Below are 60614 nucleotides of genomic sequence, written 5' to 3' on the forward strand. Positions count from 1 at the left end.
GCTTTCCTCAGCTTTTCTCCCTAAATCAATGTGAATATTCTTGGCAAGCTCTATTACTATGCATGGGGGGAAGCTGTGATTCAAGTAGGGATTTTTTCCCCCCCTTTCTACTGTCCCAGTCTTCCTGTCTGATGCAGATGTGATCCTTTCCCTCTGCCTGTCTAACAGCTAATCATTTTATCAGACAAGCCAAGAGGCTGAAGAAAACAGACCATGCATATTCTTGACAAGCAACAACTGTACTAAAATGGGGGGAGGGTCACTCCCTTCTGACTTCTCCACCTAACAAAAACTTCCAAGAATAGAATGAATTCTGTTCCCTAAGTGAGCAGCCCGCCTTAAAAAACGCAAATTTTGCAGCAAATCTCTACCTGCACATGGGAAAGCCATTTAGATACAACATAAAGGAGATGTCGCTGAAGCGCATAGCAGGATCTTTGAGGAGTCCAACTTTTTGTCCTTAATGTTTCTGCTAGAGATTGGTGGAGGTGCTTGCAGGGCTCTTGTCTCAAATCCAAAGGTGCCCGTTCGCTGTTTCCATTTGTACGATTGGTCTTAGGTGACACCCGCAGAACAGCGTGGGAGGAGCATAAAGAATGCACACTGGTGGGGAAAGGCACTGTATTTACACCTTCCATTTTCATGTCGTATGGCATTGTAATATCAGAGGAACATGAGCCCTAAAATTATTCCTTTCAAAATTAAATTCCCTCTGTATGAGTAAACAGATGAATGGGCGAGGAATAATCCCAGTCGCTCATTTAACAATCTAACGTGTCCAGTGAACAGATTCTGAGGTAAACAAAACCATTATGATCAGCTAGTTTGACCTCCCCAACAACACAGACTATAGATTTCCCCAACGATTCCTGCATCTGTCACCACAGATCATTCTTTCTAATTGCTGCCTTTCAAACACAAACAGAAGAAGAGACTCAAACTCATGGTTACGTGGTGCCCCGCTCTGGGCACTTCCTCTGTGCGGTTAGTCACGGTATATTCAGTTTGCATTGTATCTTGTCACAAGGGAGACCCAAGCTTACTCACAGGCTAGGTCATCTTTATTCCAGTATAAGCAAACAGGAATCATCTCTTACAAATCATGCTAGTGATCATGTGAATAATCAAACACACACATCCACAGTACTGAGACATAGAAAAATACCTGATGGGTCACCCACACCACATCCTGCCAAAGTCTAGGTATTATACCTTCCAAGTGCAGCTCAATGATGCTACACCAGATCTTAACCAAGAATGAATAGTATGAATAGAATGTTCACTTGGTCACCCACCTGTGTTTTAAGCACTTGTGTAATTAGGTAATTATCTATTAAATTACACAATAGTTTGGTCTCGCGTGCTATTTGGATTCATTTGCCATTTAGCCTCTAGGGCTGACCATGTTTTAGAAATTCTAGTTACAGTGATAACATTTAAAGTCCTAACATCCTATTTACAGCTAGTCTTTCCTACTGGGAGAAACCTACAGCATTATGAGAATTAGCAAATCCATCCAGCTTTTACTTGAGTTGCCATGTTGTTTATTGAAGATGCATGTTAAAAAAAGGCTCAATGATCCAAACCAGAAGAAAACCCTAAGCTGTTCCAAAGGGACACTGACTAGTGCCAAGGTGGTGCACAGCTGCCAAACAGGGGACAACTCTTTCCTTTAGCCTTTTGTGGCTGGAGGTAGGCGTGACAGACACCATGAGGAGGCTGGACGGTTCCCCCAGATCCTGCCTTTCAAGTCTTTAGAACCCTCCCACCTCAACTTTTCTGCTGGGGCCAAGAAAGGTGGCAGCAGGGGTGCAAGGGATGGGTTGGTACGGGAAAGGGAAGTGCAGCAAAGGTGCAAATTTGGACTGGACAGCCCCGCATGAGTGTCACTGCTTTTAGAAAGTCAACGTGTGCCTGGCGCACATGAAACATGTGCTGTAAGCTCTGCTTTGATGTCAGCAAGTACCAATTAAAAAAATGCCTGAAGAGATTTAAAATGCTTTGTTTCTCTCTAGGTTGGGCAGATTAGAGAAAATTGGTGCAGAAGGATCCCTGAAACATCTAAGCTTCAGGGCAAATAAAGAGATCGGCTGGGGGAAAATGTGCATTGGGGACAGCTTTACAGGGAGGTGGACCCACCTCTCTCCGGGGGTTGGGTCCAACTCTCCCTGCTGCTGGCAATTGATAAGTTTTCAACAAACATTCCTGGATTTGGGGGCACAGGTAGCCTGGGCGAAAGGCCAGAGCTCCATTTCCCTTCCCAGTTTTGTAGCTGGGATGCACCAGTTGGGTTGGCAAGATGAGTCAGAGCCAAGTTCCATTAAAAGGTTCCTAGCTCTGTCTCCTCCTAAGGAAGCTTAGTTCCTATTCTAGCTTAACCTTCTCATGTTTATGTCTAATTTCTCTGACGGGAGGAAAAAATAGACCGGCTGAGCCAAAAGTTTCCTCTTTCCCTAAAATTCCCTTCCTGCCCAATCTAGTCAAAGGCTCTGGATAGAGACAGCTAAGTTCAGGGAGCATTTCTACAACTGTCAAAGACCCGTTTTAAAACATGTATCCTTTGCCTACGATTAGTAGTCTTGGCAGTCCTGCTTTGGGGAAGAGATGTAAACACAGCTATTGGGAAGGTGGGTTATGCCAGTGGATGGTATTTTGGTAGAAATGTTTTGAGAATGTAACTCATAACATGCAGAGCTACGTACTACTGTCCGCATCACAGTTTTGTCCTGCCTTCTTTGCTTGTGCATGGTCTTCTGAAGACCAGCAAAATTCACTCCCCCCGGCATAAGGGAGAAGTACAAGTTGGGAGTTGCATCTGTTTTCCTCAGGCCTGCTGGGCCTCGAATGCTGACATTTCCCCACTACAGGATGACTTTGCTCCAGAAACCAGCACAAGGTGAGCTGCCAGTGAAAACATTCTTAGTCACCCATTTCACTCTCAATAGGTGGACTTGGTCAAAACAATTACTCAGTGTACATTTTTTAATGGTGGCTACAGAGTAACATCAAAGACAATTTGAAAAATTTTCATGCAATTTTCATGTTTGCCAGAACACAGGCAAATGAGCATAATTTAAGGTTGATTCTTTGTAGTGTTCAAACTGCTTGGCATACGTTGCCACAACAGAGCAGTAGGGAAAGGGCTGTAAACACAAGGAAGACGTGCTTTTGTCACAATCCAGTGTCATGGGCAGAAACATAGTCACGTTAAAGAAAAGAAACCTGGAAAATGGTTACTGAGAGCGTTCTGTATGGTGATGGGAGATTAGAATTTTTTTCCCTTCCTCCATTAAGGTCCTAGCTACAAGCATTTGCACACAGCACAAAACTCACCTGACCCAACCACAGAGACAGTTGTAAGAAGAAAAGGAGGACTTGTGGCACCTTAGAGACTAACAAATTTATTTGAGCATAAGCTTTTGTGAGCTACAGCTGAAAGCTTATGCTCAAATAAATTTGTTAGTCTCTAAGGTGCCACAAGTCCTCCTTTTCTTTTTGCGGATACAGACTAACACGGCTGCTACTCTGAAAAAAGACAGTTGTGTTCACAGCAGCATTTGTCACAACACAACCACATGTATCTACATCCACCATGGTGCCTAATGGTGTTTTAGTTCATCCTAGGTAAACCTGGGTAATTACCCCAAGTTGCTCAGCAGGGGGCAGAGTGCCCAGCAGATATACAGACATGACAGTGCCCTGCAAAACTGGCCAAACTTGGTTCAATCAGGGGCAGTATTCTATATGCCAAAAGGGGTACAAGAAAAAAATTGTGTGCTCCACCTAATGCTGATGGCCAGTGTGAAACAATTAGCTGACACACTTTATCTAGTATTAGCTTTAGTGTGCGTGGACACAAGCCATGGTTAAAACCAATCGTGTCACTAACCAATTACCAAACCCACTGAAATTTGTGGGGTAGACAGGGCCCAATGCTAAAAAGACACGAACACTGTGCTATACAAAGCTGCTTCATATTAAGTGCAGCTTTTAAAACATATCTACCTATCCCCTTACAACTAGCACAATTCTTCACTTTATCGATTAAGACAGGAAGAGTATTTAGCACCCTGCCACTTAATGCCAAGTGTTGTTTTCATATTGAAAAAAGTATTACTTTTGAAGGCTTTTCTCGGTCACTGGGCCAGTACTGTCCAGTGTATTCTAAAGTCAATGGAGCTGAGAGCTCTTAGCACTTCACAGGATCGGAGACCCAATCATAGTACCTAGCCCGGAAAATCATAGCACTTGCCAGCCTGAATTCTGAACTGAGATTAAGAGTCTTGACAAGATTTTCTCTCGTTGATGTATTTCTCCTCTACATAGGTATTTAATCCCAGATCCAGCAAGGGGTGCTTGTGCATTTCTAAACGCGCCAGTGATCAATAGGGAGCTTGTTATGTTGATTTCTCAGATTCTCTAGTTAGCCGTCCATAACATTTCCAATTTAAGTGGCTGATTAAAGGAGAAAATATAATAAACAACAGAATTGTGACTTCCCAAAGGAGAGACAGCAAACATGAGCTACTTCGAAAAATCTGATTTTATTTTTTAAATTGAAAAGACCTGTCAGTTTGTTTCAGTAGATGTTTCTCTTTCCAGTCGTAATCTCAAACGTCACCGTGTTTTAACATTGCTCAGAACAGTATAAAAAAAGCCATTCATGTTAATAGCTACACAGATTAACATCCTAAAACACATTGTGTTTTCAAAGCAGGTACGTTTAAAAATAGGTTGTTCACGAGAACTCTTACAATTGCTGAGGCATCCTGTATTTATGCTTAGACTCCCGTTAACGTTAAATTGTAAATTTAACTTGGTATTTGGTTTTTAAAAAGTTAAAACCAGATCGCTTTCACAGCAACACAGAAGTTCTGAAGTGGGAAATCACACACACGAGAGGGAACCGCACTGAGCACAAGAACACCCATTCAACACACAAACATGCCATTTGGATCATGTCTAAATGCGCTCTCTCAAACCCAGGATAGCAATAATTTTAAATGCTCGGGTTTAATATAAATACAGAGTCTCCATAGAAACTCTAGTTACTGCAAAACTGAGCGACATCTGTTGCTCATGGTGCTGTGAAGTACTCAAGCCTAAGGGTCTGATCTTGCAATCCTTACTTACACAGACACACCTACCTGAGGCCAGTATGAGAACTTGAGCAAAGGGTTGTGCAGGGTCAGTCCCTAAATTTGAATGTTCAAATGGCACATTGTTATTCTAAAAATGTCATTCTTTGGTTTACTTCCATGGCTTTTGGACACACTGAGAACGAAGAGACATGCACCATGTGAGAAGCTACAACGGCTATTTGTTCTAAAAGCAAGTCTTCTACTGTTGACGGCTGAACGGCATTTCTAAAGCATATCCGGTATTAAACTTACAGAAAACTACAGGAGTTCAGAGTCCCCCTTACAACCATATCCCCAAAATCTAGTAACCATTGTAAGTGCATGCATTGAGGCATGACCGGCATGCCTATAAATTCATATTGTTCAAGTTAAGGGTAATCACAGCTGCAAAAACTACTCTTCTGTAATTAAATGGTCACTATTAACAGTACTTCAGTGACTGTTTTAGTATTAAAGATATGTAGACATGGTTATGCTTTCAGCCAAAAGGAAGGTCTCTCTCCATCAATTTAGGAACGAAAAAAAAGTTTCTGGAATCAAAGCAAGTTTTACATATTGCAGTGTTCGATGAGGACTAAATGTTCAAAGAGAGATGTGTGTAATTGTCAGGTCTTAGCATATACACGAATGAATGCAATGTCATGCACACCAAACTTGGAAAGTCTGTCCCTACTCCCACAACAGATCCTGGCTCTGCTGTTGTTAAATGTAATAGTAAGGTTTTGGAAAAATTAGGTCAGACATGATATAATTTGATATTTTCAATGAATGGTGAAGTGACACCATGAACAGTTGGATGGAAATGCATACGTGAGCAATTTTTGCTACACTTTGCAGCCAGGCAGCAGATTTTACTCGGAGGATAGTACCTGTATTTCCTGTCAACAAGAAAATCATGCTGGCAACTAGATTAAAAAATAAGATGTCTGATAATTACCAGTAACATCTATTTTTCAATGAATCTCAGCTTTTAATGTGGTTTTTGGAAACAACATTCCCAACGCTGGTTTTACTTCCTTCCCCATAAGTATCAAAAATCAAGACTAGACAGAGTGAATTGTGGATATTTACCAACTAGCAACAAGTCTCACATGTCAATGTTATTTTTAACTGCAACAAATATAGGTCATTCTTCATAACCTACTGCCAGTGGTTGTTATAAATATCTGCTTGCTTTATTTAAACAAACACTGGTCAGTTAAGATGAAAGATTCATTTACAATAACTACTTGGCACGGGATTCGGTACTTGCAAATTTTAATAGAAGCGCTTCTGATGTACACAAAAGCGCTTACAACAAGCTTTTACAACTCAGTTTGTTGGGGTATTTTATTGTATCTAATTAGAATTATTACAAGCATTTTTAAAAATGTTATTTTTCAATAGATTAAGATTTAGACTCCAGACCCAGCTGCTCTAAAACTTCTTAGCCAAAGCCTCAAACCCAATGAAATGGAATTGATAATATACCAGCTCTTGCTCTCTATTACATAGACACATCATGGTACCAAAATTTAACTATAAAAAGAAGAGTATTTCTAAATAGAAGTTGACCCCCAGTGTCCCCTAGCAGTGAAGCTATATAACACCAAGAAAGTATAAGGCTAAGAATTTAAATTTGTCAGCATACTGGAGGTTTCTGATATGTATTGGTTTGTGGCAATAACTGCTTAGATGGCCATTCTGAAGAAACGCACCATGAAAAGCCCCATTGACTGTGTCATTTTGTTTAGGAATTCTGTCAAACAGTTGCAGATAAACTGCGTTAGAAGGCAGTTTAAGTGGCCAGTACATTTGGAGTCAACCTATGTTGGAATCGTGTGGAAAGCCATTTGAGCTGGTTAAACCAGTTCCTAACTGTGGTTTTAATCAGAATTCCTAATTGTGGTAAAAAATGCCAATGGAGATGGCGGCCAAAGATGCAAAGGTAAACACCACAATAACGTGAGGGTAAAAGCTGCTGCCGACAGGTTTTCTTATGCTAAGAAAGGCACACCACCCCCAGTGAGCTAGAGAAAAAAAAGCCAGCAGAACGACAGTAATAAACCCAGGAGAAAAAAGCCTACCAGAATTGCCTTCCTGAGAAGGAACAATGCAGTAGACAGGCTGCTCTTGCTCTGTTTTGTTTGCAGGGAAGTGGTCAAATTTAGCCATATTAACAAACATTTAACAAAAGCTACCCCAAGAAGCCAGAACAAAACCTGACCTTTGGGTCAAAGGGCACAGACAGGCCTTTCCATGTCATGTAGCTGAATGAGTTCAAAGATTGGCAATGAAGGAATAAAAGCTTTAGACATGTGATGGGAACAAGGTCGGGAGTTTATCGAACAGTCACACCAAGCTTCTCCAGCACACGCACTCCCTTTTCTTGGTATTCTTGTCGGGTCATCCAGAAGTTGTCTTTGTCTTTCATGATGTCTGCTAGAACTGCACCACCCAGAAACACCATGTGCTTTCGACGAGGTGGATCTTCAATACGGATCTTAAATTTCTAAGAAGGAAAAGGGACACGGTATTGTTTGGATTCCTGGGACCAAAAAACCAAAAATCACCCTTTTCTACCATAACAGTGAAACTGAAATTGTGTTTAGTGGGAAGAAAGTGAATGAAATGCTAGGAGAGGGCACGCTGCACGCAAGCTTTCTGTTTGTGCAATCTAAAATAAAATTAATTCATCAATAAAATAGCTACTTTGCATTGGAAATCAGAAACAATTAACTTGTTCTCCAAAACTGCATCTTGAGTGTACCTATAGAGAAGTCCAGGGGTCAGAATCACATTCTAAATTATATGTTCAGCTTTGATAGCTGAGATTATCAGGGAAGTTACCAGTTCATCAATTCACAAAATATTGTACAGTTTATATGACTAGAGTTATACTAAGTCTCAGGTGGGTGGAGGAATGGAAAGGATTCCACACCTGGGTTTCTACTTTAACTATTCCATATTCCCTTACAGAGCAGACAATTGAACCCCACAGACTGCACTATTTTGCATTTTAAATGTGTGATTATTAAATATATAAGCCACCAAACTAGGAATATTTAAAAATGATAAAAGAATGTTGTGCTTTCGTGACTAATTAGTATAGTTTAAATATTCTGGCTACCTATATGATTAGCTCAGTCCAATTATGATCCAGAAAACATTCTTCAAATAAGTCCTCTTTGGGGATTTAGAGAGCAAAATGTTTTATTAAAATGTATTTTGTTAAAAGGTATTTTGAAAAAAATTTGGATGTAATTCAAGACTTAAAAAAAAAAAAAAAACCCAAACCCCCTTTGTTCCAAAAAGCATTTCCTCTCTAAAGACAGACTTTCCTTCTACAAGGCAGACAGCAACACAATGCAATCTTAGTTCTGCAATTCTCGTGAGTGGTACGTCTGCCCACTACAATAACCTATGAATTAAAGGGAAGGAAAAGACTGAGCCACACAGAGTAATTGTGGAATGTGGTATTAAAAATAAAAATTCAAGGATAAAGAGGCAGGTAAGCATCCAAACTCTAAGAGCTGAAATTCAAAACTGACATGAAGCAGGCACTGCCGCTGTTTAGAAAAGGCAACTAATGTTCTTGCTAATAGTAGCTGGATTTCCTAAGGTGCCAAGTTAGGTCTGAGTGCAGGACTGCTCACCAAAGTTTAACAGCACATATTTACATTGAAACTCTGCTTAACCTTCTGAAGTAACCTAGTACTGTGGCCTTGTTTCAAGTGTATCGAAACAGGTCACCAGGATGGCTATACAAAGTCTGTATTGGTCATTCTGAAACACTGATGTTTCAGTTAGAGAGGACGGGATGTGAATACTTCACATACTGCTTTTTCCATCCTATTGCTGACCATCTCGCTCCCTCTAGTGGTAGTTCAGGATACCTGATCTATCTACAAATTAAGCAATTAATCAATCACTACTTACAGAGAGTTTTTCTACATCTCCTTTCAGGACCCCTTCCAGATACAGCTGTTTAAGTTCACGTTCCAGTCGTGAAGGCAGCCCAGGGTACATAGTGGAACCTCCAGATAATACAATGTGCTTATAGAATTCAGACCTAATAGAGGAGAAAAAAAACATTCTTTCTAGTGGCAACAGTTTCTCCTCTGTACAACGAATACAGAAACCCCAATGTGCAGGTAAGTGAAAGTCCAAGAAATGCAGACAGCTGTCACTGAACAGACACGACGCCTTTACAATGAACTCTGAAATAGCTACATAGTCTCTTGTTCAATATAAACTCTCCATGCAATATGCCTTGGAGAGCAGAGATTTTAGGAGTGGAATAACACTGCATGTCCTACATGTATGTTTGTTATTGTTTAGTTCTAAGCACTACAAACTCCATTTCAAAGAGAGGTTATGTTAACTCATGAATACTAACCTCACAAGGAAACACCTTGCTCACACTCATCATTACACCTGTATTTAGAAAATTTCTTTTGCCATAAAGGGTCCGTTTTTGTGGATGAATTGATTTTTCCTTGTCCACACTTGTGCCCTGATAGAAGTTTTAGAGAAGAAGATCCAAAGCCTTCTAGATGTCCTCCTCTTACCTGGTGTCAATGTCAGCAGCCTGGATGGTATTAAACAGCAGTTCAGCAACACCAACCCCCTCCACGTTGATTAAGTGAGGCTGAAACAGAGCTTCTGGTGCCTCAAACCGCTCTCCACCAACTTTGATAATCCTGCCATCAGGGAGCTATAGAATAGAAAGCACAAATTAAAGCTTATTCTGATATTACTTAGATACTAATACATAGTAGACCAAAAAAGCAGGATCTTTCACTGTGAAACAGTACATAATAGGAAAAAAAATATTTTTCCAAAAACTTACTACAGTTTCAAGCCATTACAAAAAACATTGTTTGTATTGTTGAAAGAAAGTTCCAAGTCTTGCAGTCATTTTATAACTTAATTTGCAGCTATTTACAAAGGCAAGGAATCTGTTACTTGAAATGGTGTTAACTCATACTGGAAGGCAGTCTTCATCATACAGGTTTTCAACTTCAAAATTGATATACATCTCTCGTATACACTCACCGTATAGGACTCAACTAGTACTGTGGTCTCTAAGGCCAGTTTCTGCTCCTGTACAATGTTGTATCCCACATAACATAACTTCTCCTTGATCATACGAACAGTTTCAAAGTCAGCAGAATGGTTGAAGGCATATCCTCGCAGCAAGAGCAGCTGATGGGAAAAGAATGTTGGGTTAGCAATAAACTTGGAGTGGCTCAGTTCTCATGATCCGTGATTACGTGTATAATGTACATTTAATTGATTACTCCCCTTCTTTTGTATTTCTCAGGAGAAACGGAGACTTCTCCAAAGACAAATTAAATGAAAAATGTGACAAGAATCAAGTTTAAGAAAATAAGGGAGGAGTAAATTGCATTTATTTCGATCAGCGTGAAAATGACAGTATAACTCTGAAAAGTGGAAGATACGTTCCACACTACAGTTTTCACTATGATCTTTACAAAGGAAATAGTGAAAGAAAGATCTAACAAATTGTTCTTTTTCTTGGGATTTCATTTCAAAATTTGGAGATTCATTGTGATTTCTCAATCCAGCTGATTTCGTTTAGGTCTTTATAGGTTGTAGCAACAATACAATTGATTTTAATTTGACCACTCTATTGACTGGAACAGAGTCACTTTTACTGTAGAAAATGCATACGTTCCTCATTGCCATATGAATATTGGGAAAGATTTTCCCACATACTTGAAAATCTTTAAAAGAATTACTCTAGCTCTGAAAAAACAACGAGGAGTCCTTGTGGCACCTTAGAGACTAAAATTTATTTGGGCATATGCCAAAATAAATTTGTTAGTCTCTAAGGTGCCAAATGTGCCCAAATAAATTTGTTAGTCTCTAAAATGCCACAAGGACTCCTCATTGTTTTTGCTGATACAGACTAACACGGCTACCACTCTGAAATCTAGCTCTGAAGATTCACAAGCCCAGAACGTATTCTCCATCAGTTTGAGTGCCTAAATCCCAGGCTACGTTAGTTTTTGATTGCCACTCAAAGAGGTCATGAACTTGAGTAACAGTTTTACCAAACAGAATATGTGAAATCCTTTCACGTATGCAGTCAATGGAACCATTAACTGAAACTCACTATGGGAACCTCTCCAAATGGATTTCCCCCACATCAGGTGGGACCAAATTCAGAAATAATGTATTAGGGAGTGTAAGTTACTTACCAACTTAGACTCCCGTGCAGGTATGTACTTATACCTTCTGGTTCATCGCTACGCAAGTCACACTTATTGACTGCTCCCTTTTGAAGTCTGACTCTTAGAGTATAACTCAGTCTAGTATGAATGTTTTTGGAGGGAGATGAGGCAGAATTTGGTGCAGCACATCTCAAGCCCAGTATTTTGGAAATGGAAGCAATGACCAGGAGGACCTTGTCAGAGGGGGTCCTCCAAATCTTTGGTTTCTGATTGATCCTTCCCTGCCTGACCAATGCCAGAGGACAGGAAGCACCATCCACTATCCACACAGCGAAGCAAGGTCCAAGAATGCAAAATATCCGAACTGCTGAGGCCCCTCCATCCACTCTTTCCAGAACACCATTGGGCAAGGTTCTGGGCTCAGTTTTAAAGGGAAATTCCCTGCATGCTGCAAGCAGCTGAATTTAAATTTTAAAAAGGGAGATTTAACAAATGAAATATGAACATTTATGTAAGAGTACAGTAGCCCTGATGGTGTATGTTGATATTAAATTCAACTCATCCCCACATTTGCCATTTTTAATATATACCAGACAATCACAGGAGCTTGTGTTTAGGGGTGGGCTGGTGGCTGGGGCTTTTGGAATGCGGTTTGTAATTGTGAAATAACCACTTCAGCTGGAAATTTCAGCCTAAATAATGAGCCGTGAAATAGACAGACAATTTAAATATTACTGCTCTTAGGTTTCATAGGTATCACGGCACTGAGATAAATGGGCCACTTCACATACCGCAGAGCAGCTGTTTAAGGCTGTTTGGAAAGACTAGTACCATCAGTGAACTGATGTACACTGTTTGTAGTTGGAAGGTTCTTCTTGCAACCCATAAGGACTAGAAATGTGTTTTTACAATGGATTCTGAAGCACCATTCTGCAGTAAGGAAATGATCCCACAGCAAATTCCATACCACCTACAGAACCCTGCTTTAAAGCATCCCGGAAAAAGCATACAAGAACAATTTCCCCCCGCAACTGAGAGGAAAGAGGACAGATTTCTCCACTAATAGCAAGCTTTCAACTTTCTAAGCTTCAACTGATTTGAACTTGGATAGTGGCCACATAGCGGCCTGATAGGGACTGTAGCTCCAAGAAATTTTTTTCCAGCTTACCTTGATGAGGTATCTGGTAATATCCCTCCCAGCAATGTCTAGTCGTCTGGTAAGATGAGGAAGAGAGAAACCTTCATAGACTGGGCAAATGTGAGTTACACCATCTCCAGAGTCCACAACAACACCAGTTAATAAGCCTAAGTAAGAACAGTAATATTACATCTGAAAGCAGATACGGAGAACGATACATCACAGTACATTAGGACCCTCCTAACTGGACCAACCGGGTGGCCAGCCTACTGTCCTGATGAAGTAACCGTCCTAATTAAGAGAGACCTTTCCCCTTGTGAGAGAAGTCTGATCACATTTGAAAATAAAATATTGTACTAAAATTAAGTTCTCCACTTCATTTCAACTATTTGTTTTAAGCTTTACTTGGAAAATTCTGTATGAACAGAGATGAACTCCTCCACCCCAATCTTTTAAAAAAAATGCTAGTAACCCTTCTTAAGTGACTGCAGCCCCAGCATATGGAATTTTTTCCTCATGTCCTGACATCCCCATAAATCATGTTCCAATTAAATGGAGAATATTTAAACTGGTTAAATGCTGGTTGGGGGCATAAACTCCAGCTTTCTGCATTAATGTGCAAATAGATTAGCCTCATTTTCAAAGATGCTGAACACCTGGAGATCTCATTCATGCCACACATACTTTACTTTATTTGAATAATGGAGCAGAATTGTGTGATTTTGGGTGGGGTGGCACTGGAGTGCATGATTTGAGGCTTCTGTAATTTCATATTTTGTAGGACGTAAACAAAAGCCACTTAAAATTACAGCAGAGCCAACAAACTGGCCATTCTAAATTTGTTTTTCAAAGGACAGTCTCAGCTTAATTTGGGTTTTGTAAAGGGATTTTCCAAACACTTAGGAAGTCTAATTCCAATGAGAAGTTGGGGTTTTTTTTGATTTAGTCAAGTTACAAGAAACACATCCAGAAAGTGAAACGGCCTCGAATTGGTCATATAAGCAAAATGCAGAAAACAACTAGTTAGAGTTGATGATGAAAAGTAAGGCTCGGTCTACATTTAAAACCTATATCAACATAGCTAAGTAGGTCAGGGGTGTGAAAAAACCTACACCCTGACTGATATAGTATGCTGACAAACTCCCCAGTGTAGACACTGCTAACTCAACAGAGGAGCGCTTCTGTCAACCTAGCTAATGTCATTAGGGGAGATGGTGTTCCTACACTGGCAGAAAAACACTGTCATTGTAGACTGCACCTACACTAGGGGGGCTATGCTAGCACAGGCTATGTCTGTGCTACAGAGCTCAAATAGAATCTTTAGTTTTAGTTTCTGATGTGTTACCACAAGCAAACACCTTTAAATATAAGATTCTTAATCTGACAATATCCAATTTACATAGGAATTGTCTCAAAATCACATGCCATGAAATGCAGGCACATACAGAATTATAGGCTAAATTTCCAAACCCTTTGACATCAGTGAGCATTGCAACTGCTCAGCACCACTGACATAGGAGTGTGACTTTAGGCAGTGTTAATAGAGAATCTCAGGCAGTCCCTGAAGTTGAGAGTGGGAAGGAAGTCTGCAGTCCATCCTGCCCTCTGGAGTCCTGTCTCAGAGCCTGAAGTTAGGACAACAGTTTGGGATGCAGGCCCTTGCTCGGGAATAGATAGGTTTATCACCTAGCCTGCAGTGGGAATGATGACACTTTCCTCATGCCTAGAAGGAATATAAATTACCAGAAAAAAAATCCCTCCCAGTGAGATATGTGTGCGCCAAATTTCAGCCTGGAAAGAATTTTTATTGTTCAGCTATGAACCCAATAAACGAGGGGATTTCAGAGAAAAGTTTGGGCATTATCTTAACTGAAGTGTCATAAATGTGTCAGCTGAATTTTAGTGTCATCTTTTACAATCCTTCTATAAGTTCTGAATTGTTGCAGATGGTTTGTTTTTCCCTTTTTTAAGGGGAAAAAAACCCACAGCTGGTACTGAATAACATTGTTTCAACCGTTTTTCGGCTAGCACTTAAATTTGTAAATATAACCATGTTCAGTTGTTAATATCTTGCTCTTAACACGTAGTGTGGCAGAGCAAATTTATACCATTCTTGACATAAAAGCTGTGATAACAAATGTTATTGCCAAAATGCTGTGCACATTCTACCATTTAAAGGTAATTTCACCATGCTACTAATAAAAGGTGTAAGGAGTCATGTTATCATACACATATGCTTGGAATTAACTCTCTTTCAAGTCCAAGGATGAAATCCAAGCCCCACTGAAGCCAATAGCAAACACCCAGGGGTTTCAACAGGGGCAGGATTTCACCTCCAGTCTCTTAACTCTCAAACTCAAATTGTGATTTATTCCAACTTGTCCATAGCAGAGAAGTCTACTTCCTTCTCTTGCCCCAGAAATAAAACACAGTCATCTTAATGGTTTCACAACTTTTAGGCATCGACTTAAGGCAATGTAATTTTGCTTCCATAAAATGAAATCAAATTTAAAGGACTTGTTGAAACCTTTTCTTGAAAACTGAAAATATGCTAAAGACTTTCTGAAAATGACACTTTAAACATCTGAGATACAAGGACAGTCACTTTATATATTACCAGGTTTTAGCATTTACAAACAAGAATCCAGTGTTATTTTTATGGGGAAAAGAGGAATAAGCTACGGACCATGAGAAGAACTACTCATGCGGATGCTCATCAACCCAAAACTCTTGATGAAGATCCAGTCAGCTAGGCTCAGTTATGCTAGTGGTGAATTGGGACCAAGATCTTTTCTTTATTAATAGCTAGGGCTGTCAATTAATTTTTTTGAGTTTATTGCGCGAGCTAACTGTGATTAATTGGCATCCCTATTAACACCATATTAAGACTTCAGCGAAGTAATGCATTTAGATATTAAACGTGCTAAGTTATAACCTTTACCTACCTTGGGCATACAAAGTAAGAACAGCTTGAATGGCTACATATACCCCAGAAAACTGGTATGTCTCAAACATTACCTGAAAAACAAAACAAAAACAAAAACAAAACAAAAAACAACAACAACAAAAATTAGTGTCCAAATAAGGAGGAAATTTTTTAAAGATTTATAGCAGCTTAAAAGAAAAGTTTACATCTACTGTAATTATTAGGTGATCGAAATAATACATCTTTGCTACCTTTATTGGACAAATATTTTGTAGCATTATGTTGCATGTTGGGGCAACAACTACATGCTTTGATTCTTCGTACCCATCAGTAGCTTCTTGTAATTGGATTTTACACAACCATTCCATTTTTTAATAAACTTCAGAAAGTGATTTATTTCACTCCAATAAGCAACACCTAAATTCTTACATAGCACTTGCCCATTCATACAATGAGAGGAAATATCAGTACGCAGAGTTGCTGTAGCCGTATCAGTCCCAGGACATTAGAGAGAAAAGGTGGGTGAGGTAATATCTTTTATTGGACCAACTTCTGTCAGGGAGAGAATTTTTCGAGCTAAGACAGAGCTCTTCTTCAGGTCTGGGAAACGTACTCAACTGTCACAGCTAAATACAAGATGGAAGAGATTATTTAGCATAAGTAGTTAACATATTTCAAGGGACCAATCAAGGTAAGGCGGCCTGTTAACACATCTCCAGTCAGAGGGGAAAAGGGAAGGGGAGAGAGGCTGCTGGGCAGGGCGTTGTTAGTGGGTTACGGATTGTAATAAGCCAGAAATCCAGTGTCTCTGCTCAGTCCATGATTTTTAGTGTCTAGCAAAGTTATGAATTTAAGCTCCCAGGCTCATCTTTTGACAGTGTTGTGCAGGTTTCCTTTGAGGATGAGGACTGATGGGGTCAGAGAGAGTGATCGCTTTGTGAAAAGTGTTTCATTCACAGGTGACAGGGTATTTTTGTCTTTTATCATTTTTCTGTGAGAGATCATTCAAGAGTGTAGTGATTGTCTGGTTTCACCCACATACACCTCTACCCCAATATAACACAGTCCTCTGGAGAAAAAATCTTACCGCGTTTAGGTGGAACCGCGTTATATCGAACATGCTATGGAGGGCCAGATAGGGAAGGCTGTGCCTTCCCAAACAGCCAGGCCTCACCCCCATCCGACTCCCACCTACTTCCTGCCCCGACTGACCCCTCAGAACCCCCGACCCATCCAACCCCCCGCTCCTTGTCCCCTAACTGCCCCCCCCCGGACCCTCTGCCCCTTATCCAACCCCCCAGCCCGGCCCCCTTAACATGCCGCTAGGAGCAGCATAATATCGTTATATTTGCGTTCTATCTGATCGCATTATGTTGGGGTAAAGGTGTAGTTGCTATTGTGGTGTCTAGCGCACTGGATGAGGTATACCTCACGTAGTGATAGGCATGTGTAGGTCCCACAGATCTTGAAAAAATGGTTACTAATCTTTCTGTAACTGTTGCTCGAGATGCATTGCTCATGTCTATTCAACAGGTGCGCGCGCACCGCATGTGCTGTTGCCGGAGATTTTTCCCCTCGGTAGTATCCATCTGGCCAGCTCTAGCACCTTCTGGTGCCGTGCACTTATGCGCTAGCATAAGGGTGCTGCCGGCCCCACACCATCTCAGTTCTTTCTTGCCAACCAACCAGGAGAGAGTATTGTAGAATGGACATGAGCAACACATCTTGAAGAACAACAGTTATGGAAAGGTTAGTAAACATTTTTTCTTCTTCGAGTGCTTGCTTGTGTCCATTCCACGTTAGATGACTCTCAAGCAGTACCCAAGGAGGTGGGCTCAGAATTCATGGACATGCAGACTATAACACAGCTCTCCTGAACCTGGCATTGTCTTGAACCTGCTGAGTGATGGCATAGTGGGATGAGAAGCTATGCACCAATGACCAGGTTGCAGCAGATGCCTTGGATTGGAACCTGCACAGGAATGCTGCTGAAGAGGCCTGAGCTCTCATAGAGTGAGCGATCACGATGGCCGGAGGTGGGACATCTACCTGCTCATAGCATGCCAAAACAGAGGAGGTTATCCAGGATGAGAATTCCTAGGCTGAGGCTAGTAGGCCTTTCATCCTTTCTGCTACTGCCACAAAAAATTGCATGGATCTGTGAAAGGGTTTAGTTCTCTTGATGTAGAAGGCCAGGGCATGCCTAACATCCAATGAGTGATGCTGCTGCTCTTCTGAATTCTTGAGAGGCTTCAGAAAGACAAATGGCAGGAAAATGGCCTGATTGCTTTGGAACTGCAAAACCACCTTTGGCAGGAAGACCAGGTGGGGGCACAGTTGGACCTTATCCTTGAGAAACACAGTGTATGGTAGCTCTGATGTAAGGGCTTTGATTTTAGAGGGCACGATGCCAGTGGTTCAAAGGGAGGACCTGTGAGCCTTAACGGAACCAGGATTAAATCCCACGGGGGTGGGATTGGCTTGCGGACCGGAGGATAAAGGACAGGCCTTTAAGAAAGTGGACTGTCATTTCATGAGAGAACACTAACCTGCAGTTCACCTCTGTGTGGGAAGGCCAAAATGCACCTTGATAGACACAAGGGCTAGACCCTATTGCTTAAGATGGAACAAATAATCCAGGATAGACTGAAGGGAAGATTGAGTCAGAAAGTGGTCTCGTTGAGACACCCATATTGAGAAACACTTCAATTTGGCGAGGCAGGTAGCCCTAGTGGATGGCTTCCTACTACCCAGCAAGACCTGTCGAACTTGTTCCAAACAGGCCTGCTCCTCTGGGTTCAGCCATGTAACATCAATGCAGTTAGGTGAAGGGAGCTGAGGTTCAGGTGGAGTAACCGACTGATCTTGAGAGATCAGGTCCGGGCAGAATGGGAGCAGAAGTGAGGTTGCTACTGATAGATCTAGCAGTATGCTGAATCAGTGTTGGCGTAGCCACAGAGCCTATAAGAATAACTCTTGCCTTGTCCAGTTTGATTTTCAGAAGGATTTTGTGAGCCGGATGAACTAGGGGGAATGCACAGAATAGGAGTTCTGTTCAAGGAAGCAGGATGGCATCTGAGAGGGAGCCTGGGCTGTGCCCGCTCAGTGAGCAAAACTGCTGGCATTTCCTGTTCTGCTTGGTCGCGAAGGAGGCCCACCTGGGGAGACATCCACCTTTGGAAGATAAACCTGGTGACCTCTGGGTGAAGGGACCACTAGTGGTGAGAGGAGAAGGATCTGCTGAGGTAATCCGCCAGTGCATTCCAGGGTTCCGGAAGATGGGAAGCCTCAAGGTGGATGGAGTGCTTCATGCAGAAGTCCCATAGACAGATGGCCTCCTGACACAGGGCAGAGGAATGAGCTCCTCCCTGCTTGTTGATATAGAACATGGCCAAAATGTTGTCCCTCAGAACTTGCACGACCTTGCCTGTGATCCGGGAAAAGAACACTTAGAAGCTAAGTGGGTCGCTCTGAGCTCCCTGATGTTTATGTGCAGGGAGAGTTCTTTCTGGAACCACAGGCCTTGAGTCCTGAGGCTGTCAAGGTGGGCTCCCCAACCTAGGTCTGATGCGTCCAAGACTAGGGATGCTGATGGCTGGGGTACAACAAAGGGGACTCCCATCATCACCAAACCGTGGGTCCTTCCACCAGTCGATGGAGATGAGGACCAGGGTTTGAACAGTAAGCACCTAGTAGCCCAAGTAGTATCTGTTTGGGGAATAAACTAAAGCTTGCCATGTCTGCAGGGGCCTGCAGCGTAGCGCTGCATGGCGGACCATGTATTTGCACACAGCCATGTGTCCCAGTAGCTTGTAGGAAACCCAGCCTATCCTGATTGGGTGGACCATGACCTTGCATATCAGGTCCAACATAGTCTGGAACCGGGCCTCTGGAAGGCTCTGCCTTGGGTCGAGTCTAGCACTGCCTCAAACTCTATTCTCTGAACTGGAATAAGAGTTCATTTTCACTCGTTTACAAACAGACCCAGCACTCAAAAAGGTGGCTTGGACTGGGCTGACGCTGTTCTTTACTTGAGCCTCTGTATGAACTTGGATTACTCAGTCATCGAGGTACAGGTAGACCTGAATGCCTTGCTGTCTGAGGAAGGCAGCTACCACCGCCATGCACTTCATGAAAACCTGAGGGACAGTGAACAGGCAGAAGGGAAGAGAAGTGAATTGATAATGAGTCTGGTTTACAATAAACCTGAGAATTCTTCTGTGGCCACGGAAAACAGAAGTGTGAAAGTAAGTGTTCTTCAAGTCGAGGGCGGTGTACAATTCCCTGGATCCAGAGAGGGAATGATGCAGGCCAGAGAGACCATGCATAACCTCAGTTTCTTGAGACATCTGTTAAGACAACGCAGGTCCAGGATCAGACAAAGGCCCCCTTTGGGATTAGGAAATAACAGGAGTAAAACCCCTTCCCTCTCAAGTTTCAAGGTATCTCCTCCATGGCCCCCATCCGTAGGAGGGTCTGCACCTTCTGGCCAAGGAGTTGCTAGTGAGAAGGCCTGCTTGGGCCCACCAAAGTACGTATGAGACCCCAGCAGGAAGGCTGAGGTGAATGGAATCAGTTGACAGTGCTTGTAACCTTTCCTTTTTCTCTTATAGGGGTCCTGTCTCGGAGGCGGAGCCAAGAAGCATAGCAGCTGTTGAGGCCTTAAGTGCTTTCTTGAAGCAGACAAAGCATAGAGGCCTAGGATCCTGAGGGTAGACCTTGAATCCTTCAGACTACATAGTCTTGTGTCCCTCTGCTCTGAAAATAGTGAGGAGCCTTTGAAATGGAGGTCCATTGGATAGATTGGAGCTCCTGAGGGATTCCCGAGGACTGAAGCCAAGAGCATCATCTCACGGTGACAGAGGAGGCCTTTGTCCTAGCCACTGCATCTGCTGCGTCCAGTGCCGCTTGAAGAGAGGCTCTGGCAACATTCTCTCTTTTTTAAGAGGCCTGAGAATTCCTGCCTTCAGTCTTGGGGCCTGGAGTCCTTAAATTTGGACAGGGAATCCCACAAATTGTAGTTGTATTTCCCCAGCAAGACTTGCTGGTTTGAGATATGTAGTTGTAGACCACCTATTCAATAATTTTCCTCCCTAACAGATCAAGTTTCTTTGTGTCCTTCTGTTTCGGGGTAGCACTCAACTGCCCTGTCTGTCCCTTTCGTTAGCCGTCCATACAACAAGGCGCCCAGAGTGGGGTGAGAGTACAGATACTCATACCTGCTGGCTAGCACATAATATTTCTTCTCTGCCCTCTTCGAAGTGAGGGGGAGGGGAAAGAGAAGATGAAGTCTGCCAGAGGTTTGATCGGACCCATTACTGCTACATCCTGTAAATCGCTACTTGGGTTGGTACTGGAGTTGGGGTCCGATGCTGGTTGTGGAGGAGTGGGAGTCCGCCTCTCAGAAGTAACTGAGTAGAAACGTTGGGAAGGTGGATCTGGTATGGGGGGAAAACACCAAGAGTTCCAGAAGTGCCAATGCATAGGCCACTGTTCTTCTCGCCAGATACCAGCAGGAGGACCCGTACTGAGGTGTGGCGGCATGTACCACGGGGGGCTCTTAGGTTGAACACAGGGCTCCACATCAGACTCAGATTAAGAATCCTCTTTAGGTGTCCACGGGAAACGGTACCTCTCGCTGCCTCCAATCAGTACCGAGGGTCTGGTGACTGGTGGTGGGCTTGGGATGACATCTCAGAGGACAGAAGAGTGGGCTTGCCTCTAGAAGGAGATGGTGGGCCTGGAGCCAGGGAAGGAGCTTGGAGCACCATACTCTCTCCTGCTAGAGGACAACGAAGCTAGCGGCTGACCTAATGGTGTCAGCAGGACTGGGAGCATCTAACGTGGAATGGACATGAGCAAGCACTCAAAGAAGAAAGGTGTGTTGTAGGAGGGTGTTGATCACTGTAACAGTGGAGATATGTCTGCAGGTTTTGCATCTATTGTTCTAGCTGGGTCTAGTGCCGCTTTGAGCTGGTGTGTCCTGGTCTGTGGGGAGCTTGCAGCTGATGAGCTTAGAGAGGTTGCAAATTCAGGAAAGATTTCTGACACTCCACCATAAAAGTAGATCACATCATGGAACAGGCCACCCAAAAACCTCAAGAGAACCTGCTTTAATACGGAAATAAAATCCCCTCTACTTGTCAACTACCACCGACACTGGAATCCATACAGGGTATCATCAAACAATTACATGGCTTATTACAACCATCTATAATCAACTAACGACCCCCTTCAACTGCCCTCTCCCCTCCCTACTTGAGGGGTGTTACTGGGTCACTTCACCTTGAATGGTTCCTTGTGTTTGCTAAACAATCTGTTCCACCTTGTACTTATCACACTTTGAGTAGTTTCCCAAACCTGAAGAAGAGCTGTATGTAAACTCAAAAGCTTGTCTTTCTTACCAACAGAAGTTGGTCCAACAAAAGGTATTACCTCACCCACCTTGTTTCTCTAGGACCTATCAGTGTAAGTTAATAAACATATTCCACATTAATTTAAGCGGGGGGGGGGAGGAGAAGGGGAGGGTTTAATGCTTGTAAATAAAACCCACACACCACTTTTTTCATAGCTTTAGTGAACTGAACTGTTTTTCAAAAAACAAAGAAAAAAACAACCACAACTAACTGACGAGTGGGAGGCAGCCATGTACTTCATTACCGCAATTTGACTTTGGAATGAAGTTAGACAAGGTGGGTGAGGTAATTTCTTTAATTAGACCTGTCAAGGTTCCTCCCCCACTCTGAACTCTAGGGTACAGATGTGGGGACCTGCATGAAAAACCTCCTAAGCTTATCTTTACCAGCTTAGGTCAAAACTTCCCCAAGGTACAAAATATTCCACCCTTTTGTCCTTGGATTGGCCGCTACCACCACCAAACAAATACTGGTTACTGGGGAAGAGCTGTTTGGACACGTCTTTCCCCCCAAAATACTTCCCAAAACCTTGCACCCCACTTCCTGGACAAGGTTTGGTAAAAAGCCTCACCAATTTGCCTAGGTGACTACAGACCCAGACCCTTGGATCTTAAGAACAATGAACAATCCTCCCAACACTTGCACCCCCCCTTTCCAGGGAAATGTTGGATAAAAAGCCTCACCAATTTGCATAGGTGACCACAGACCCAAACCCTTGGATCTGAGAACAATGAAAAAGCATTCAGTTTTCTTACAAAAAGACTTTTAATAGAAATAGAAGTAAATAGAAATAAAAAAAAAAATCCCCCCTGTAAAATCAGGATGGTAGATACCTTACAGGATAATTAGATTCAAAACATAGAGAACCCCTCTAGGCAAAAACCTTAAGTTACAAAAAGGATACACAGACAGAAATAGTTATTCTATTCAGCACAATTCTTTTCTCAGCCATTTAAAGAAATCATAATCTAACACATACCTAGCTAGATTACTTACTAAAAGTTCTAAGGCTTCATTCCTGGTCTATCCCCGGCAAAGACAAAATATACACAGACACACATACCCTTTGTTTCTCTCCCTCCTCCCAGCTTTTGAAAGTATCTTGTCTCCTCATTGGTCATTTTGGTCAGGTGCCAGCGAGGTTACCTTTAGCTTCTTAACCCTTTACAGGTGAGAGGAGATTTCCTCTGGCCAGGAGGGATTTTAAAGGGGTTTACCCTTCCCTTTATATTTATGACAAGACCCACTTCTGTTGGTGAAAGAGAGGGGCTTTCGCGCTTCCACAGGGCATGGAACCTACTGTTTGTTAAAGGTGTGCATTCCTGTCACTTTCTGAAGATCATCTAACTTTTTTTTCCTGTTGCCAACGTCTATTTGACTCATTCCTTCAACTGTCTTTTGTGCGATATACAGAAAACAGACCCTATAGCTGCAATGTAAGAAATAGGGCCAGCCCCTTACAATAAATCTATACACAGCACCAATCGTGGGCATCGGAGCCTGTACCACAAGCTATTTTATACAGCTCTGCCTTCCTGTTCCCTGTTCTTGGTGAAGATAGAATGGACTGCAGTGTGGCCAACTCATGATTTTATCATCAGTCTCTCAATATTTGGTGTTTTTCTTAAAGCACCAGCTGCTGGAATGAAGAGATTGCATGAGATTCTCAGGTTTCATTATTAAAAAAAAAAAGCAAAGTGTATGGTTGTGAAGAAAATTTTGAAAATGTAAGCAAATGTATCCTAAAGCCTGAGAAACCAGATAGCAAATAAAAAGAACCCAAAAATTACTATTTAAAAATAATAATGTAAATTTCTGAGGCCTTGCTAAGGATTCTTAAATTATATAACATTTTAAGAAAAACGTTTACTGCATATAATACGAAGTAAAGGTAACTTGTCTTTCAAACACATTAACATCCTGCTGCTATAGGCAAGTATAAATGACACAGACTTCCTGGATTTAAAAAAGCAATATGTTAAAGTCAGGCACAGTTGAAATCGTACAGCTAAATAACCACAATATTTAATAATACCTTGCAAACGTGTATCGTTCTAAGAAAAGCACTCATCAAAACTTACACAAGTTAAATATCAAAGAGTTCTTATCCTGTGCTCTAGCTCTTCTTAACCATTAATTTGCCTTTAGCTTATAATTTTAAATACAATTTGACTATTTAAAGAAACAGACTCCACAGACTTAGGACAGTGCTTCAAAGAGTAGTTCTTTTATCCAGTTTACAGCGAAGGCAAGAAAGACTGAGTGAACAAAACACTCCGTTTATTACAGCTATGAGTCACAAGTGATTGACCACTTCCCCTTGTCTCAATATGCTATTACCAGAGCAGAAAAAACTGATAAGAATTCAGTAGCTTTTAGCATTCAAGACTGGTTAAACCAGAAATGCTCTGACAGCTGACTATTTAAAACAAACAGCTCCAGGAAAAGATGACATTTCACTTCTCTTAAAATATCTAAATGAATCAAGCACTGACTTTTCCCCAACTTCTCCTTGGCACTGTTTCAAAAAGTCTGCTGTTAACAGGGCTCGATTTAAAAGACTGCCCAGTTTCACAAATTTGTTCCTTGGCTGGTTAAGATCTACAGTCATATTTCATAGCTTTTTTGCTCAAGTTTTAGTGATCTGCAAAGTATGTCTCAATGTTTTAAAACAAGTTTGGAATTAAGGGGGCACTCTTTTTTAAAGTGTATTTTCTTTCCTCTGCCCCCCACCACTCTCTGGCGTACAGTAGAACCTCAGAGTTATGAATGGCAGAGTTACGAACTGACCAATCAACCGCACACCTCGTCGGGAACCGGAACTGCACAATCAGGCAGCAGCAGAGACAAAGGGGGGAAAAAAAGCAGGTACGGTACAGTACTGTATTAAACATAAACTACTAAAAAAATACAGAGAAAGCAGCATTTTTCTTCTGCATAGTAGAATGTTTCAAAGCTGTATTAAGTCAATGTTCAGTTGCAAACTTTTGAAAGAACAACCGTAACATTTTGTTCAGAGTTACGAACAACCTCCACTCCCAAGGTTGTTCGTAACTCTGAGGTTCTACTGTATAAGCCTTCAGATTTCTCCCATATAAAGTATTGTACCGTGTCTTCTCCTCCTCCTCCTAAGTCTCTAACATTAACAACCCCTCTACAGACTCTACTGAACTCCCACTTGACCTCTCCTCCCAGATTTTACTTTCTCAATTTTCAAAAGGCACAAATGACAGCTAGATGCTTAACTGCCATTTGTGCTTTTAAACATCTCCCCCCAGACCATACTACTGCTGTTCTATTGTATATGAGAGCAAAACACTCCATGAGTTACAGGCCCCATTTAACCATAAAAAAAAACAAAAAAAACCCCCAAACAACTCAACACACATCCCTCACAGGGTCAACACTACAAAGAAAGGAAATGAGCAAAATTTACTTTTGCTGACCTCATTTTTTAACAGTAACTAGGCTAATTCTGCAATGAGATAATGCTGTGACACTTAGTTGGAGTTTAAAAATAAAGTAATGCCAGCATATTTAGGAATTGCTGCAGAGATCTTGACAGAAGAAGTGCGATCTTGTATGGTTAAAAATTGACTATCCAAAGCCTGCTAACCCAAGTACACTGTAAACAAAACTGGAAAGACCAGCATACATTTTTCCAAAACATTTGCGTGAGCGTGATACATAGGAAGACGGAAGTCAAGGAGTACGAAATGTACAAAGATCAGGCTGTGGAGCACCTTGCTGTAGGGTTCTTAAAAAACTGACTCCGTGATGTGGAAGACAGTTTGGTAGAATACCTACTCACCTTGCACATTCAGGTATGTGCAAGATACCACAAATTAGGGGTAGGGTTCTGCAGTGGCCATGATCTAATGTGCACAAACACAGCAGTTCAGTAAGTTACAAGGCAGAAATAGTATTCTACCTCAAAAGGGAGCGTGGGAAAGAACAGCAAGCAAAACAAGAAACTGTCTGAGCTTCTAGACCTCAGCTGACACAGAATTACTGCTGTTCCCAATCTGTATGAATTCTACTGCTCATAAAATGAACCAAAATTGTAATGCAAGAAAGGTATGTAACAATTTCTATCTGCCCATAACCAAAATATGCATACAGGATTAGTTACTGCGTTCGCATGTTCCACTATATTCCTGATATTCCTGGAAAGATATACTTTTTGCAGTAAACACATAAGACTTCTGTTTTTAGCTATGCTTATTTCAGACATTTTAGACTTATTTTGTTTGACATCTATAATTGCAGTCTCGCCACATGCATGGCACACACCACATTTGACAAATCTGATATCCAAATAGCGTCAAGAATATTCTCCTCAAAATAAATCTTTGCTTCTATTCAAGTTATTGTTTTGTTGCCAGTCCAATGTCTTTCTCCAAAAATGGCAGGAGCCCAACAATAAAGCACTGGAAGCTAGAAAAAGAGAATGCTCTAGAATACTAAACAATGGAGTTGTAAGGGGTGACAATGCCAAAAAATGCTTCCACCACACCACAGAATACACCACAGAAAGGTACACAACTGGGCTGTTCCTGAGAGGGGATGTTACAGGTGTGAGAATTTAATGGCTATGCAGAGGTTGAGACAAAAGTTACAGAAAGACACTTATAAAGCTAATTACACTGAAGAGCAAAGCGGAAATTGTCTCTCTTTAAGTATGTTCTGAAACAAACCGCGGCAGTGCTTTAGCACTGTCAGTGCAGACTAGCCCTAACAAAAGCCAGGCAGACTAAAATAACGGTTAGGATTTATCAGGATATGTTAAGTGCACACAGTCAAAATGACTTTTCATAAAAACTCATTTCAATTAATCATTTCTTTAAGAAGCAATTGTGTTGCATTGCACCAAGGATTTCATGATAAATATACCAGAATTATTATAGCTTCATTACATATTATGAAACTCTTAACTCAGTCTTTCATCTGATCTCGGATTGGCCTCTCATTCTAGCTTCAAAAATAGAAAAAAATTGGATAAAGTTGTGATTCTTTTCCTGTAACATTACCTTTTAAAATTAGAAAGATTTGATTTTATCATGCTGTGATCAATACAAAAGCTGAGGCATTAAAAGAACTAAAGTTTTTACTTCACTCAAAAAACTATAAAAGTGTTTATATAAAAAGGCTAAATGCTCCACACACACAAAAAAAATTCTTAATTCCCTTGCTCATATTTAAGGTTTACATTCTCTGAATTGGTGTAATAAAGTACGGTAATTTCCCCCCAATGAAGACTATGAAACAACAGAGTATAGAAAACACATTTCAGAAGTTATAGTGAGCTCAAACAAGATCATTTTGTACTAGAATAATCACAACAGAGTCTTTGGATAAGCCATGTTAGGATATAGATATTCAGGCCTTTCTGTAAAGGCCTATACTCTAAGAATTTAGGTGTATTCTTATCACTTAGCTAGTTATAGAGGTAGAAAAGAAAGAATCAAAATCACTGTCTGCTGGTGTAAGGGCCTTCTCTTACTGTGACAGTCACATCCTCACATTCCGAACTAGTCACATTGAAAGAAGGTGCTATTGGGCTGTTAGGAATACAATCCTGTCCTGATAATGCCGATCAGCCCCAGAGAAAGGGAAGAGCCTAGAAGATGTAAAAGGAAACTTAGTTTGATAGCATCCTGTCTGGCAAGAACTCACCTATCAATAGCTGAGATGTGAAATCCTCATTTCTTGTTGTTCTGTCACTGTAGCACCTTCTTTCAATGTGACTAGTTTGGAATGTGAGGATGTGACCGTTTGCTTCCCAGCTTATGGCTGCCTCCGCTGTTTAGCCAGAGATCTTAGCCTAAGAACAGGGCCTCAGACTGTCACAGTAAGAGAAGGCCCTTACACCAGCAGACAGTGATTCTGATTCTTTCTTTTCTACCTCTATAACTAGCTAAGTGATAAGAATACACCTAAATTCTTAGAGTATAGGCCTTTACAGACAGGCCTGAATATCTATATCCTAACAAGCCAGAAAAACAAAAAACAACCACATCCTGATAGATTTCTGAATGGCCGAGAAACCTGATAAGGAAATTCAATCATTCATGCCACGAAGGCAGCCATACATTTGTTAGAACTGTTCAGTCTGTCTATTGCACCACATTAATCAGTCAGTCATGAATGTACCTGATAAAGCAGACATGACTAGTTAACATTGCTTTACATAGCATTATGAGATGACACCATCTAACATTCATGAGCTCACTCCCCCCAAAACCTCAAGTTTCATATCCGTTAACACTAATGTTCTACAGAGTCTTTGAAAGTTTTCAGTTAAAATATCACCTTTTAAATAATCAATTTATTCCTGCAGCAAAGTCTCTGAAAGAAGAGTTTATTACCGAGGTATTCTCTGCCACATTTGAAACTATACTGAATATTTACATTAACAGAGGTCTATGTGCTAGAGTAATAACGTGACAGAAAGTCAACAAATTTTATGCTATTCTCACATTACTACCTTTCCAAAACTGTGAGACTTTGTGACAGATAATTATTAAAAATAGGAATTGTATAAGGAGCTATTTCTTTTATATGAGGCACTTGACCATCTAAGTCAATGCTGGATTGGGGATGCAGCCTAAGGGTATGTCTAAACTGTAATTAAAAACCCACAGCTGGCCTGTGCCAGCTGACTTGGGCTGAGGGGCTGTTTAACTGTAGTGCAGACATCTGGCTTCAGGCTGGAGACCAGGCTCTAGGACCCTGCGAGGTGGGAGAGTCCCAGACCTCAGGCTGCAGCCAGAGCTGGAACATCTACACCATCTACACCACAATTAAATGGCCGCACACCTCGAGCCCGAGTCAGCTGGCACAGACCAACTATGGTGTTTAATTGCAGTGTAGGCATACCCTCTACGACCTCACCCACTCCAGACAGCACTGTGGCACCCGACAGCTAGTTGCAGGACCTCCTTTCTAGAAAGGCTGTTATTAGATAGTCCCCAGAACCTATTACAGATTTGGAGGGCGGGGGAGGGGGGAAGAAGATGTGCTGGCAAAAACTGACTCTCTCTTAACATGTCCCAGGTGCCTACAGCAACACTATACACTCTGCCTGGTAAACCACTCCTTACTTCCAAGCCACCACCTTAATTTCCCTTGTAAACTCTGCTAATCTCCCAGCTGGAGTCAAATTCATTTAGGGCCTGATCCTGAGAAATGCTGAGAACTCTGGCACTAATCCAATATACAGTAGTCAATGGGACTGCTCACATGCTTAAAGATAAGCATGAACTTTAGTGCTTTGCTTGATTTGGTCTACTCAGAATACTGCAGGATTAAGTCATTGAGAAAGGGAGGTGAAGGAAGATTAACTGGGTTTTGGAAGACCTTTCCTATGTATTAGCTCACCTTATTGGGTCAATGGGGATGGGATGTGCAGGAATACCTGAACTTCAGTGCCTGAATCAGTGATTTCCTGGTCCAGAAGCTTGCACGGGACTGCTAGTCTGTTTAGACTTTAGGACTAAGTAGGATTGTTTGCCCTTGGATAAACTAGGAAGGTGACTATTCTGGGCTATAACCAATTCTCCCATTTTCTGCAAGGAAGAATGTTGCCTTGAGGGGTTATCTTACATTTTAAAAAAGCAGTGACCTCTTAGACAAAATTTAGTGCCTGCCATCATCAATTCCTGCTCTCCACAAATAGGTTTTCCTTATTCAAGTCAAGAAACATACCTCTACAATCTTCTCCCTGTTTTTTGTTGGGTTCATGGGAGGCTCCGTGAGTAGTATTTTACAGTTTTTCGTATCGATGTTAAGTTTTTCTGGTCCAAATGTGTAGTCCCAGAGGTGCTTCATATCATCCCAGTTCCGGACTATGCCATTCTCCATTGGGTAGTTAACTTCCAGCATTGAGCGTAATTCACTTGCTTCATCACCAACCATAAGATCCTATAAAGTCACAGTATTGAAGTTTTTATGTCAGTTTGCAAGAATTTTCATTATTCTTTAGCAGTTTTTGATTATTAAGAATAAAAGATATTCCAACTTGCATCTGATTATATGTACTGAATGGCCCATGACCTGAAATTAGTTTTTATATATAAAAAGTAGGCTTTACTGCACAAAATATTTAATGTGGCTGAGACCCATACTAGATCTTTTCAGAGAACTCGTATCAAAACCTTAAATCAAACTTACCGTAGTAAGAAGCTACCCTGCATTTTGTCACCATGGAACAGTAAAGAAACCTTAGTATGTACAGACGTTTACTCATTGAGATCTCCAAAATTACTTCATCAAATACTCACTTGAATAGGTTGAGATGTGAAAAAGCACATAAAAGATAGTAGGTGGGGCTAGCAGAAAATTTTTCCATGCATGCTGCAAGTTTCTGTGCACATTCCCAAAACAGGGATAATGAGAGCTGCATAAGCATACAGAACAAGTAGCAAAAGCAAATAAGGGACTGGAAGTACCACACTAAACATTAAAATAAAAAGTGGTTTAACTAAGCCTTTGCCAGTAAAGTTTTAACAGGGTAGACAGATAACTGATATGTATCCCTTTTATTCCGCATCAAAAAACAAAACAAAAAAACCCCAACCCCAGTATGATATTTTATACAAAATACACATATTACCCAGTTGTGATTCATATAGTCAATTTCTAAATTGATTATATAAGAAAACCCTTTCCTTTTCCACAGGTATTTCCTGAGGCAAGTGGGTACAATGAAATGTTACCTTTGCTTCCCACTATAGACCATCTTCTTCCAGAGGAGCCTTAATGCCTGACTTACCACCATATTTAAAGAAATGAATTAAAATATATCCTCTTTTTAAAGATCACATTTCTACAATCTAGCAAAATAATAAGTGTTTCCTTTATTATAATATTAAAGTACAACAAAATGGTTGCTTTTAACCAAATTGTCTACTGCAGCGTTTACAACCCAATCACTGTGCCACTGAGAGGTAAAGGTGACTCAGATTCTCTGTTTAAACTAAGAAAGAAAAAGACATAATGAAAAGCAAACTGGAACTTTTAAATTATTTTTAGTTTTAATAATCTAAGAAGTTACTAGTAACTGGTAAAGAAATAATTTTATTACATGATTTTTAATTTGAGTCCCCTAATCAGTTTTCTTAATTTTATAAAACAGTTTTCATAGAATGGACTATTAATGTAAAAATTAGAAACCTAAACCCCTAAACTTTAGGAAGATCATAATTTGCTAAACTTACTCCAACAAACATACCACTAAGTAACCATGTGACTACATCAGTTCTATCACAACAAATTCATAAAATTCTGACTTTATTTAACAATCGCTAGTTAAAGAACCACCATTTGAAATCTGTTCTGTGCATAACGTATACCTCAGACCAGGACAAGGTCAAGGAAAAGCCATGATCTTTTCCTATCTTCATTATTTTAGAATAATGATTCATTTATTTATGTTAGATAAAGCATTTTCTAACGTTAACATTAAAGTCATGTTGCTCTTATAGAAAAATGAATTATTCTTGCATCTGCACATAACTCAGGTCATGTCACAATCAGAAGCAATATACAAGATTCTTATAGTATTAGTTGCTACTAAATCAAAGCAATGAACAAAGTTTAAAATAAGTAATCAGATGTAAAATGTGGGACAAGACAAAACATTAAAAAGCATCAAAATAATGCAACGGCTACTGCGTCCCATAAAGCAAAAAATGGGAAACAAACAATACAGGGGCACCTCACTTACCATCTTTTTGTTATTCTACTTCAACAGGTCAAGAAAGGTGAAGAAAGAAGATAGAAGCAAGAGAGTCAGAAAAGGCCTAAAGGAAATCCTCAAATTATTTTAAGTACACAGTAGATATACAGCAGAAAAGAGATGCACGTATTGCTGCAAGTGTTCTGAGTTAGCGTAGTTAGGGCCAAGCTACCACTGTCAACGACATTGCTGTTCTTCTCAGAAGCCATTTCTGTCTGTGATTAACTTGTTTCCATTAGTTTAGTGGCGGGCTTCTCATTTTTATTCACAATATGCTATTGACAATAACTAGTGTCTTTGCATCTTTTCTAAGAAGCAAGATCTTTTATATGCTGATATCCCATTAAAAATCGAATTTTATCCAAAGTGAGTGGTAGATCTGGAGTAGACTAATTGCGTGGTGGATTTGGAAGCAACTAACGCCAGCACATTGCCACCAGGATCCCTGCTTTCCTCCACCTCTTTTTTTCCATAAAATATTCATCCTTCCAGCTCTTGGAGTTGAATTTTTACTATAACAGTTATAAAAATATTAAGCTAAAATACAAACTTGTGAGTACATGAAGTTCATAAACTTAAATGCTGTTTATGTATTCATTCTAACTGAATTAAGCGCTCATGAAGTGACACAGCAACAGCAATGAACTGAAAAGAGTACAGTGCAGGCAGATTTGTGCACATTTTCCTACACAGCTCCGCATCTCAGTTCTGCCATGCAGTACCCTGCTGTGCTGGAGAGGGGCTAGGAGAATTAACAGCCATTGTGCTACACAGCAAGATATGTACTTTTGTGGACAAGCAGGGACTAGGATGCCATTTTCACTTGTGACCTAATCCAAGATCAAAACCTAGGCCTCCTCAGTCACCAACCCTTCCAATAGCATTTTAATAAGAAAAATATCAGCTCCAGTAAGGCATGTTTACTTGCTCTACTTACACATGACAATAACATCAGGGCAAGTACTCTGCAAAGGCAGCTGCCAGAAAATCCACATCCAGTCGCAGGAGGAACACAGGGTGAATGCTGACTATATTCTCCACCCACTCAAAGCCTACAGACACCCCACTCTATGGATTTCTGAGATAGGAACTGAGGAAGATAATTGTGGGGCATGGACTAGGAATAAAAATGAGGTAAAGTGCATAGTTGGGTCTGTTCTACTACAAGAAAGTATCCCTAAAGATTCTAATTAGTTTTAAAATTGATCCATCAAAATCTATTTTAAAACCAGTTGGAAGTGCAGCATAGTTTAGGCTGCCTAAGCCAACCATTTTTACCAAACCAGTTTCAAAAACTGCTGAAGGTAGTTTAGAAGCTGGTTCAGTAAAACTAGTTCAAGCTGCCAGGAGCCTTATCTGCACTACAACTTCAAGCAGTTTTAAAATCAATTTAGCTCAACAGGTTTTAAAACTGGTTGGAATTTTGGGGGAAACTGTTCCAGTGAAAACCACACCTTTGATGTAGCGGAGTCTCCTTATGTCCTCATTTGCTCTCCTGACAGGAATAATAGGCAAGGGAGGGTTAGGCTGCTTTTATAAAACCCTGTTTTAGGGCTCAGTTCCTGAATTTGGCTAGTTTTTCTGAATATTTTTAAAGAGCTAAACTGACGATGTTCTTGTCAATTTCCTTTGCTCAAGAGTCTTCTGAATGAGCCACAATCCTCTTTAATGTGTAGCTAGAATTAATCCATTCAAATTTTAGTATAATTTATCTGCCAAAAATATCTTTTTAGGAAAGCAGCAAAAATGGAATGACATCCAGAGGGGAAAAAAATGGCCCTCAGACAGTTTCACTGTGCTGTCTTTCTGAATTTATCCTACATATGCACCAGGAAGGAAGATCTGAGACAGATCTGTAGGATGGTTGTTTGCTTCTCCTGACCTGGTTTTATTTTGGCCTTGTCTTACAGCAACTACAATAAAGTAGATAGGTCCTGTAAAGTAGTTACAAAATAAATCAGGAGTCCAAGTCCCATTTTTCATTAAAATATCCTTGAGTGATTCTATCTTTAGAATGGGAGACATGATACAAGAAGTTAGATGCAAAAAAGCATCAATACATCATATATGACACTCCCCTCAACCCCATTCTAGAGCCTCAGCTCATACTAAATCAAATACTCAGATGATCAAAGGCCATCCTAAACTGGGCTAGCAGCATTGACCATGTCAGGGCTTGAAAAATGTATCAGAGCCATTACCCATAACACTAAAGCTTCGAGCCTAAAGTAGAAACAAAGCAGAAAGAAGATGGGTCCACATCAGTAATCTCCAGGAGAAATTCCTTGGTGAGACATTTCTAATCACTGTGTAGGGTGAGGGGATTTCTGCCAGGATTGTACTTTGACTCTGCTTGCAGAATCTAGCTTTCACTTCAGCTACTGGCAAGTAGATGTCTGAAAAATGTGGACCTTCAATTGCCCCCACCAAGCTTCTAGAAATGAGGAGAAGCACTCTCTCTTTCTCCCTCCATGTCCTCCCAGCTACTGTGAAGGTGAAAAGTCCTCTACTACCCAACCTCCTGGCTGCTGAGGGATGCAGGGAAGGAAATGAAAGATCTCCGCTACTTTACCCCTTTCCGGTCTAGACCTTTACTTTGCATTTTTTGTCATTCTTCCCCTTAAATAATTCTAATGCCACCTTCTACTAATGCTCATACTTTCCCCTAAGCACCAGCAAGAAACTGTTTCAGTGCTACCTCTAGGATTCCAAATATCAGGAGTGAAACTGACCAGAGTTCTGTTGATTTCACTCTGCCACTCAAAGCTTTGTGAAGCAGCAGCAGCAAAGACACAAAATTTATCTGCACACTCAGGAAGTCAGCCCTGCATGTACTTAAATCTGAAATAGTATCTCTGCAATCAGAAGGGTTAGAAACATAGGCCCCCACATGCCTCAAGGAAGGTTTTCAACTCAATGCTAGTGATTAGATTGTTTTCAAACCTGGAATATTACAATATTTTTAGACTGTAAGCTCCTCAGAGCAGGGATTGTTTCTCTATTCTGTGGAAAGCACTATGTCTACCATCACTACTTAAAACATAATGAAAAATAAATACAAGCAAAGTTAGGCAACTAATACAAGTTCACAGATGGTTTTGCTTACAACTAATTGTATACTGAATAGTAAAAATTACAGGTTATAGCCAATACTCACCATTGTCTCAGAATCTTGCACTAAGACTGGACAGCAAGGATCAGACATCTGATCAACTTCTGCCTCATTTCCCCAAATCCCTTATCAAGATCTAAGAGCCCCAGCCCCCCTATGCACACTGGCCCCCTGACGGTCAGCTTCCAGTAACGTTAATCTACCTTTCTGCTCACCACACGCCCCGAAGGGGTGCAGCTGCTAAAGCTCATTACTTAAGCAGTGAATCACAGGAGAGACTGCTAGGGGGGCATGATAAAAGAAGGAGAAAGTACTTTCATGTGTTACAGTAGAACCTCAGAGTTACGAACACCTTGTAAATGGAGGTTGTTCATAACTCTGAACAAAACGTTACGGTTGTTCTTTCAAAAGTTTACAACTGAACATTGACATAATACAGCTTTGAAAGTCTAATATGCACACAAAAAAATGCTGCTTTTACCCATCTTAATTTAAATGAAACAAGCACAGAAACTGTTTCCTTACCCTTTTTTTTTAGTAGTTTACATTTGCAGGGGTTCTCAAACTTCATTGCACCGTGACCCCCTTCTGACAATAAAAATTACTACATGAGCCCAGGAGAGGGGACCAAAGCCTGAGCCCTGCCACCCTGGGTGGGGGAGGGCCAAAGCCCGAACCCCACTGCCCCAGGTGGGGGGGACCAAAGCTGAAGCCCAAGGGCTTCAGTCCCACGCAGGAGACCTGTAACCTGAGCACCGCTGCCCAGGGCTGAAGTCCTCAGGCTGCAGCTTTGGCCTGAGGAGGTGGGGCTTGGGCTTCTGCCTCAGACCCCAGCAAATCTAGGCCAGCCCCGGCAACACCATTAAAATGGGGTTGCGACCTACTTTGGGGTCCCGCCCCACAGTTTGAGAACTGCTGGTGTACCGTGTTTGCTTTTTCTTTCTTTCTTTCTTTCTTTTTGTCTCTGCTGCTTGATTGCATCCTTCCAGTTCCAAATGAGGTGTGAGGCTGACTGATCAGTTTGTAACTCCAAGGTTCTACTGTATACAACTGAAAGACTACCGTGAATGCTTTAAACTGTTATAGAAAAAAACATTACCTTGATTTCAATGTTTCCCACTTTGGCAGTTGATCTTATAATTGGTCTTCCAACCAAAGCTGGAAAGATGTGTTCCGGAAAATTTGAGCCTGCATACCCACATTTCACAAACTGCAAAGAAAAAAGTTAAATAATTTGATTAGTTAATATATGCATCACATTTGTTTATTACTATTAAAAATATTTTAGTCTTTATGGGAAATTTTCAAATGCAGGTAAGGAATTTTAGAAAATAAGTCATGTTGTGTTAATTTAGATTTAATAAAGGGGCCCAAAGGTGTTAACGTGATCCTGACTGTCCAACATTAAACAGTTTTAAACGAAGTTCGGGGTTTGGAAGACAGTGACCTCAGCCTGCTTTGTTCCACAGCAAACACATCATTACAAATCCTTTTATTAAAGATACAGAGAAGAAGGAAAAACAGTAGAAGCATTTGAAACGTAAAGTATTAAATAGGGCTCTCATTTTAACAACATCGCTTGTTCCCTTTCCCTGTATCTGGAGAGTTTTTAGAAGGAAAAAAAAACTAGCCTCTTCGGTAGTATTAAAGAAGGTAGTGACTGTCCTTTTGGGGAAAAACAAAGAAATTAGTTGAGATGGTCTGGAGCTATTATTGCTGGTGTTGTTAAAGCCCGATCCCATTTCCTAAGATGACAAAACAAAACAAACACACACAAGGGGGGAAAGAAAAGAATAGCAAAGACAGAAAATGCAGCTTCTGTCTCTGGTGTTGACTCTCACATGCACTTTCACTGCTGAAAAAAACAGACATAGCACATAGACTTATTACCCACTCCAAGACCTGGCAAACTTATACCTGAAGAGGCCTATTTAGGGCATTGTGTTTAGCTACCTCTTTCTGGTCACAGGCTCACAGCAATGCTGAAAAACATGCAGTCTTGGCCAGCTAAGCCAGACTCTCTTTAGACAGAAGGGAAAAGGAGTGAGAGATATGAAAGAGAAGAAATAAGGTAAGGAAGGAAAAAGACATATTGGGGGAGGTGGGAGAAAAGAGTCTCACATCCCAGGTGGTGTTTGGGATGCGAGACTAGTGGGGGTAGTAATGTCATCTGGCCCAGTTTGGTCAGGACATCTTTCACAATAAAAAAGATCTGAGCTCCGAGGAGACAGTGGGGATGGTAGCCATGATGGTGAAGCTCACTCCCACTGGCCAATTGTTCTCCCCAAAGTCTCTTTAAGGACCCCAAAAGGCAATGATGGCTGGAATAGACCACCCTCTCATTATTTTGTCCAACAATTAGACCTAGTTTCCAATACACCAATTGTAGTTTACTGATTTCTGCTTCCACACTTTTCTTGTTTACCAAGAATGATCTTAACGTAGTCCTTGAGTAATATCAGCAGACATTTTTGCTTGAACTATTTCAGTCTGTCCCACTTTTGCACCTTTTCCCACCAATATTTGTTGTTGTAAGTTATCGCAACATCTAATGAACATATACTCACTGTTTACAGTTGAGCTCACAATTAGGGTAAATTTGTAGGCCCAAATGTACATTTACAAGTCTCTGCCTAGAACGTCAATACTCATTTTAAATAGTTTTAGAAACTTTTTTTAAGCACATATCTGAAATTTTGAAGAGATACTAATACTGCCTGTTTCATTTGGTAAAGATATGCGCGAAACCTCTGAGCTTAACTATACTGTATTTGGCTCACCTCCCCCACCATTCTTCAACTCTACATTGATCACCTTTCAGGGTGGTCCTCTGGCAGCAAACAGCTTACTTCTCAAACCCTTAGGGCCTGTCTATACTACCCCATAGTTTGGGCTAATGGGGTGTGAATAGCAGTGCACAAATGCTGTGCTGTAACTCCCCAGTAACGATACTGCAGGCACGAACCGAAAAGTTGGGCTGCAAACTTGGGGCTCTTCAGATTGCGCCCATAGCGTCCACATCAGGGACAGCACAGCACTTAAGCGTGCATTGCTATTCACATCTTCCTAGTCCAAACTGCAGGGTAATAAGGCATATTAAAATTATACTTAAAAAGCCATGTAACACTTGAAAGAACTTAATGTAAGTCTACATTTTCTAAGATGTGGGACATGCTACCCTGGGAAAAAGTGTTTGTTTCATTTTGGGAGCGGGGAGTGGCTTGCTGTGGGAGCGGCTTGCTGTGGGAGCAGACAGATTTCAAATTTTCTCTAGCATTTCTGCTGTGTCTATAAAAACAAAAAGTCTCTAGCTGTTACAGTTGTGGAAAAACACTCGGATCACTTTTTGAAGGCTAACTGATGCAGTAATTTCTGCCTGAATTCTAAAGTGTGAACTGTCCTATTCATTTCAACTGATATTAACTCAAATGCCAGTTAGAATACTTTAAATATCAACATTGCTCAAAGTATGTAAGAAAGGATGGGAAGTTATACACCAGTACTTCCCTGAGAGAAGAGGAGAAGTGGTGGTGCATGAAGATATATACATTAAAAGGAACAGTAGGCCTTTAACATTCTTTGGGGCGTTTGGGGCGGGAGGCACATTTGGGGTTTTTTCCCCCAAAGGCAGGCTCAACTTTCAAAAGTTTGGGAAATGTGGATATAAGTTAAGAACCTTAAATACAATGGCAAGAATTACGAATCATTTAATATGACTCCTTACCTAGTAGCTTCTATACTTTTAATTAGCAAAATCAATTTGCATTCAGCATCAATGGAAAAACATGATGCAGGGCAAAACTTTTGTCGCCCTCACTTTTCTTCTTGTACACCACCTCCGTTTTTAAATGTGTTCTGTCTGCCGTTGGAGCCAACTTGACATGTTTGAGGGTTAGGAAGCGTGTTCTTGAGCTTATCAACTCCCTTCCACAAGTCCCGACTCCTTTCCAAAGATGAAAGGTCTCCTTCAGCAATATGGTATGAAATGGCAAGGCAAGGGCTTGTCAGCCCTTCTGCTTATTCTGAGGCTATCAATATCTAGGATTTATTCAGATCTTGTCTACACATGCAAGAGAGTGCTGCTCCTATTTATGACAGCAATTAATGGCCAACCGTATTTGGAACATCGGAACAGGCTGGAGCCCAAAATCTTTTTGCCAATGCACTTATTTCCACACCTGAGTATCAGAGAGTCTGCAAAGCTATGAAGCCAGTCTGATTAATGGGGGATAGAGCCTCACAAGCCTATTACTCCAATTTGATCAAACATGCTCTTTAATACAAAAGTGCATGTGACTTCATATGCTTTTATATCAATTACATGAACAGATGAGTACAACTGTCATATTTAAAGCATTGGTGGAGTTAATTTGCCTTAACACAGCTGAGGTCACTCAAGTTTGATCAAGTAGGGGTATATATTACTTTGGGAATCTGTTGGAGATGGAAACCTTATGGAGCAATGAAGCGCATTATCAAAAGTGCTGTCTGCAATGTGCAGGTAGAAAGAAGTGCTTTCCACATAACTTATTTCCATGCTTCTAAGGTTTTGGGTGGCTGGGATGTGCCCTGTTGCAATGTTAAATGCCACTAAATGTAATTTTTGTTCACTAATTTCTTAGTTTTTTTTATACAGGTGAAGCTGCTTCTGAAGACTGTGCAAGGCTGATATGCCTTAGCAAACTGTGCGCCTGCAACCCCTTATTCTACGAAGGAGTCCACGTAAATACTCAATTCCCAAAACACTCCATCAGAGCCTCTCATGGACTCCAGAAACTACATACAGCCACAAGCAGCTGCAGCAGCACTATACCAGTAAATCTGCCTATTGCTCCTCCCACGCCCTTTCACGCAAGTATTAAGCGTACTTCTCAACCTTCAAACACACCAACACGAGAGACCTGCAAGTGTCATGGACGCCATGTTGGCCAACACTATGAATTGAAACAATGATCTCCAAAATTGAAAGCATGAGTCTTTACAGCTTGTGCGGGGTACAGGGCCAAGTTCTCAAGCTGAGAGCTGTCACAAACACTCATTCTCTTCAGATTGGGCAGACGATGACATACAACACAGATACACCTACCAGGAGGGTGACAAAAGTTAAATGTGCAATAAACGAGTGAAAGGTGAAGTGTGTGTTTTGGTGATTCACACATTTACAATCTACAAATCATCATAGTTTAAGTTCTACAATACTGTTGTAAAGTGGTCTTTTCACAGAGCAAATCATACACAACCCTACCTCCACATAGATCAGCAGCAGGGTTTGAACTGCTTCACCTTGAGAACTCCAGCTTAGGCTCTTACTATTTGAACTACAGGAGTAACTGCCAGTCCCTTTCTATACCAGCCTGGAGAAGGACTAACATACACTATCCCAGGGATTATACACAACTATTTACTAGTCAGCAGCAGAATACTGGTGATCAGGAATCCTGGGTTCTATCCCTGGCTCTGGAGAAAGAATGGGGTTTATAGTGGCAGGAAACAGTACAGCTAAACTGGCTTAGTCACTCTGAAAGGCAGTGTAGTATAGTGGATAAGAGCAGGGTCTGTCACATAAGAAACCTGGGTTCACAGTGCCTTTGCATGAGCCTTCTGCTAACCTATTTAAAAACGGGGGGAGGGGGAGGTTCAGCAGCTTGTCCCCCATCTTCTGGTTTGGGGTTCATGGCCCCTTGGTCAATAATAAGTTTAGCAAGTCTGATAGGAATTTAAATAGCATTTAGAAGATGAGACCTGAACTCCTGGTTTCCTTTCCCAGCTCAGGGAACCTTTCCCCAGGCTACAGGAGGATCCGGTGAATGAGGGAGGTCAGCCTTTTTTTTAAAAAGGATTCTTAGAAGTTAATGATGAGATTCATATTGCAGCACAGTTTTCATCGTCAACTTAAAATTCAGTGGCTTCAGATGGCTAAACATATTTGACACTATGGCTACAAAGTTATAACACTTTATGTACGCTACTGATCTATAACGGATATTCTAGGAGTCAGAGTAACAGCCGTGTTAGTCTGTATTCGCAAAAAGAAAAGGAGTACTTGTGGCACCTTAGAGACTAACCAATTTATTTGAGCATAAGCTTTCGTGAGCTACAGCTCACTTCATCGGATGCATCAGCACAAAGAGTAACAACGCTGCCGAAGAAAAGGCCCCAGAGTGTTTGATTTCTTGCTAAAGGAGTAAAAACGAAAAGTGACACTTGCCAACTAAAAAATAAAATCAAATCACAAATGCCTATTTTTCAGCAGCTTATTAAAAAACTTTCCAGAACTTCAAACTATACAATCAATACACTCAAAAATCTGTAATTTGTCAAGGATAATCCATTTTTCATTTTACTAAAAAACTCCTTTTACTAAAAAGACCCCAGATATTCCCCATTCTTTCCACTGGCAAACAAATTCCCTAATGCAACCAAAATTGAAGTGTTCCTTGGGGCAGTTATCGAATTCCAAGTTCAGCACAACTAAGCATATTGTAAATGTTTAACAGCAGCAACATTTAAATGCAACATTGCATCTTACAAAGTAGTGAAGAACTACTCATTGAAAAACATCTTTGCAAGATGTACATGTCGTACATTATAATGCACAGAACAAATGTCTATTGTACATATATTTACAAGTGTGTTTTAAGAATAGTTACTTAGTTTGCCTGGTGCATGCAAGAATCCGGTGTATAAGAAATTATTTTACCATATATAGTTTCCTCTTCTTAGCATTGTGGTTTAAGTTGGTGCTCTGACTTCCCACTGAGTCATCAAGTGGTAAGAACATGCAGTGTATAAATATTCTTTCAAATAAAAATAAATACACAGGCTACATCTGCTCACAAACCTGTCTTGAGACCAATTTTATACTGAATAATCTTATATCTCATCAAGTCTCAATGTTAAGGTAGTTTAAAGTAGTATAAATCTCTCGAACAAAAGAATTTTAAATATAATTAGGACAACACTCCAGGCCTAAAGTAACTTATTATTTGTTCTTAAAAAAAAAAAAAAAAATCATAAAATCTAGAATGTTTGAGGTGGACATTAAGATCCTGCTGCTGACCTTATTAAAGGTTGTCCTACATTACATGTGTTGTGAAAACTCATTTTTAAATTACTTTTTCTTAAAGACAGATTGCAATAAGATCCACAATAATCACATACTACAGTAAGCATTACAGGAACTGCAGGTTTCCAATCAATTTATTCAAGATTTTTAAAGAAGAAAATTAAAGCATTTTGGCTACAACTGCTAAGGTAGTTCATATTTAACATTTTCTGTTATATTTCTGAGTAACTGAAGGGTTTTTTAATGCTAATCATGGTGTATTCATTCACTTTATCATGAAAATATTTTATTAAAAAATAATTCTAAAATAAGACAGCTTTGTCTATCATAGTATAACATTTTCTATTACAATATTGACTTGATAATGAAAATGTATGGCTTTAACTCAATTTATGGCTCAATTTATTCTTCTCAAAAACTGGGTTTTGCTTATGTTGAAAAATCATTTTTCTGACATAACTGCAGCTATAGACTTAAATGACATCAAGTAATTATGCCCCTAACCCAATAAAATTAAGCATGTTTCTAGGACTATTTACATGTTAAAATTAAGCATTTGTCCAAGGGACTGTCTACACACAAAAATTATACCAGTATAATCAGTACAAAGCTGTTTTCCACTGGTACATCTGTTCCCATACAGAAAGGGGAATAAGCAGCACTTGTATAACTGTGTCCACACTAGGGATCTACAGGTAGTTAGTTCAGTTTACCAAAATCAATCAATCACATCCCTAACCAAAATAGTTACACTGGTACAAAAAGTGTGTGTAGACTAGGCCTAAGTGACTGAAGTTTGGACCAAAGACAAAAGCAGTTCTTATACTGCATACTTGAGATGAACTATAGTAAAAGTAAGTCATGGTCTTGGTCTCCATAATTAACATATTCGCAAATAAACATACTTACACCACAATAAAGAGACAGATCCTGAGAGCACCTAAAACTACCACTGAGATCAACCTCTCGGGATCAGGCCCTCAAGAGCTTTAAGGTCTTATAAAGATAACCTGCAAAGAATTCTTTTGCCATTTTTGTATGATGTATAGAGATGACCTAAAGGTTTCAGGCCCTGCCAGTCCAAAAAACAATTGACTTTTTAACCTTTGAAATATTAGAATTGTCAAATCTAAATCTAGGTAGGCTATAATATCATTAGGGCCCTACCAATTTCATGATCATGGGATTTTAAAAAAACAAATTTCATGATTTCAGCTATTTAAATTTGAAATTTCACAGTGTTGTAACTTTAGGGGTCCTGACCCATAAAAGAGTTGTGTGTGTGTGTGGGGGGGTCACAAGGTCATTGTAGGGGAGGTTGTGATACTGTTACCCTTACTCTGTGCTCCTGTTGGCAGCAGCACTGCCTTCAGAGCTGGGAAGCTGGAGAGCGGCGGCTGCTGGCCAGGAGCTCAGCTCTGAAGGCAGAGCCGTCACCAGCAGCAGCGCAAAAGTAAGGATAGTATTTGCCCTACTATCCTTACTTCTGCACTGCTGCTGGCAGGACACTGCCTTCAGAGCTGGGTGCCCAGCTAACAGCCGCTGCTCTGCAGCCATCCAGATCTGAAGGCAGCTCAGAAGGGTGGCAACACTGCGACCCCCCCCTAAAATAACTCTGTAACCCTCCTGCAACTCCCTTTTGGGTCAGGACCCCCAATTTGAGAACCGTCTCCCCTGTGAAACCTGTGTAGTATAGAGTAAAAGCACACAAAAGATTTCACAGGGGGAAGACCAGATTTCACGGTCTGTGATGCGTTTTTCATGGCCGTGAATTTGGTAGGGCCCTAAATATCAACAAACGTAGCAGTAAAGGTGCTAAACAGTATTTACATGAGGTGTTAAAGACGGTTTCAAGTTATGTTAGCTCATTTGAGTTACCTTATCTGTTTTTAAAGAGCACCTCGTTTCCTAGGATTTGTCGACACTTACAGCTCTGCAGTGGGATAGCTGCACTGCTCTAGTGCTTAGTGACGACACTACCTACACCAATGGGACAGCTTCTCTTGTCAGCACAGGTACTCCACTTCCCTGAGAGGTGGTAGCTCTGTCGAAAGGAGAAGCCCTCCAGTCAACACAGTGCTGTCTACACTAGGAGTTGGGTCAATATAACTGTGTTGCTCAGGGGTGTGAGTTTTCCATATGTTTGTAGTGCAGACCAGGGCCTCATCTTGACAGGTTCATAAAGTCTTCCCAGGTAGACAAAAACTGAATTTCTAATAAGAGGGGAAAAACCAAAGAGTTACTCTCTGTTTTAGTGATCTAGAGAGACAAGGTGCAAGAGGTAATATCTTTGATTGGACCAACTTCTGCTGCTGACAGACAAGTTTTCAAGCTCCACAGAGCTCTTCTAGTCTGCGAAACTTACTAAGGGTTGCCTACACTTAGAGTGCTGCAGCTTCACCGTTGCCGCTGTAGCACTTAGTGAAGACGCTATCAACGCCAAGGGGAGAGGTTCTCGGTTGCCGTAGTAGGTACTTCACCTCTTGCAGAGGTGGTAGCTATGTTCAGGGGAGAAGCCCTAGGATTGACCTAGCTCTGTCTACACCGGGAGTTAAGTCAGTACAACTACGTTGCTCCACACCCGAGTGACAATTATATCGACATAACTTTGTAGTGTAGACCAAGGCTCAGAGTATCACAGCTAAATACAAGATGGAACAGACTGTTTAGCATACATAGTTGATACATATTTCAAGGGACCATTCGAGGTGAAATGGCCCATTTCCTCTCTATGACTAGAGGGGTGTTAAGGAAGAGGAGGGGTTATAGATTGTTATAAGCAGCCATAAATCCAGTGGTCTGATCTACACTATAGAATCAGGTTGCCGCAAGGCAGCTTACGGCAACCTAAGTATGTATCTACATTAAAATTTTGTTCCCACTAACATAACTCACCAGCTACATCAACGTAGGGCTTGCCTACACATAAAGCCACTGCGGTGCGTCTGGTGAAGATGCTCTATGTCAAGAGAAGAGAGCTCTCCTATCAGCATAATAAAACCACCTCCATAAAAGGTGGTAGCTATGTTGGCTGGAGAAGATCTCCTGCCAACATAGAGGGGTCCACACTAGCACTTACGTCGGTGTAATTTACGTCGCTCGGGGGGATTATTCACACCCCTGTGCGACATAAATTATGCTGACATAAGTAGTCGTGTAGGCATAGCGCCTTGTCTAAACCATACAGTTTTGTCGTCAAAAGTCAGGTTTCATCGACAAAGCGGTGAAAGTGTACACACAACAATGCTCCTCCCACCGATTTAACTCTCCTGCTTCGCTGACGTAATAAAATCACCTTGACAAGCGGCATAGAACTTTTTGAGACAAAGTTGGAGGGATGACATGGAGCGATAGACAGTGCACTTGCTCCTGTTGCCCTAAGTGGCCTCCAGGTGTTGTCCCACAATGCCCATCGTGACAGCTCTGGTAAGCAGTTTCTCCTCTGCTGCCCTGCAGCCAGGTACACAGGCATGCACCCCCTCCCCGCTTTAAAGCCCCAGGAATTTTTGAAATTCCGCTTCCTGTTTGCTCTGCGGGGACAACTCACATCATATCTTCCCAGCTGACCATGCCGGCTTTCATGCTCCCGCCTGGAGTACAGAGTTGCTGGATTTGTTGGGTGTATGGGGAGAGGAGGCTTTGCGGCTGCAGCTCCGATCCTGCCATACTAACTTTGATTGCTCGTCGTATAGGTGAGATGGGGCACAAAAGGGACATGCAGCAGTGCCGTGACACACACATACAAGCGATGTAATTACTGCAGCAGCTGTATGCCAATGTAAATTAGGTCGACTTAATTTTGTAGCATAGACACGACCAGTGTCTCTATTCAGTCCATGACTTTTAGTGTCTAGCAAAGTTATGAACTTAAACTCCCAGGTTCATCTTTTGAAAGTGTTGTGCAGGTTTCCTTTGAGGATAAGGACCGATAGAGTGACCACTTTGTGAAAAGTGTTTAGTCATAATGATATGCTGTTTTTGTCTGTTATCATTTTCTTGTAAGAGTTCATTAGAGAGCGTAGTGATTGTCTGGTTCTACCCATACTTATAGTTTAGTGAGCTAGAGTCATTTAATATAAACCAACCTCTGTTTTCTGCACTCATCACTGAACAGAATTTTTTGAAGACACTCCAAGAAGATATTTTAACATGCAGGCTAGCCTAAACAATGTAGGATTATTAACAGAATTATCAAAATTAGAGGCTACTTTAGTATAAAGCCAAAAAAAAATTTGTATTAGTTTCCAATACCTCATTCTGCCTGTAAAAGCACAATTCGCAGTAAGAAAATCTTTCAACTATAAATATTCTCATTCTCTTTATCCTCTTTTTTATACACAGTATATTTAATATTATACACACATAGACACACCAAGAAATGCCAACAATAGTCAATTTTAGCCTATGAGAGACATGAGCTACTGGGCTTAGTGGACAAGCATCCACATTATCCCAAAGCAGCACAATGAGCACTGATGTGCCCCCAAGGGTGGAAAGGCCCAGAGCACTGAGTTACCCTGTTGTTCTTAGGCTGCATCTATATTGTAAAAAATAATCAGACAGGTAGTTTGCCGCCAGCAAAACCCTGCTTATGGTGGCAGCAGAAGAAGCTACAGCACAGACAGGGGCAGAAGCCTTTTCACCATCTAACCACTCATCCTGCTGAGAACTGCCCAACTCCCGCTGCGCTGGTGGTGTCCTTGGGAGCTGCTCCAGCTCCACATTACAGGCCTATTTGTGCTTTGGTATGGGATGCCAGGGAGGGTGGTGGGTTCGTGCTGGGAGGGGAAAGGGATCCCATCTAGGGGAGCTCTCAGGCAGTGGGGAGAGGTCCATGGGGGTGAGACGCTGTGGAGCTCTGGGGCAGTGGGGGATTTCCATGGGGATAGGTTGTGGTCTTTTAGGGCAGTGAAATGGGAGGAAATCCACATGGGCAGGATGCAGAACTCTAGGGGCAGTATGAGGGTTTATTTATGGGGCGGGTTGTGGGGTTCAGAAGGAAGCAGGTTGGTGCCGGGGAGGGGGGAGGAGATCCTGCCCGGGGGAGCGGGGGGGGGGGGGAGGAGAGCAGGCCGGTGCTGGGAGGGTGGGGGAGGAGATCCTGCCCATGAGGAAGAGGGGAGGAGATCCTGTCCGGGGGAGCGGGGGGGAGGACAGGCCGGTGCCGGGAGGGGGGGGGAGGAGATCCTGCCCATGGGGGAGGGGGGCCAGGCCGGTGCCGGGAAGGGAGGAGGAGATCCTGCCCATGGGGGAGGGAGCGCAGGCCGGTGCCGGCAGGGGGGGAGGAGATCCTGCCCGGAAGGAGGGCGGGGGGAAGAGGTGGGCAGGCCGGCGCCGGGATGAAGATCCCGTAGGGCAAAGCAGGCAGGAGCAGGCCGGGACGGGAGAGGGATCCCAGCAGGGGGAGGAGGGGCGGGCGGCAGGCCAGGAGGGAAGGAAATCCCAGTGGGGGGGCGGGCTGGGAGGGAGAAGGGGATCCTGCCCCGAGATCCTATGGAAAATCCCAGGGGAAGTGGGCGGGCGGCAGGCCGGGAGGAAGATCCCAGCGGCTAGACGGTGCTGGGAAGAGGGGAAGGAGATCCCGGTCGGGTGAGGCGGGCAGCGAGCCTGCGCCAGGAAGGGGAGCGGATCTCGCCCGGCGGGGCGGCGGATCTCTCGAGCGGCCCCTTTCCCCCGCTCCGCCCGCAGCGAGCTGTGCCGAGTGACAGACGCTGGGGGCGGCCGGGCCCCGTGAGCGGCCCCGCTGCCGGTCGCTGCCCCGGGGGGCCGCAGCCCCAGTCCCCTGCCCGGTGCCCGGTGCCCGGCCGCTCACCCCGGTGCCGTTGTCGCACACCACCACCTTCCTGCCCAGCGCGTCCATGCTCCGCACCGCCCGAGCCCGCGCCGCCCGCCGCCTGCGCTCCGCGCTGCCTGACGCGCCGCCGCCGCCGCCGCCGCCTCCAATCAGCGGCCGGCTCGGCGCTGCCGCCTGCAGTTCCCGCTGCGGTCCGACCCCTCGCGGCGCCCAGGCTTCTGTCGGGTCCGCTCCGGCCTGGCCTTTGGGGTTGTCATAGCGGCGGCTCCTCCGGCAGGGCGCGGCGCCAGTGACTGCGGCCAGGAGGCCGTGACAGGTGATCGGGGCCGGGCACGGCGGGATTGCTCCGGGCAGTCAGCGCCCCCCCCCCCCCGACAGACAGAGAGCCGCACCCCCGGCCCCAAGACCCCCAAGACAGCGCCACCCCTGCCCCCTCCCCTATCCCAGACACCCACACTGCACCTACCCCGCCCCCAGGCACTCCTCTGCCCCAACCCTCGCAAACACCCAGCCCCACCGCGCCCCTCACCCACACGTCCCACCCCCAGTAGGCGCACACACAGCTCCAATACTGCCCCCCCCACCCCTCTACCCCCATAGATACCCCACTGCCCCAGCCTGACACAACCCCCATCCCTATGGACATCCCCTCCTTGGCCCACTGCTCCATAATTCCCCCACGTACACTGGCCCGCCGCCCACAGCTCCACAACCTCCCCCCGCAACTGCCCCCGGTAGATACATCCTCCTACTGCCCTCGAGTTCCGGCATCCCGCCCTCGTGGGTTTCCTCCCATCCCACGGCCCTAGAGGGCCACAACCCATCCCCATGGAAATCCCCCAGTGCCCCAGAGCTCCACAATGTCTCACCCTTGTGGACCTCCCTCTCACCCCCTGCCTGAGAGCTCCTCAGCCCCATGGACACCCCTGCTCCAGAGATCCATAACACACCCATGTCCAAATATTCCCTCTACAACACCCCTCCCTCATCAGCCAAATACCTAGGAGAAATTACTAGGCCCTCTGAGTTATTTAGGTATCTGCAAACCTAAAAGATTGACTTCCTCTACTCATTTGAAAAATATGGAATGAGGTCATCAGGCATGTTCTAACAAGGAACTACCTGAGGCAAGGCACCTTATGTATAATCAGAAATAGTTGGTGTTATCAGTGTATTAAATCCAGTCTTTAGTTGAGCTCAATACAGGCAAGGGGAGGGATAAATGATCATTTTACTGTACATGTTTCCATCTAGTTTCATTTTCTGATGCTTTACATATAATGAACTTATTAGACTATTCATTTTTGTTGTTTATAAATATAAAATGACACAGTGGCCAGTTTTAAATAACTACCTTTATATAGTTAAAAGGACTTTAGTACTCTTACCCTTTTGGTACAATTTTTACCATCTCATATTTACAATCTCTAAATAGAATGTCCTTCCCTAACAGTTTTGGGCTTTTCTGCTTGGCAAACATTTTGCATTTCTCAGTGGGTTCCAAATAAAGAATGAAATAAACATGTTTTCTTACTTTGCTTCTTAACAGCTGCTTTTTTTGCACACCCCAAATTCCCCTTGACTTCAGTGACATTTTTAAGATGGACAAGAAATGTGGTATCAGATCCTCATTTTTTCTCTTGTATCACTGCAGATGTCAGGCCAACATTGGAAGTAGTGTTTTCTAATTAAACATAGTGAAAGGCACATAAGCACAATATTGGGGGGTCCTAAATAAATAGTGGCCATTGTGTTGTTCTTTGATGCCTTTAAAATATTAAATTTTTAAGTGCAATCTTGGGGAACATTCAGATTTTTTAAAAAAATCAGAATTTGGGTCTAATACTTGACAGGTTTTTAAACTAATTATGTCCAGATTTTGAGAATGATGAAAAAGACAGGGTGCTATGTAGTAGGACAAGGAGGCTACCCAAGCAAAGATGGAATAATTCAATGTGATACAGCTATAATGGAAGGGCTACATCCCGGTCATTTTGGAGTGGCAGCAGCTTTGACTGGGCATGACTGTACATTTATATATAAAATTATATACATACATACACACACACACACACACACTTTTTAAAAATGTGTGAAGTTTTGGGATAAAAGTGAGGGCCTTAAAGTTAGAACTGTGCAAATAACTTATTTTTTGCTTTGCTAGCTAGCTGAACCGAAATTTGTTTTAAAAAAAAAAAAAGTTTCAGGTTGACTTGAAATGAAAGCTTTAGTACTTTTTGGTGAACTGACAGTTAAAAAAAATTGTTTTTGATCCGAAATGAAATGTTTGATTTATTAACTTTTTTAAAATGTAATTGAGGTAAACTTAGTTTTCAAACAAACTTGAAACATTTCTTTTACAAAATGTCAAAAAGTGCAATTTTGGAGGAATTTTTTTTGAGGATTTGGCGGAGGAGGATTGACCAAAACAGTTGGGGGAATTAGACATGAAGTTGCAAATTGTTTTGGCTGACCCAAATGTGCATTTTATGGTGAAAAAGGTTTTGTCTGAAAAATTTCACCCAGCTCTACTTGTGGAACTGGTTTAGAGCAGTTTTTTATGGAAACCTAATGCCCATCAATCCTGAAATATTAACTAACAACTGAGGCTGACACCACTCAACTCATTTACCCATAAGGTTGTGTGGTTCAAAATACAACACCAAAACCAAACTCATGATTTATCAGAGCTGTGTATTTTGAACATTACTTTATAGTGTAGAATATTGTTTTTGAAGTCAAAGGGTCTAGGGCAGAAAAATCTTGCAGGAGAAAACCTAGCAATATATAAACTTAGCACAAAATATTAAGAGTGCAGTGTAAATTTGTTCTGTATCTAGTCTGTGTTTGTTATGTTTAGGCCAAGATAGAAGCTCTAGTTGAAAGTCATAAAAAAAAAAATCCTTCCTATTCTTGGAACCTAATATTTGTATATGTCTTGGTTTTAGTTTTAGGTATTTTTATCCCTTGTTTTTGTTGTTGTACTGATTTAGAAAAAATAACCATTGCATAAAAATTGTGTAAAAATGTAATTTTCATTCTGAAAAAGAATTGGAACACCACTTGCTGTAACTCAAAGTCATGGAGACAACTACTCACTGTATGCTGGTTAGAAAGGGTGCTGTGGCATTTGCAAGAAAGCAGGACTTCACAATAGAAGATCATAAAAACCTGATGACTAAGCAGAGTGCTGAAGCTTATCAGGTAATGTACTGCACCTGTCCTGTATTGATATGAATGGATTTTCATGGGCTTTCATATTAAGAGGTCTCTCTGAGCTATCTTGATGTGCATACACACAGAAGCCACACTAATGTGAATGGGAGTTACCCGCACACATAAAGAGAAAAATAAACTCTAAAGGCCAGATTCTGTCCCAGAGTTCTTTGCTGTACTAAATGAAAAGGGGGTGCAGTCAGCTCCCTTAATATTTTGGTCAGCCCCAACCTAGTTCAGAGCAGCGTGAGTTGTTCTAAATGCTGCCATTTGGTAATGGTGACGAAGAGACTGTCTGCAAGCTGGGAGTTAATGGCACACAGTGCCCTGCAGCTGCACCACTACCATACCTGTTCCAACCCTTGCTCCCACTCCTCACCATGTCCTTTACACCTGAGGGTGCGGGGGTACACTTACTCTTTGCCTGCTGTGGAGTTGAGGCCAGTTTCTACCCACATTGAGCAGAGTCAGGGGAGAGAAACTGCACCTGAAGTGTTACCAGGAAATGTTTCCTTATTATCAAACTAGTCTTCATTGTTTTGATCTATTTTTTTTTTTTACTGTGCTGTATTATTCTGCTGCCAAGATTAACATATTAATACAAAAGAACCTCATTAATCTAAACTTCACTAAACAACACATTTTGTAGTCCACACAAAACTAGCCCTAAAATTGACTAAACATTACATAGGATTTGGTGGACTGTAAAATAGTATATAAAACAAGTCAGAAATGTTTAGCAAGTGCAACTACTTACAATTTTTATAAGCCATTTGACAGATAGGCTGGCTCCTCCTGCCGTAGCAGATTATGACCACCTCATTACAATAAAGCATCTCTGAGTTTCCCAAATGTCAAAAATCCAAATCACCACGTTAACAACCACTTGTTCGTGGCCCAAAAATTGTGTTGAAACCAAAAGTTATGAAATCCTGATTTTGCTAAAGTTCTGAATATCTTGTGAGACTATTGTAAAATTGGGGTATATCTCTATTGTATTTTGCCAATTTGGTTTCATGTTTGATTGCAGAATGCCATTTTTATTGTAGATGAATGTGTTTTCTTTGTAATGAAATTACTTATGACTATTATGAGAAAAATAAAGGGAAGGACTTTGATCAGAATTCTAAAGCTAACTCATTTTTCTTTCTCAGTTACACTAATTCTGGTTGGATGATGCTGGAAGGAGCTTAACTACACAAAACCTTTCTGTGGAAATTGCAATGTTCTTTTGTAGATCCAGCCCTATGATTCTAGAGATAGAGACTTTGACATCTAAAAAAATATATATATTTTTATGTGGAGGGGGGAACATCTTTAACATTTCTTTGTGGGGTGGTGTAACAGGGTGCTGGACACGAACTGCTGAGTCCAGCCCAGTCCTCTGTCAGGCCAGCTCCCATTAAGGGAGAGAAATTGGAGCTGGCTAGAGAAACTTGTGCCTGATTGGCAAAGGGGAAATAGCTGCCAGGTGGTTAGCCTGGGGCTGCATAAAAGCCTCAAAGGAAGGAAAGGGGGAAGCCAGAGAGTGGAAGCTTGTCTCTCATAGCTGTAGAGGCTGGGAAGTCCTTCAGATGGAAACCCCCCATGTTGTATATGGTGAGACGGTGGTGGGATTTTATGCTGTAAATAAACTGCACCAGTGATTGCGGAGCCAGAAGGTCTCTTAGTGGTTTTTGGAGTAGAGGCAGGAGCAAAGGGGGTCCTGCTATGCCCTGTTACAAGTGGGGAAAACTTTCTTTTCTAGCCCTCAGGCACTCTGGAGTGGACTCTCCACTGCCTTGCACACTGTGTAGTTATTTAGACCTGTGCAAAGTGGGTGGGAAATGCTACGAAATTAGATCTCTTCATTCACTTTTGCCATTGGTAGCATTTTACACTCTCATTTTACAGGGGTAAACTACATGAGTTCTCAGGAGTGGAGAATGAAGCATCCTAAGGTCTGATTTGAAGGGGGATTGAGCACCCATAATGCCAGCTGAAGTCAGTGGGACATCTGGGTATTCATAACCTCTGAAAATGAGGTCCTAGATGTCTAAAGTTTGGCAATGAAAAATTGAGGTACCCAAAATAAGATACCACTTTTGAAAATGTAGTCCTAAGTGACTACAGTCATAGGGGAAGTCTGCAGCAGAGCCAGGAATAGAATCTGAATCATCTGACTCCCAGTCCTGTGGCTTATCCATAAGACCAACCTTCATCTCCAGATAACAGCAGCAGATTCTTTCAAATATGAATGGAGGTTTCAAATTCATCCACACCATATAAAGAACAACACTTTAACATGATTCACTGATAATTGAGTCCTCGTAACAGAACTACATTCTCTCCTCAAATTAAAAAAAAGGGGTTTTGGTTTTTGAAATCAATTTACACTTTGCTACTGTGAAGTCCACTGAGAGGAGTAAACATTGCATTTAACATCTCCATTCCTTCTGCTACCCTGCTTCACTTTTCAGCATGTAAGAATGACTTTAAAATTAATTTTTTTGTAAACACTTTACCTCACTAAAAATATAACTGTGAAATACTCTGATTCAGGAGAAAACACATTGTTATAAGATCTCTGATTTTGAGAATATCCCTTATTTTCCTCAAAAAAATTTGTTGGAACATTTAGAAAAAATTTCAGAGGACACAATACCTTAAATAGTAATTTTAATGATTTGATTATTCTGCATGAAAAATGTGGTAAGTACTGGAGTTAGAGGTCATTAAGAATCGAACTGGCTTGCATACATACATAAATGGATGTGTTGTTAGAGGATAAAAGTTTCTATCAGCAGCAGCAAGGATATTGTGGTGAAGTGATAATTGTATGCTGACTAGCATCCCAAAACACTTCAGAGAGAAGTGATACAAGAGCTGATATAAATTTTAGTGAAGACAATCAAGGAAAAATTCTGCCATTGTAAGTGCAGAGGGCCCCTGACAGTAGAATTGGTATGGTTCTACTGGTTGAGGACATGCTGCATGTACCACATGGAGTCCACACCATGCACAGCAAAGGGTTGGGAATGGTGGAACTATTGGAAGGTTTTAAGGCTGAGATATGTTATGTATTTGTGTACATGGGAGAAGACAGACATGTGCATATTGGAGTCTGGAAAGTGGGAGTGACAAGAATCAGAACAGGAGAAGATGAAGATATGGACAGGGATTTCAGAACAGGTTGATTCAAGAAAGTAGAGCTGATAGGCTGTGTGGAGGAGTTTGGGAAGGATAGAATCCTGTCTCCTCCCTCAACCTGGGAGCAGGTTGCAGAAGGGTTATAAGCACCTACACATGAGTTTTTGCTGGTGGATCCCTCTATATGTGGGGTCTGCCTCCTTTTTGAGGGGCTACACGGCAGGCTGTCCTGCAGGTCCCTAATTTCTTTGCACAGTAGAACTCTTCTGGTTCTGTTGTCTTTGGGAGGCTTCATGTGACCTTTCCAAGCCTGGGCAGGCTGTGCCCCTTGTAACTAAAATGAGAGCTGTTATATAATGAAACATGAAATCTTATCAATCATAGTTCATCTTTTATTGACGATTAAACTATCTTTTCCAGAAAACTGCAGTAAGATATTTTTATTTATTTATTTTGTTCAGACTGCCAAGGCACAACAGAAATAATGCATTCACTCTTCAAGAGAGAATTAGCGTATGCTGCTCTTGGAGTTCCCCCTACTGACCTTTGGACAATACTATGACTCAGTAAAGCCGAAAGCATACCGAGGTTGAGAGTTATAAGAGGGAAATGGTGGCCCAGAAAAAAGGGATGTGTCACTTACTTGAAGTAACGAGAGCCTCTTGGCATATGTTCTTATCTTGGAAAGAGTGCTAAACAATTCCAGGAACCTCACATTACAAGCTGATATAGATATGTGTTTGTATTTCCAAGGAAATATAAGACGACAAAAATTTTACAGGGAATCTTGTTTAAGGAGAATTACTGTCTATAGACACACGTTAGACCTTTCATAGGCTGCATATTGTATGCCACAAATTAAACACCAGCATTTTGATGACACTTGAAGTGCTTAAAAACAGATTCCTGAACATGTTATGCTTGCTATTGACATGCAATATAGGAACCACTTATTTTAAGAGATTGTTGGTTTGAGTTTGGAGTAACATACGCCAAAAATAAAATGAACTGGTACCAGTTGTAGTAGTTTCAAACAGAGCTTACATGTGTTTAAACATAAGTATTACCTAGAAGGCAAAATGAGCATGGAAGTTATGCGTATATCTTGAAGGGAAAGCATTCTTTCCACCCACCCCTTTTCTATCCGCTAACAGTTATGCCAGGTATAAAGTAACAGAATTTTATTTAAAAGTTATAAATGTCTACATTAGTATGAAAATTCAGACACTTTGCATGTTTGAATTTGATTTGAATTAATGTGTAATGTCTTTGCCAGCTAGCAGATGTATCCCTCTAAACACACTTTTCTCTAATATTTAGAATATTCACTTTTTAGGTGGTTAATGATTCACTTATTCATAAATGTTTTAAATACAAAATTCTGTTAAGCAGAAATTCCAGCAATTACTTTCTGCCCATTAGGGTAACAACTGATTAATAATGTCTGTTCTAGCAGGCCTTTCTCAGGCAAATCTCCTGTTGAAATTGGGAACCATTAGGTATTACCATATTGAATCAGACTCCTCATCCACCTAGTCCAGTGGGAGTTTTGTTTAAGCATTTGTCTACATGCAGTTTTTACACTGATTTAATTATATTAAAACCCAATGTAATTAAATTGGTGCAATCCTCTAGGGTGAACACCGTTATACCAGCATAGCTTATTTCTGACCAGTACTGTAAAAACAAATACACACACTGTGTGTAGGCCAGCCCTAAGTAAGGACTGTAGGATTTTGTCCAAAAGTTTTAACCAAGACCGAATTGTCTCTTGAATCTTGCCTAGCTCTAGTAAATATTGTCATAAAAATAAAGGGAAGGGTTACCACCTTTCTGTATACAGGGCTATAAAATCCCTCCTGATCAGAGGTAAAACCCTTTCACCTGTAAAGGGTTAAGAAGCTAAGATAACCTCGCTGGCACCTGACCAAAATGACCAATGAGGAGACAAGATACTTTCAAAGCTGGAGCGGGGGAAAGAAAGGGTTTGTCTGTCTGTGTGATGCTTCTGCTGGGAACAGATCAGGAATGCAGTCTCAGAACTTCTGTTAGCAAGTAATTGAGCTAGAAATGCGTTAGATTTCCTTTTGTTTAATGGCTGGTAAAATAAGCTGCGCTGAGTGGAATGTGTATTCCTGTTTTTGTGTCTTTTTGTAACTTAAGGTTTTTTTCCTAGAGGGATTCTCTATGTTTTGAATCGGATTACCCTGTAAGGTATTTACCATCCTGAGTTTACAGAGGTGATTCTTTTACCTTTTCTTTAATTAAAATTCTTCTTTTAAGAAATGATTGATTTTTTTCATTGTTCTTAAGATCCAAGGGTTTAGATCTGTGTTCACCTGTACAAATTGGTGCGGATTTTTATCAAGCCTTAACCAGGAAAGGGGGTGTAGGGCTTGGGGGGATATTTTGGGGGAAGACATCTCCAAGTGGGCTCTTTCCCTGTTCTTTGTTTAACACACTTGGTGGTGGCAGCATACAGTTCAAGGACAAGGCAAAGTTTGTACCTTGGGGAAGTTTTTAACCTAAGCTGGTAAGAATAAGCTTAGGGGGGTTTTTCATGCAGGTCCCCACATCTGTACCCTAGAGTTCAGAGTGGGGAAGGAACCTTGATAATAGTGTTCTAGTTTCTGAATCTGCCCCCAACCTAGATTAATTGGGCATCCAAAACTCTGCCTTCAGTGGGAGTTTTGCCTGAATAAGGACAGCAGTCTGCAGGATCACACCTAGCAAGAATTCCTGCAGAAATCATAGCTATTTCTTGCCTCATCTATTGAGTTCCTTCATTTGGTTTGTTAAGCTTCAGATCTCTCTTGCATTTTAACTACATGTGCTGCACATTCTTCTAAATGGATTAATAAATTCTCATTCAGCAAGTAAATCAGCTAGACTCTTTACAGCAAGATTTCCAAAGATAACACTTGATCATAGTTTTATGGGATTATTTGTTCATCTGTAAAATTTGTTCTTCCTCTAAATCAAGAATTCCTTAATCTTAATTCTGGTAGTGCAGAATTTTCATTAACTGCTTTAGCAAAATAAAGTTAATATTAGTGTCTGAGAAAGGAGCAAGACAGGAGAGCTTAGTGCTCATCACATACAAAACGAAATACTAATTACATTAGGACTTTATCCTACTTCTTTTGAAATCAATGACAAAATTTCCATTGACTTCATTGGAGCAAGATCAAGCCCTTAGTGACAGAAGTCTTCTGCCTACAAATCATGTATACATGCTACCCTATATTTTGGCTTCCATGGTTTAATCTAAAGGGATTGATCTTCTTTAATTAAAATGGTAATTCACTGTGGCAGTTTAATGTTTGAACTTTATGAATCAATATACTGACTATTTGTGCTACCATCTGCCGAGTAATCATGGAACACCAAATTAATGTCTTTGGGTCTCTTGGTGAAGTTCTAACCATTTAGCTACTTGTTATTCACAGTGCAAATCCAGATGTGGCTAAAATGTATTTTTCTGCAAAAGACATTTGTTTACATATGTGAAGTCTTTTGAGAAGTTCGTATAAAATGATCATATCTAAAAGGACATTGACAGCTTGCATTTTTTTTATTTGAAATTTTTTTTTTTTTTTTTTTTTTTTTTACACAAAATCCAGTTTAGAGTAGATCATCCTTTACATTATGTCCTGATTTTTTTAGAACATTTTTATAAGGGTTTTTCAGTTTCCTCCTTGCAAGGAGGAAATTAAGGCTCTTATTCTGCAAACACACACACATGCATAACTTCACTCTGACTTGAGTAGGACTACTCATGAGAGTAAATTTACACACATGAACAAATGTGTACAGCATCTTGGTCTAACTGACTATATGCAGGGGAATGGCTGTGCACAAGGGGCTGTGAAAAGCAGAGGGTCAAATACACAAAGTGGAAAAAATAGCAAAAGCCATTTCTCTAACTTTTCAGTTATAGTAATATTAGGTGCTACTTATAACAAAAGTTGGTAAAAATCTCCAGAGAAATTTTTCTTCAAGTTTTCCTGTTAATTAATAAATTCTGCACTGTGCTTCAGATATCTGAAATGTATAATTATTTTGGGACTAACTAATCTGCATAATAAAAATGATCTTTCTTTTGACACAAAATCCACAGTGTTTCTTGAGAAGTAAATCTGCTCTTTCTGTATATTAATTGGATCTAATTTCCTGCGATATTCATGGAAATATAACTGTTGGTAAGAGAAATATATTGTAAACTGTTTAACTTCACATCTTTCTAAGTTCATCCTTATTGTTGCCATCTGAATATTTGTATCTGATTATTTTTGTGGGAATATGCTTCCTGTGTGCAGTTAATTCTGGAGATGGAGCGGGACAGGGAACATTTTGGCTGGTGCTGACTAGAAATTGGCCAGGATATGTGAGTAGGGAATATGGACAGGAGGTGGCAGCTCTGAGCAACAGCTTATTGTTTCCTTTAGTTTTTGTATTATGGCATTTAAACACCAGAGTGACAGGCATCTTAGATACTAGAGATGGGCCCACCTTGCTGTAACTTTTTTCACTGTTAGATAATACTCTGATTTGAAAAATCCATGAATACAGCAAAATTAACAGTGAAGATGAAGTGGTCTGTTAATTTTCTTATTTTGTATGTGATGTGGGGGGTGAAATGGCTACAATTACACTGTATGCTATGTCAGTCCCAGGATATTAGACAGACAAGTTGGGTGAAGTAATCTCTTTTATTGGGCCAACTTCTGTTGGTGTTAGCACATATTGTAAGGGACCATTCAAGGTAGAATGGCCTGCTAACTACTTATGCTAAACAATCTGTTCCACCTTGCGTTTCACTGTGACACTGGGGGAGTAACTTTCCCACACCTGAAGAAGAGCTCTGTGTGGCTCAAAAGCTTGTCTCTATCACCAATAGAAGTTGATCCAATAAAAGATATTACCTCACCCACTGTTAGCCGATGGCCAGGGATGTTTGGTGAGGTGCCAGCTATGCCCGTTTATACCATCCATGACTTTAACCGCTAGGACGCACTGTCCCTTCGCGGCGGGCAGCCCGGGCTAGGCTGACGGATGCCCCAAGGTCCTAACCACCCGTGACTTTAACTGCTAGAGCTCAGAGCTCCTTCGCAGCTGGCAGTCAACACTGACTGACAGGTGCCCCAATGGCAGCACTAAGAGCCTCTCCACACCCGTGACTTTAACTGCTAGAGCTCAGAGCTCCTTCGCAGCGGGCAGTCAGGATTGACTGACAGGTGCCCCAAGAGTTTGCCCCGTGGAGGCGGCACAACTCAACGCTAGGCTCTTAGTACTCTCACCTAATGGCCAGGCTTTATAGCCAAAACGGCTGAGGTTCTTTAATTGTGTTGGCTGCTTCACAGTAAACCAGAGAAACAAGTCAGGCTTATGCATAAATGGTTACCAAAATTTATTAAACTAGATTCTAATCATGTGGTTACAAAATTGCTAGTGCCTACTTATTTAAGTGTAGAGATGTTACACACACAAACAAGTTACAAAACTGAAGCTACAATCCCAAAGAAAGAAAACAAAGTATAGAGCTCTATTTCAAAATATGTGTACACTAAAGATAGGAGATCAGGTGTGGGTGCTTCTTACCCTCCTTGCATCTCTCGATTCCAGCGGTGCCAAGCCAGGATCGGTCACTCAATTCCGCGGAAAGACGAATAAGGGACAAGGCTTAGGGACCCTCTTAGCTGCAGAAGCCTTGGGAGGCTGTCACTTATCTGACCAGCAGATAGATAGTGAAAAGCACTCAAAAATCATGGTGCTATAGGTCCCCTACTTATACCTCTGTACTCCTTTATTCTTTTTCTCCTTTCTATGCCAAATTGGGGCTGGTCTGTCGGGGTGACGCCAGCTCTCGCAAGAGTAGTTCACACTTGCAAGGGAGAAACAATAAGTTTCGACTACTGGACACTTCTTTTATCAGGGTAAATATTTTCCCACCTAGGATGTTGGTGTGTGTGCATCATGCTGTTTTAGTAGGGGCTAAGAGCCATGTCTGTCACAGCGCCTCTGCCTGCTGTGAGCCCAATTGTTGTATATGTTCCCAGTGGCACATTGTAGCAGCACACCTGTGCTTTTCACAGCTTCAAAGGCTGTGCTGCTATTTATGTTAAGTGCCCTGTGGTTTTTGGCTCCCGTGTGTTTCCAGCAATGCTGGTCTGAGAGGGGGAGCTGGCTGTCTGGCTACACCCACCTTGTCTCTCTTAGGAAAAAAAATTGTAACTCAGATAACAAGCAAAACTATACCAGTTACAGCATCTGTTCTCTTTCCATTGTTAGAGAGTCTGTATTTTTTTTCCTCAGAAGTAAACATCAAATAGGGAAAAGGAACAACTTCTAATAAAATTATGTTTGTTACTACTATTAATAGGTGTATATACCTCTGGAGTTCCCTTTAAATATCCTGGAAGGGTGGTTGACTCTGCATACAGATAATCAGGTACTTAAAAATTCTCCAAACTATATCATAAAAAAATAATCGTAAATACACCAAGTTTTACTAAAAATGTCACTCACTGAAATTGTCTAACCAACATCACAATGCAAAACATGTGATACTACTGCACTGGCAGAGAGGTGGGCTAGAATCTGCTTCTTAACCTTCCCAGACTACTGTGCCCTTTTCAGGAGTCTGATTTGTCTTGTGTACCCCAAGTTTCACCTCACTTAAAAATACTTGCTTACAAAATCAGACAAAAATACAAAAAAGTGTCACAGCACACTATTACTGAAAAATTGCTTACTTT

The 60614-nt window shown here is 41.5% G+C and overlaps 1 protein-coding gene and 1 long non-coding RNA gene across 4 annotated transcripts; one reads left to right on the forward strand and one right to left on the reverse strand.

The window, feature by feature from the left end:
- Positions 1 to 4320: 4320 nt before the first annotated feature.
- ACTR2 (actin related protein 2) lies at positions 4321 to 47634 on the reverse strand. Of its 2 annotated transcripts, XM_074949561.1 has the most exons (10): positions 47530 to 47634; positions 35751 to 35861; positions 31528 to 31542; positions 29508 to 29723; positions 15404 to 15476; positions 12489 to 12625; positions 10179 to 10328; positions 9692 to 9837; positions 9060 to 9192; positions 4321 to 7632 (listed from the first exon to the last, which is right to left on the reverse strand). In XM_074949561.1, exons 1-10 carry the CDS (start codon positions 47575 to 47577, stop codon positions 7462 to 7464), a joined length of 1200 nt encoding a protein of 399 aa, XP_074805662.1. In that variant the 5' UTR covers positions 47578 to 47634; the 3' UTR covers positions 4321 to 7461. The 2 variants fall into 2 exon arrangements, with proteins under 2 accessions (XP_074805662.1, XP_074805663.1); XM_074949562.1 differs by lacking the exon at positions 31528 to 31542 and having other exon boundaries at positions 4324 to 7632.
- A 77-nt stretch (positions 47635 to 47711) lies between these two features.
- On the forward strand, positions 47712 to 52323 carry LOC141984225 (uncharacterized). Of its 2 annotated transcripts, none has more exons than XR_012638692.1 (3): positions 47712 to 47827; positions 50561 to 50715; positions 51882 to 52323. It is a non-coding gene; the product is annotated as an uncharacterized LOC141984225 (long non-coding RNA). The 2 variants fall into 2 exon arrangements; XR_012638693.1 differs by lacking the exon at positions 47712 to 47827 and adding an exon at positions 48390 to 48638.
- Positions 52324 to 60614: the final 8291 nt, after the last annotated feature.

Source organism: Natator depressus, chromosome 3, assembly GCF_965152275.1.
Source record: "Natator depressus isolate rNatDep1 chromosome 3, rNatDep2.hap1, whole genome shotgun sequence".
In the NCBI taxonomy this organism is placed as follows: domain Eukaryota; kingdom Metazoa; phylum Chordata; order Testudines; family Cheloniidae; genus Natator; species Natator depressus.

Coding starts and splice junctions, on each gene's coding strand:
- ACTR2 (XM_074949561.1), bottom strand. CDS start 47,577: ATGGACGCGCTGGGCAGGAAGGTGGTGGTGTGCGACAACGGCACCGGG. Junction 9,193..9,691: donor GCTGCTGACATTGACACCAG/GTAAGAGGAGGA, acceptor CTCCTCTATTAG/GTCTGAATTCTATAAGCACA. Junction 7,633..9,059: donor GAGATGTAGAAAAACTCTCT/GTAAGTAGTGAT, acceptor TTTCCTTCTTAG/AAATTTAAGATCCGTATTGA.